At 43.9% G+C, this 65,694-nt stretch overlaps 3 protein-coding genes and 1 pseudogene across 4 annotated transcripts in view; 3 read left to right on the top strand and 1 right to left on the bottom strand.

The window, feature by feature from the left end:
- LOC139577493 (E3 ubiquitin/ISG15 ligase TRIM25-like) overlaps positions 1-23,417 on the top strand; it is a 54,487-nt gene extending 31,070 nt beyond the window's left edge. The window contains exons 6-8 of the mRNA XM_071404510.1: positions 11,755-11,825; positions 21,102-21,242; positions 22,635-23,417. Of these exons, the coding sequence (XP_071260611.1) occupies positions 11,755-11,825; positions 21,102-21,242; positions 22,635-22,703 (281 nt within the window). The 3' untranslated portion in view covers positions 22,704-23,417. The remainder of the gene's footprint in view (positions 1-11,754; positions 11,826-21,101; positions 21,243-22,634) is intronic.
- LOC139577906 (E3 ubiquitin/ISG15 ligase TRIM25-like) lies at positions 3,188-10,721 on the top strand. The gene is made up of 4 exons (XM_071405035.1): positions 3,188-3,841; positions 5,723-5,806; positions 8,741-8,974; positions 10,656-10,721. The coding sequence occupies exons 1-4, from the start codon at positions 3,245-3,247 to the stop codon at positions 10,719-10,721; spliced, it is 981 nt and encodes a 326-aa protein (XP_071261136.1). The 5' UTR covers positions 3,188-3,244.
- A 9,908-nt stretch (positions 23,418-33,325) lies between the features above and the next one.
- Positions 33,326-42,319, bottom strand: LOC139577497 (tripartite motif-containing protein 16-like). Of its 2 annotated transcripts, XM_071404515.1 has the most exons (6): positions 41,752-42,319; positions 40,764-40,859; positions 36,171-36,404; positions 34,769-34,928; positions 34,584-34,643; positions 33,326-34,347 (listed from the first exon to the last, which is right to left on the bottom strand). In XM_071404515.1, the coding sequence occupies exons 1-6, from the start codon at positions 42,292-42,294 to the stop codon at positions 33,803-33,805; spliced, it is 1,638 nt and encodes a 545-aa protein (XP_071260616.1). In that variant the 5' UTR covers positions 42,295-42,319; the 3' UTR covers positions 33,326-33,802. The 2 variants fall into 2 exon arrangements, 1 of the variants encoding a protein (XP_071260616.1); XR_011675318.1 differs by lacking the exons at positions 33,326-34,347; positions 34,584-34,643; positions 34,769-34,928; positions 40,764-40,859; positions 41,752-42,319 and adding an exon at positions 38,268-38,826 and having other exon boundaries at positions 36,305-36,404.
- Positions 42,320-51,806: 9,487 nt separating this feature from the next.
- On the top strand, positions 51,807-55,185 carry LOC139577494 (E3 ubiquitin/ISG15 ligase TRIM25-like; annotated as a pseudogene).
- Positions 55,186-65,694: the final 10,509 nt, after the last annotated feature.

Consider the following 65,694-nt stretch of genomic DNA (forward strand, 5'->3'; position numbering starts at 1 on the left):
CGTCAGGAAGTCCAGGACCCAGTTGAACAGGGCGGGGTCGAGACCCAGGGTCTCGAGCTTGATGACGAGTTTGGAGGGTACTATGGTGTTAAATGCTGAGCTGTAATCGATGAACAGCATTCTCACATGGGTATTCCTCTTGTCCAGATGGGTTAGGGCAGTGTGCAGTGTGGTTGCGATTGCGTCGTCTGTGGACCTATTGGGTCGGTAAGCAAATTGGAGTGGGTCTAGGGTGTCCGGTAGGGTGGAGGTGATATGGTCCTTGACTAGTCTCTCAAAGCACTTCATGATGACGGAAGTGAGTGCTACGGGGCGGTAGTCGTTTAGCTCAGTTACCTTAGCTTTCTTGGGAACAGGAACAATGGTGGCCCTCTTGAAGCATGTGGGAACAGCAGACTGGGATAAGGATTGATTGAATATGTCCGTAAACACACCAGCCAGCTGGTCTGCGCATGCTCTGAGGACGCGGCTGGGAATGCCGTCTGGGCCTGCAGCCTTGCGAGGGTTAACACGTTTAAATGTTTTACTCACCTCGGCTGCAGTGAAGGAGAGCCCGCAGGTTTTGGTAGGGGGCCGTGTCAGTGGCACTGTATTGTCCTCAAAGCGGGCAAAAAAGTTGTTTAGCCTGTCTGGGAGCAAGACATCCTGGTCCGCGACGGGGCTGGTTTTCTTATTGTAATCCGTGATTGACTGTAGACCCTGCCACATACCTCTTGTGTCTGAGCTGTTGAATTGCGACTCGATTTTGTCTCTGTACTGGGACTTAGCCTGTTTGATTGCCTTGCGGAGAGAATAGCTACACTGTTTGTATTCGGTCATGCTTCCGGTCACCTTGCCCTGGTTAAAAGCAGTGGTTCGCGCTTTCAGTTTCACGCGAATGCTGCCGTCAATCCACGGTTTCTGGTTTGGGAATGTTTTAATCGTTGCTGTGGGTACGACATCGTCAATGCACTTCCTAATGAACTCGCTCACCGAATCAGCATATTCGTCAATATTGTTGTTGGACGCGATGCGGAACATATTCCAATCCGCGTGATCGAAGCAGTCTTGAAGCGTGGATTCAGATTGGTCGGACCAGCGTTGAACAGACCTGAGCGCGGGAGCTTGTTGTTTGAGTTTCTGTTTGTAGGCTGGAATCAACAAAATGGAGTCGTGGTCAGCTTTTCCGAAAGGGGGGCGGGGGAGGGCCTTATATGCGTCGCGGAAATTAGTATAACAATGATCTAGGGTTTTTCCAGCCCTGGTAGCACAATCGATATGCTGATAGAATTTAGGGAGTTTTGTTTTTAGATTAGCCTTGTTAAAATCCCCAGCTACGATGAATGCAGCCTCAGGGTGTGTGGTTTCCAGTTTACAAAGAGTCAAATAAAGTTCGTTCAGGGCCATCGATGTGTCTGCTTGGGGGGGAATATATACGGCTGTGATTATGATTGAAGAGAATTCCCTTGGTAGATAATGCGGTCGACATTTGATTGTGAGGAGTTCTAGATCAGGTGAACAGAATGACTTGAGTTCCTGTGTGTTGTTATGATGATCACACCACTTCTCGTTAATCATAAGGCATACCCCCCCGCCCCTCTTCTTACCGGAAAGATGTTTGTTTCTGTCGGCGCGATGCATGAAGAAACCAGCTGGCTGCACCGACTCCGTTAGCGTCCCTTGAGTTAGCCATGTTTCCGTGAAGCAGAGCACGTTGCAATCCCTGATGTCTCTCTGGAATGCTACCCGTGCTCGGATTTCATCAACCTTATTGTCAAGAGACTGGACATTGGCGAGTAGTATGCTAGGGAGTGGAGCGCGATGTGCCCGTCTCCGAAGCCTGACCACGAGACCGCCTCGTTTGCCCCTTTTTCGGCGTCGCACAGGGTCGCCGGCTGGGATCAGATCCATTGTATTGGGTGGAAGGCAAAACACTGGATCCGTTTCGGGAAAGTCATATTCCTGGTAGGAACGATGATGAGTTGACGTTAATCGTATATTCAGTAGTTCCTCCCGACTGTATGTAATGAAACCTAAGATTACCTGGGGTACCGATGTAAGAAATAACACATAAAAAAACAGAATACTGCATATTTTCCAAGGAACGCGAAGCGAGGCGGCCATCTCTTTTCGGCGCCTTCACACTGAGGCACAATCTGGCCATCAAGGAAAACGCTATGTCTGGCACAAACCCAACACCTCTAATTACTCCGAGAACACCATCCAGTGAAGCATGGTGGTGGCAGCATCATGCTGTGGGGATGTTTTTTATTGGGAGGGACTGGAAAACTGGTCAGAATTGAAGAAATGATGGATGATGCTAAATACAGGGAAATTCTTGAGTGAAACCTGTTTCAGTCTTCCAGAGATTTGAGACTGGGACGGAGGTTCACCTTCCAGCAGGACAATGACTCAAAGCATACTGCTAAAGCAATACTCGAGTGGTTTAAGAAGAAACATTTAAATGTCTTGGAATGGCCTAGTCAAAGCCCAGACCTCAATCCAATTGAGAATCTGTGGTATGACTTAAAGATTGCTGTACACCAGTGGAACCCATCCAACTTGAAGGAGCTGGAGCAGTTTTGCCTTGAAACATGGGAAAAAATCCCAGTGGCTAGATGTGCCAAGCTTATAGAGACATATCCCAAGGGACTTGCAGCTGTAATTGCAGCAAAAGGTGGATCTACAAAGTATTGACTTTGGGGGGTGAATAGTTATGCACACTGAAGTTTACTGTTTTTTTCTCTTATTTCTTGTTTGTTTCACAATAACAAACAATTTGCATCTTCAAAGTGGGAGGTTGTGGTTGTGTAAATCAAATAATACAAACCCCCCCAAAAAATCTATTTTAATTCCAGGTTGTAAGGTAACAAAATAGGAAAAATGCCCAGGGGGGTGAATACTTTCACAAGGCACTGTAGACGGCATTACAGGGCATTCAGAAGTTATTCAGACACCTTGACTTTTTCCACATTTGGTTACATTACAGTCTTTTTATAAATGGATTAAATAAAATGTAACCAGGAACTATAATTTAACCTAGGAACTAAAATATTTGTCTCCTTCTCGACGTTGCATGCATTTCTCTCTCTCTCTCTCTCTCTCTCCCTCTAACCCCTCCCTCTCTCTAACCCCTCCCTCTCTCCAAACTCACCTATCTGGTAGAACCAGAAAGTCCATACCTCCCAAAAACTCTCTTCTGTGGAAATGAAACTGATCTGAGTCTCTGTGTCGTCTGTCTGTGTGAGAGTGAACAACCATCCAAATGGCTCAACAGGGAGATCTTCTGGACCAGGACCAGTTCTGTTGTTCTGTCTGTCTGGATCTACTGAAGGAACCAGTCACCATCCCCTGTGGACACAATTACTGTAGAATCTGTATTGAGGGCTGCTGGGATCAGGATGTTCTGAAAGGGGTCTATAGCTGTCCTCAGTGCAGAGAGACCTTCACTCCAAGGCCTAATCTGAGGAAAAATAACATGTTGGCTGATATGGTGGAGAAACTGAGGAAGACAGGACTCCAGGCTGCTCCACCTCCTACTCTGTGCTATGCTGGACCTGGAGATGTGGCGTGTGATGTCTGCTCTGGGACCAGAAAGCAGAAAGCCCTCATGTCCTGTCTGGTGTGTCTGGCCTCTTACTGTGAGACTCACCTCCAATCTCACTATGAATCTCCTGCTTTGAAGAAGCACAAGCTGGTCAAAGCCACCGCACAACTACAGGAGAAGATCTGCTCTCATCATGACAAACTGCTAGAGGTTTACTGTCGTACCGATCAGCAGTGTATCTGTTATCTGTGTACAATGGATGAACATAAAGGCCATGATACAGTGTCAGCTGCAGCAGAGAGGACTGAGAAACAGGTAAGACCAGAACAACTTGCTGGTGACTGTCTGACAAACAAAAAATGAAAGATACAGAAGGAACTAAGGCTGTTTGAATATGAGATCATTCAAATGAAATGGATCCACAAATATGAACACAAACCTTGACTATATAGATATGTTAACCCAGATTCTTCAAATGTATCACCATTTTATAGTCTGTTAGGTTCTGAACAGAGTAAAAACTCAAACCAAGTTTATTCACCCACTGGGTCATACAGCTGCAAAGACAATGTATGATTACACAAGAACATATATTTATAACCTCCTGCTAGGCGGGATCAACTCCTTACACATCTAGACAGCCAATACATATCTGTTGCTAGGCAGGATCAACTCCTTACACATCTAGACAGCCAAACATCTCTGTTGCTAGGCAGGATCAACTCCTTACACATCCAGACAGCCAATGTATCTCTGTTGCTAGGCAGGAACTGAATTGGTTCCTCTCATTGGTGTAGTCATGGCCCTGTCTGATGCTTAAACCTTCGTGGGTGTGGAAGTGTATGTGTGTGAGATAGGACTGTAGTAGGACGGTCGTTGTGGTGGCTTGACCTCGAGACGAATTACTCGCTCCTCCCTAGTTCTGCAGCTGGCCTGTCTTATCAGAGACTAACTAGACTGTTGAATTCCTGGCTCCTCCCTAGATCTGCAGCTGGCCTGCCTTATCAGAGACTAACTAGACTGTTGAATTCCTGGCTCCTCCCTAGTTCTGCAGCTGGCCTGTCTTATCAGAGACTAACTAGACTGTTGAATTCCTGGCTTCTCCCTAGTTCTGCAGCTGGCCTGTCTTATCATAGACTAACTAGTCTGTTGAATTCCTGGCTCCTCCCTAGTTCTGCAGCTGGCCTGCCTTATCAGAGACTAACTAGACTGTTGAATTCCTGGCTCCTCCCTAGTTCTGCAGCTGGCCTGCCTTAGAGACTAACTAGACTGTTGAATTCCTGGCTCCTCCCTAGTTCTGCAGCTGGCCTGCCTTGTCAGAGACTAACTAGACTGCTGAATTCCTGGCTCCTCCCTAGTTCTGCAGCTGGCCTGCCTTATCAGAGACTAACTAGTCTGTTGAATTCCTGGCTCCTCCCTAGTTCTGCAGCTGGCCTGCCTTGTCAGAGACTAACTAGACTGCTGAATTCCTGGCTCCTCCCTAGTTCTGCAGCTGGCCTGCCTCATCAGGGACTAACTAGTCTGTTGAATTCCTGGCTCCTCCCTAGTTCTGCAGCTGGCCTGCCTTATCAGAGACTAACTAGACTGTTGAATTCCTGGCTCCTCCCTAGTTCTGCAGCTGGCCTGCCTTATCAGAGACTAACTAGTCTGTTGAATTCCTGGCTCCTCCCTAGTTCTGCAGCTGGCCTGCCTTATCAGAGACTGAAACTAGTTGCCCTTTGCCTCCCTCTTTAGGAACATTGATATTCAACAATAACAAGTTTGAACAGAATATTTCAGCACTTCCCCTTGTCTCTCTCGGTAACTTTCCATACACCCAGTTCCTATCCCCCCGTCATTGACCCCAACATATACATTCCTTATACATGTAAAGTCATCAATACGTTATAGTATGGTAACATGGATAAATATATTTCTAGCTAGAATCCAACAAGTCAAACACCATTATCATTAGTTATCAAACTTCATTATCATTAGTTATCAAACACCATTATCATTAGTTATCAAATCAACTCCCTGATTTGTGTACTGTTAAAACTATAATCATTCACATGACAACATAATGATATAATTTCAGACAGACACTTCCTCAATATTTGTATCCCTATCTTCTATGGGTCCTATATCACATTACTATACCATTGATCTACTGGACTAATAAAGCTTGATAGCTCATTGAAGAGTGATTCTCCACAGAGGCAGCTGGGGATGAGTCAGCAGAAGGTCCAGCAGAGAGAGAAGAAGCTGAAGGAGCTCCAACAGGATGTGGAGTCTTTCAAGGTGAGTATTGTTGACCAGAGGAGACACACCATTTCACTTCTCTCCTCCAATCAGAGAGAGAGAGAGAGGGGTCCTTATCCAATCCCACTGACCCCACTGTTGGGAACAGGCTGTCTGGACCCCTTTTAGAGAATAGACTGTTTAATGTAACTGATGGGATATGAACCCAGGTCTACCGTGGGAGAAACCAACATCTTGACCGTTACACCAAGAGGACATTCCCTATTGGACCGACATTGATTTAGAAGTAGCAGGCGGGGCTACCTCATCACATAACCATGAGTAACCATGACTGACTCATGTCCCCTATACATTAACATGGAGCTCTCTCTCAATTCAATTCAAAGATATTTATTGGCATGGGAAACATATCTTTACTATGCCAAAGAAGTGAAGTAGATAATAAACAATCATAAATGAACAGTAAACATTACTCAACATTTATTTTCAAAGGAATAGAGACATTTCAAATGTTATAATTCAAGTGCAAATAGAGTGAGTCGTGCGCCAGACTGAGTTCTGGAGGTGAAATGGAAATGAATGAGGGAGAGTTAAGTGAGGTAGAAGGTGTGGTGAAGAGTTCAGAACCAGAGAAGTATTTGGTCATACGAGATTTGACATCTGAAGAGTTCCAGGGCGTGTTGAGTGGTGGTGTCCCGTCCTCCCAGGTCGTTGGCATGGTGCAGGAGCAGATAGGGTCAAAGTAGTGGAATGGGATAGTGGGTTTTTAATGAGTGTAGGGTTAGTTGTCATGGTGCAGGAGCAGATAGGGTCAAAGTAGTGGAATGGTGTAGTGGGTTTTTAATGAGTGTAGGGTTAGTTGTCATGGTGCAGGAGCAGATAGGGTCAAAGTAGTGGAATGGGGTAGTGGGTTTTTAATGAGTGTAGGGTTAGTTGTCATTGTGCAGGAGCAGATAGGGTCAAAGTAGTGGAATGGGGTAGTGGGTTTTTAATGAGTGTAGGGTTAGTTGGCATGGTGCAGGAGCAGATAGGGTCAAAGTAGTGGAATGGGGTAGTGGGTTTTTAATGAGTGTAGGGTTAGTTGGAAGGGTGTTTTATTATTTGTATCAAAAAGTAAAATACACTGCTCAAAAAAATAAAGGGAACACTTAAACAACACAATGTAACTCCAAGTCAATCACACTTCTGTGAAATCAAACTGTCCACTTAGGAAGCAACACTGATTGACAATACATTTCACATGCTGTTGTGCAAATGGAATAGACAAAAGGTGGAAATTATAGGCAATTAGCAAGACACCCCCAATAAAGGAATGGTTCTGCAGGTGGTGACCACAGACCACTTCTCAGTTCCTATGCTTCCTGGCTGATGTTTTGGTCACTTTTGAATGCTGGCGGTGCTTTCACTCTAGTGGTAGCATGAGACGGAGTCTACAACCCACACAAGTGGCTCAGGTAGTGCAGTTCATCCAGGATGGCACATCAATGCGAGCTGTGGCAAAAAGGTTTGCTGTGTCTGTCAGCGTAGTGTCCAGAGCATGGAGGCGCTACCAGGAGACAGGCCAGTACATCAGGCGACGTGGAGGAGGCCGTAGGAGGGCAACAACCCAGCAGCAGGACCGCTACCTCCGCCTTTGTGCAAGGAGGTGCACTGCCAGAGCCCTGCAAAATGACCTCCAGCAGGCCACAAATGTGCATGTGTCTGCTCAAACGGTCAGAAACAGACTCCATGAGGGTGGTATGAGGGCCCGACGTCCACAGGTGGGGGTTGTGCTTACAGCCCAACACCGTGCAGGACGTTTGGCATTTGCCAGAGAACACCAAGATTGGCAAATTCGCCACTGGCGCCCTGTGCTCTTCACAGATGAAAGCAGGTTCACACTGAGCACATGAGCACATGTGACAGACGTGACAGAGTCTGGAGACGCCGTGGAGAACGTTCTGCTGCCTGCAACATCCTCCAGCATGACCGGTTTGGCGGTGGGTCAGTCATGGTGTGGGGTGGCATTTCTTTGTGGGGCCGCACAGCCCTCCATGTGCTCGCCAGAGGTAGCCTGACTGCCATTAGGTACCGAGATGAGATCCTCAGACCCCTTGTGAGACCATATGCTGACAAATGCACATTTGTGGCCTGCTGGAGGTCATTTGGACTCGTTCTATTGTCCAGCCTACTAGGTCTCAGGGGGCAGAGGCTGGGTCTAGCTCTGCTACGGGGCAGGCTACCGGAGGGGGTACAAGGAGGGAGGAGAGTAGAGCAGGACCAAGAGGTGTTCTGTACCTGTCTGTCCAGGAGGGAGGAGAGTAGAGCAGGACCAAGAGGTGTTCTTTACCTGCCTGTCCAGGAGGGGGGAGAGTAGAGCAGGACCAAGACGTGTTCTGTACCTGTCTGTCCAGGAGGGAGGAGAGTAGAGCAGGACCAAGAGGTGTTCTGTACCTGTCTGTCCAGGAGGGAGGAGAGTAGAGCAGGGCCAAGAGGTGTTCTGTACCTGTCTGTCCAGGAGGGAGGAGAGTAGAGCAGGACCAAGAGGTGTTCTGTACCTGCCTGTCCAGGATGGAGGAGAGTAGAGCAGGACCAAGAGGTGTTCTGTACCTGTCTGTCCAGGAGGGAGGAGAGTAGAGCAGGACCAAGAGGTGTTCTGTACCTGTCTGTCCAGGAGGGAGGAGAGTAGAGCAGGACCAAGAGGTGTTCTGTACCTGCCTGTCCAGGAGGGAGGAGAGTAGAGCAGGACCAAGAGGTGTTCTGTACCTGTCTGTCCAGGAGGGAGGAGAGTAGAGCAGGACCAAGAGGTGTTCTGTACCTGTCTGTCCAGGAGGGAGTACAAGGCCTGGTTCGACCTGGAGAGCAGGGTGGCAGAGTTCTGACTCAATGAGTTGCAGAGGCTACTGTACCTACTGTCTCTCTCTGTCTCTCTCTCTCTCTCTCTCTCTCTCTCTCTGTCTCTCTCTCTCTGTCTCTCTCTCTCTCTCTTAACAGCGCTCTGCACAGGCAGCAGTGGAGGACAGTGATCAGATCTTTACTGAGCTGATCCGCTCCATTGAGAGAAGGAGCTCTGAGGTGAAGGAGCTGATCAGAGCCCAAGAGAAGGCTCAAGTGAGTCAAGCTGAAGGACTCCTGGAGCAACTGAAGCAGGAGATAGCTGAGCTGAGGAAGAGAAGCACTGAGCTGGAGCAGCTCTCACACACAGAGGATCACATCCATTTCCTCCAGGTAACTAAACTGTCTTGTTACATGTGATATGAAATTAACTTCATGTGAAACTATTCATCTACATCATTATGTTGTCCTGTCTGTCTCTCTCTCTCTGTCTGTCCCTCTTTCTCTGACCATCCCTTTCTCTCTGTCTGTCCCTCTCAATTCAATTCAAGGGGCTTTATTGGCATGGGAAACATGTGTTAACATTGCCAAAGCAAGTGAGGTAGATAATATACAAAAGTGAAATAAACAATAAAAATGAACAGTAAACATTACACATACAGAAGTTTCAAAACAATAAAGACATTACAAATGGCAGATGACCTCAGGCCTTGGATATTCCAGGATGATATAGTGAAGGCTTTTTGTTCCATAAAGTGTCCAATGTTGTTGGTCGTGGTTTGGCCTCAGGCCAGTAAGTGTGAGCAGAGCCTGCTGAGCATCTGGTACATGCCGTTGGCTTGGGCGAGTGTAAGAGTGGGGGTTGGGCCTGTTTGCCCGCTTACTACCTGGGCGTATGTGTGACTTCCATGTTGATGCCCTCTTTGCGGGGGTGGGGTGCATGGGGTGGGCAGGAGTGGCATAGGTCTGATCTGAGGGGGCCTAAATGGGGTGTGGGCATGGTTGATGTGGGGGGGGTGTTGATTGGTTGGGGTGGGGGTGTGAATGTGTCTGGGGGTGCTGTGGTCTGGATGTAAGTCCTCTTGGCGTGGGTCCTCTATGTGTAGGTCCAGGGGGGGTCCTGCAGGTCTTGGAGGGTGTCTCGCTGGTCTGGGTGGGGTGTCTCTTGATCTGTTGCTCCTGTGTGAAGTGTTGGGGCTGCGTTTGAGAGCGATGTCCTTTAGAGTCCGGGCAAAGGTGGGCACTGCTGCCTTGTATAGGTGGACCTGGTCATAGAGGCTGTTCAAGTCCAGGGTGAAGTGGTGGGCCAGGAAAACATTTGGTTTTGAGGCACAGTCACGGGAAATGCTTGCGTTTACCCGCTGTATTGTAGCAGGGTGGAAGTCTTTTCGTGGTAGCAGGGTGGAGATAACCACTTGTGCGTTGGGGAAAGTAGAAGAAGCTTTTTCAATCACTCCCTTCAGTGCTGTGGCCACCCTTTCCTGCTGTGCTCTCAGGTCGTTTGTGCCTGTGTGTATTATTATGTGGCTAGGTGAGCCTAGTTTGTCCTCAGACAGAAGGTCTAGGGCGCGCTGGGTGTTTGGACACCAGAGTTTAGACACACTGTGTTTGGGAAAAAGTTTTTTTTCTTCTATATATTTCCCATTTGAGTCCATAAGGAGAACAATCTGTGTCTTGTGTTTGTCCTCAGTGGGTGTGGGGGGGTTGTCAGGAGGGCTATCAGGGTGGTTGACAGGGGGGTGCTCAGAGGGGGTGAGAGCAGCTGGGCTTGGGGTTTTTCTTTTGTCTGTTCTGCTGTGATGTCGACTCTATGGTCAGGGTCTGGTGTAGACTGTTCTGCTGTGGTGTCGAGACTTTTGTCGGGTGCTGAGGTGGGCTGTTCTGCTGGCGTCTCTGTGGGGATGGCCACCTCCCTAGTGGGTTGTTCTCTGTCACATGCCATCCCCCTCAACCTCTCCTCCAGCAGTCTGATCCTCTCCTCCATCCCCCTCTCCCTCTCCTCCAGCAGTCTGAACCTCTCCTCTAGTGCTTTGTTCTGCTCCTGCTCCTGCTTCTGCTCTTTCTCCTGTTGAAGTTGTCTCACCACTGTCCAGAGTGCAGATATGTCTCTCTCCACCTCCAGCACTCTGGGTCTGGTTAAGGGTTTTTTGTTGTGCTGGACTGTTGTCTGGGTCTGTGCTGACTGGAGTTTAATCACCTGCTGTTCCAGCTCAACCTGCCTTACCTCCAGCTGGGTAAATTTATCCTTCATTTCAATGAGGAAGAAGTACTCTGTACTGGGAGGTTGACTGTCTGCTGAGGGTTGCTCGTCTGTGGGGTTATATGATGAAGAGTTTTGGTCTGACCCGCTTGGGGTGGGGGTATCTTTATCAAGGGAGAGCTTCTCCTGCTGGGCTAATTCTCTCTCTCTCTCTCTCTCTCTCTCTCTCTCTCTCTGTCTCTCTGTGTCTCTCTCTCTGTCCCTCTCTCTCTCTCTGTCTCTCTCGGTCTGTCCCTCTCTCTCGCTCTCCCTCTGTCCCTCGCTCTCCCTCTCTCTCCCTCTGTCCCTCTCTCTCCCTCTGTCCCTCTCTCTCTCTCTCTCTCTCTCTCCAGAGTTATCAGTCTCTCTCCAGTATCAGTGTATCTTCAGACTTACCCAGCATCGTTGTCCGTCCTCTTCAGTACTTTGGAGATGTGAGTAAGACTGTGTCTGAACTGAGAGAGAAACTAGAAGACTTCCTTAAAGGAGAATGGACCAAGATCTCCACTACAGGTGTGTTGAAAACAATAAGAACATCAACTTTAGACCATTGAAAGTTCCCTACTAGTCATATACATGTGGAATATGGTCTGATGATAACATTCCCTCTCTCTGTCAATGTGTTTGTGTGTCTGTAGTGAATATAGTGGATGTTGTACTGCCTCCAGAGCCCAAGACCAGAGAACACTTGTTACAATGTGAGTCTCTTTATTGTGAAGTAACTAACAGTCTCTTTTTACTGACACTCCTAACAATCCCTCTAGAAATATATAGCAATAGTAGATCTAATCAAAGACTGGGTATCTATCTGACTCCTCATATTTCTCTGATTTGATCTCTGCTGTGCTCTAATCAAAGGCAGAGTAGATACAGTATCTGACTTAACTTATTGTTCTGACTCCCCTCATTGGTCTCTGCTCTGCTCTTCTCCCAGATTCCTGTCAGCTCACACTGGACCCAAACACAGCACACACACTCCTCTCTCTGTCTAAAGGGAACAGAAAGGTGACCTATACACGCCAAGTCCAACCATATCCTGACCATCCAGACAGATTCACATACTACTGTCAGGTTCTGTGTAGAGAGGGTCTGTCTGGACGCTGTTACTGGGAGGTGGAGTGGACTGGGGAGTGGTTATGTTGACACAGCAGTCTCATATAAAGACATCAGCAGAACAGAGAGAGATGGTGGATTTGGACGCAATAACAAGTCCTGGAGTTTAGAGTACTATAGAGGTGATTACTGTTTCAGACACAATAGTGTTAAGACTAAAATATCAGGCGCTCAGTCCTCCAGAGTAGGAGTGTACCTGGATCACAAGGCAGGTACTCTGTCCTTCTACAGTGTCTCTGACACAATGACCCTCCTCCACAGTGTCCAGACCACATTCACTCAGCCCCTCTATCCTGGGTTTTGGCTCTATGTAGGAGGTACTGCTGAGCTGGTTAAACTGTAGTAGGGTCCACATAGATACTAGTCATGCGGGTGTAGTCTATAGCTGAGCTGGTTAAACTGTAGTAGAGTCCACATAGATACTAGTCATGCTGGTGTAGTCTATAGCTGAGCTGGTTAACTTTTACTGCCTCAGAAACCCGGATCCGGGAGCACCCCCCACCCCCCCCCCCCCACTGACTAGCATAGCTAGCATAGCGTCACAAGTAAATTGTAGCATCTAAATATCATTAAATCACAAGTCCAAGACACCAGATGAAAGATACACTTCTTGTGAAAATAGCCACCATTTCTGATTTTTAAAATGTTTTACAGGGAAGACACAATATGTAAATCTATTAGCTAACCACGTTAGCAAAAGACACCATTTTTTTTACTCCACTATTTTTCCACTCCATCACTAACTATCACCAATTCATCGAGGCGTGAATGTTGAACTTTTGTTGGACACATATCCGTACCATTTTGTGCAAAAACACTGTAGGTGTGATTGAGGTGTTAAAGAACAGCCCTTAGCCATGGTATATTTAATGCTGCATTCATAACCAAGTGAGAGGTAGCTATCACCAATTCGACCAAATAAAGAAATAAATAGCCACTAACCAAGAAAAAACCTCATCAGACGACAGTCTGATAACATATTTATTGTATAGCATAGGTTTTGTTAGAAAAATGTGCATATTTCAGGTATAAATCATAGTTTGCCATTGCAGCCACCATCACAAATCTCCCCAAAGCGACTAGAATTACTACAGAGAGCAACGTGTATTACCAATTTACTCATCATAAAACATTTCATAAAAATAGACAAAGCATAGCAATGGAAAGACACAGATCTTGTGAATTCAGACAATATTTCAGATTTTCTAAGCGTTTTACAGCGAAAACACAAATAAATCGTTATATTAGCATACCACATGTGCAAACGTTACCCCAGCATGAATTCAAGGCAAAGGGAGCGATAACGTTATGATCACCAAAATATATTAATTTTTTCACTAACCTTCTCAGAATTCTTCCGATGACACTCCTGTAACATCATATTACAACATACATATAGAGTTTGTTCGGAAATGTGCATATTTAGCCACAAAAAAACGTGGTTATACAATGAGAATAGTAGCAAAACTGGCCTGAAAATGTCGGGCGCCATCTTTGAGAGTGATCTAGTCTAATCGATAACTAATCATAAACTTGACTAAAAAATACAGGGTTGACAGGAATCGAAAGACAAATTAGTTCTTAATGCAATCGCTGAATTACATTTCTAAAATGATCCTTACTGTGCAATACCGGGTCCGCCAAAGCGAAGCTACACAAAACAAAATGGCGATATATGCGTTTAACATTTTTCAACAGAACAGCGATTTATCATCATAAATAGTTCTTACTGTGAGCTGTTCTTCCATCGGAATCTTGATCAATGTATCCTTTCTCCGGTCTAATCGTCTTTTGGTCGAAAGATGTCCTCTTGTCCCGTCGAAATGGCCACTAACGTTCGGTATGTACAGGGAAAGTGCCCAGCTCATGGAAGGACGTCACAAATAAATGCCTCAAAATCGCACTAAACGGATATAAAATGCTATAAAACGGTTTAAATTAACTACCTTATGATGTTTTTAACACCTATAACGAGTAAAAACATGACCGGTGATATATTACTGGCTAAACCAAGGCTTGGAAAGATGCCAGTCCGATGTCCATTGTGCGTCGAGCGCAGAGCAGAAAAGAAAGGTACTTCCGCCCCAGGGACTTATATAAGGTCCCAGATTGCGCAATCGACCCCATTCAAATTGTCACCACTTACTGACATCTAGAGGAAGGCGTAGGCAGTGTTTGTATCCTCATAGCATTCACAGGGACATTAAAACTGACCTGGGACCAGAGGCCAAGATTTCTGAAATCTCACTCCCTGTCAGGAAAAGTGCTGTAGATAGAGTTCTGTTCCACTCAGAGACATAATTCCAACGGTTATAGAAACTAGAGAGTGTTTTCTATCCAATAATAACAATAATATGCATATTGTACGAGCAAGAATTGAGTACTAGGCAGTTTAATTTGGCAATGTCAAAAAAAAAAAAAGTGCTAACAGCTCCCCCTATTGACAAAAGATTAATTTGGAGACGCAAAATGTCGAAGTTGAAACAGCACCCCCTGTATTCTCAAGAGGTTTTAGGTTTTAACATCCCATCATGCTCAGGGTTATGTGTAAACATCCCCAGTTACCCGTTATGGCTGGAAGAAGAGGTTTTGGTGACTTTGAAAGAGGGGTCTCACAGAGGGTTTAAGTGGTTGTTGTGTGTGTGTGTGTGTGTGTGTGTGTGTGTGTGTGTGTGTGTGTGTGTGTGTGTGTGTGTGTGTGTGTGTGTGTGTGTGTGTGTGTGTGTGTGTGTGTGTGTGTGTGTGTGTGTGTGTGTGTGTACATCTCTCTTTGCCTTTCATAATTCAGGCAACCTGGTTATATGTCCATGGTATCACATCAGGACAAGTAAACGAAAGGATGTTTCCTTTCCTAGGATGTCGGGGCTTGCTGAAGTGAGTGACTTATCTCATGAGTGTACCCTATCTCATGAGTGTACCCTATCTCATGAGTGTACCCTATCTCATGAGTGTACCCTATCGAATTGCATCGACCAGAGAGCCAATGATTTGGCTTCCTAATTTGCATAGGCTGCTGGTAGGCCTAGGCTTTTTGATGATCTGCAGATAAATGATGAAAACATTTGATGAAGATGGTGAATCCTCACTTTTTATTGGCCAGTCTGAGATATGTCTTTTTCTTTGCAACTCTGCCTAGAAGGCCAGCATCCTGGAGTCGCCTCTTCACTGTTGATGTTGACTGGTGTTTAGCGGGTATTATTTAATGAAGCTGCCAGTTGAGGACTTGTGAGGCGTCTGTTTCTCAAACTAGACACTCTAATGTACTTGTCCTCTTGCTCAGTTGTGCACCGGGGCCTCCCACTCCTCTTTCTATTCTGGTTAGGGCCAGTTTGCGCTGTTCTGTGAAGGGAGTAGTACACAGCATTGTACGAGATCTTCAGTTTCTTGGCAATTTCTCGCATGGAATAGCCTTCATTTCTCAGAACAAGAACAGACTGACTGTCACGTCCTGACCTTAGAGAGCCTTTTTATGTCTCTATGTGATTTGGTCAGGGTGTGATTTGGGGTGGGCATTCTATGTTCTTTATTTCTATGATTTGTGTTTCTATGTTTTGGCAGGGTATGGTTCTCAATCAGGGACAGCTGTCTATCAAGAACGCTGCGCCTTGGTCTCATCCTTTCGACGAGACCCGTTACAAGTTCTAGCTGGGCAGACATTTTACGAACTGACATGTTGGAAAGGTGGCATCCTATGACAGGACCACGTTGAAAGTCACTGTGCTCTTCAGTAAGGCCGTTGTACTGCCAGTGTTTGGAGATTGCATGACTATGTGCTCGGTTTTATACACGTCAGCAACGGGTGTGGCTGAAATAGTAGAATCCACTCAAATGAAGGGGTGTCAACATACTGCTGTATATATAGTGTATCTGTAAGGTCCCTCAGTGGAATTCAAACACAGATTCAACCACAAAGACCAAAACCAGGTAGGTTTTCAACAGCTCAGTCTTAGATCGCTGCTCCTGAGTGGCGCAGGGGTCTAAGGCACTGCATCTCATTGCAAGAGGTGTCACTACAGTCCCTGGTTTGAATCCAGACTGTATCACAGGGGTCTAAGGCACTGCATCTCAGTGTCACTACAGTCCCTGGTTTGAATCCAGGCTGTATCACAGGGGTCTAAGGCACTGCATCTCAGTGTCACTACAGTCCCTGGTTTGAATCCAGGCTGTATCACAGCGGTCTAAGGCACTGCATCTCAGTGCAAGAGGTGTCACTACAGTCCCTGGTTTGACTCCAGGCTGTATCACAGCGGTCTAAGGCACTGCATCTCAGTACAAGAGGTGTCACTACAGTCCCTGGTTGGAATCCAGGCTGTATCACATCCGGCCGTGATTGGGAGTCCCATAGGGTGGCGCACAGCTGGCCCAGCGTTGACCAGGTTTGGCCAGGGTAGGCCGTCATTGTAAATAAGAATTTGTTCTTAACTGACTTGCCTCGTTAAATAAAGGTTAAAACACTTAGAGTTTAATGGCTGTGAGAAAACGATCAATAACATTGTAGTTACTCCACCAACAGGGCTGTTACGGTGACCATATTACCACCACACCAGCGGTCATGAGTCTTGACTGCAGTTAAATTCCACATCACTGTAACTAGGCTTCTCCAAGGTCTGATGCTGCTGATGGTCATTATTACCAAACTGCCTGGTACTCAGCACTCTATTATCACTCTGACATCAACGTGATAGAAAATCTGAGGAGTATTTCTGTCTGGCTCCCCAGTGGGTGGGCCTATGCCCTCCCAAGCCCACCCATGGCTGCACCCCTGCCCAGTCAAGTGAAATCTAGAGATTTGGGCCTTAATGAGTTTATTTCAAATGACTGATTTCCTTATATGAACTGTAACTCAGTAAAATCTTTGAAATTGTTGCATTTATATGTAACGTTGCGTTTATGTTTTTGTCCAGTATGTAAAGACCCCAGTAAGACCAGATGTCACCATTGACATCGGCTATAACCTTAGAGAATTGTCTCTTGTTATGTGCTCCTATTTCTTTGCTGATTCAGGCTTGTCTTTGACTTAGTCACAAGGCAGTACAGCTAAGAGCCATTTGGGTTACGACCGCAGGGTGTGACACATCCCGTTTCAGTACTATCTGAAGGAAGTCATCTCTATAGAAACAGGCAGGAAGTAACAGAGAAGAGTGTGAGCCTTTGTCAACGTCAGCAATCTGAACAGACAAGCTTTTTCTATACTCTGTTCCGCCCCTGTTTCTACACATCTGCTAACTGTCAAATAGAGGAGAGGAAGTCGTTTCTATACTCTGTTTCTACACACTAACTGTCATATTTTTTTATTTTTTTATTTCACCTTTATTTAACCAGGTAGGCTAGTTGAGAACAAGTTCTCATTTGCAACTGCGACCTGGCCAAGATAAAGCATAGCAGTGTGAACAGACAACAACACAGAGTTACACATGGAGTAAACAATAAACAAGTCAATAACATAGTAGGGAAAAAAAGAGAATCTATATACAATGTGTGCAAAAGGCATGAGGAGGTAGGCAATAAATAGGCCATAGGAGCGAATAATTACAATTTAGCAGATTTACACTGGGGTGATAAATCATCAGATGATCATGTGCAAGTAGAGATACTGGTGTGCAAAAGAGCAGAAAAGTAAATAAATAAAAACAGTATGGGGATGAGGTAGGTAAATTGGGTGGGCTATATACCGATGGACTATGTACAGCTGCAGCGATCGGTTAGCTGCTCAGATAGCAGATGTTTAAAGTTGTTGAGGGAGATAAAAGTCTCCAACTTCAGAGATTTTTGCAATTCGTTCCAGTCGCAGGCAGCAGAGAACTGGAAGGAAAGGCGGCCAAATGGGGTTTTGGCTTTAGGGATGATCAGTGAGTTACACCTGCTGGAGCGCATGCTACGGTTGGGTGTTGCCATCGTGACCAGTGAACTGACATAAGGCGGCGCTTTACCTAGCATAGCCTTGTAGATGACCTGGAGCCAGTGGGTCTGACGACGAACATGTAGCGAGGGCCAGCCGACTAGAGCATACAGGTCGCAGTGGTGGGTCGTATAAGGTGCTTTAGTAACAAAACGGATGGCACTGTGATAAACTGCATCCAGTTTGCTGAGTAGAGTATTGGAAGCTATTTTGTAGATGACATCGCCGAAGTCGAGGATCGGAAGGATAGTCAGTTTTACTAGGGTAAGTTTGGCGGCGTGAGTGAAGGAGGCTTTGTTGCGAAATAGAAAGCCGACTCTAGATTTGATTTTGGATTGGAGATGTTTGATATGAGTCTGGAAGGAGAGTTTGCAGTCTAGCCAGACACCTAGGTACTTATAGATGTCCACATATTCTAGGTCGGAACCATCCAGGGTGGTGATGCTAGTCGGGCGTGCGGGTGCAGGCAGCGACCGGTTGAAAAGCATGCATTTGATTTTACTAGCGTTTAAGAGCAGTTGGAGGCCACGGAAGGAGTGTTGCATGGCATTGAAGCTCGTTTGGAGGTTAGATAGCACAGTGTCCAAGGAAGGGCCAGAAGTATACAGAATGGTGTCGTCTGCATAGAGGTGGATCAGGGAATCGCCCGCAGCAAGAGCAACATCATTGATATATACAGAGAAAAGAGTCGGCCCGAGATTTGAACCCTGTGGTACCCCCATAGAGACTGCCAGAGGACCGGACAACATGCCCTCTGATTTGACACACTGGACTCTGTCTGCGAAGTAGTTGGTGAACCAGGCAAGGCAGTCATTAGAAAAACCGAGGCTACTGAGTCTGCCGATAAGAATATGGTGATTGACAGAGTCGAAAGCCTTGGCCAGGTCGATGAAGACGGCTGCACAGTACTGTCTTTTATCGATGGCGGTTATGATATCGTTTAGTACCTTGAGCGTGGCTGAGGTGCACCCGTGACCGGCTCGGAAACCGGATTGCACAGCGGAGAAGGTACGGTGGGATTAGAGATGGTCAGTGATCTGTTTGTTGACTTGGCTTTCGAAGACCTTAGATAGGCAGGGCAGGATGGATATAGGTCTGTAACAGTTTGGGTCCAGGGTGTCTCCCTCTTTGAAGAGGGGGATGACCGCGGCAGCTTTCCAATCCTTGGGGATCTCAGATGATACGAAGGAGAGGTTGAACAGGCTGGTAATAGGGGGTGCGACAATGGCGGCGGACAGTTTCAGAAATAGAGGGTCCAGATTGTCAAGCCCAGCTGATTTGTATGGGTCCAGGTTTTGCAGCTCTTTCAGAACATCTGCTATCTGGATTTGGGTAAAGGAGAAGCTGGGGAGGCTTGGGCGAGTAGCAGCGGGGAGGGGGGGGGGGGGGGCAGAGCTGTTGGCCAAGGTTGGAGCGGCCAGGAGGAAGGAAGTAGTTTCTAAACTCTGTTTCTACACACTAACTGTCATATAGAGGAGAGGAAGTAGTTTCTATACTCTGTTTCTACACACTAACTGTCATATAGAGGAGAGGAAGTAGTTTCTAGAAAAGGATTCGGTTAACTGCTCCATTGTTGTAAATCTTATAATTAAATAGTTGTTTGAAAAAATATCTCTCTTCCTTTCTGGTTAAAATGTATACCACACCGCCCCCAGGTGGTAAGGGTAGACAACAACACATCTGCCACACAGATCGTCAACACTGGGTCCCCTCAGGGGTGCGTGCTCAGTCCCCTCCTGTACTCCCTGTTCACCCACGACTGCGTGGCCAGGCACGACTCCAACACCATCATTAAGTTTGCTGATGACAGAACGGTGGTAGGTCTGATCACTGACAACGATGAGACAGCCTATAGGAAGGTCAGAGACCTGGCCGTGTGGTGCCAGGACAACAACCTCTCCCTCAATGTGAGCAAGACAAAGGAGCTGATAGTGGACTACAGGAAAAGGAGGGCCGGACAGGCCCACATTAACATCGACGGGGCTGAAGTGGAGCAGGTCGAGAGTTCCAAGTTCCTTGGTGTCCACACCACTAACATGGTCCAAACACACCAAGAAAGTCATGAAGAGGGTTCCACAACGCCTTTCCCCCCTCAGGAGACTGATCAGATCCTCAGAAAGTTCTACAGCTGCACCATCGAGAGCATCCTGACCGGTTGCATCACCGCCTGTCATGGCAACTGCTCGGCATCTGACCATAAGGCACTACAGAGGGTAGTGCGTACGGCCCAGTACAAGCGGCACCGGAGGACCAAGTCTAGGTCCAAGAGGCGTCTTAACAGCTTCTACCCCCAAGCTGCTGAACAATTAATCAAATGGCCACCTGGACTATTTACATTGACCCCCTCCCCCCCTTTGTTTTGTACACTGCTGCTACAAACTGTTTATTATCTATGCAAAGTCACTTCACCCCTACCTACATGTACAAACTAACCTAACTAACCTAAACCCCTGCACATTGACTCCTACCATATCTGTTATTTTATTGTGTTACCTTTTTTTTTTTACATTACTTTATTTAGTAAATTTATCTTAACTCTATTTTCTTAAAACTGAATTGTTGGTTAAGGGCTTGTAAGTAAATATTTCATTAGATTTGAGGAGGCATTGAATGGTTGCTACATATATATATATATATATATATATATATATATATATATATACAATTTTTTTTAAATTTTATTATTAGGCTTTTTATTTTATATTTTACATTTATTTTTTTAACACTTTTTTGGTTACTACATAATTCCATATGTGTTATTTCATAGTTTTGATGTCTTCACTATTATTCTATAATGTAAAAAATAGTCCTTATAAAGTAAACCCCTGGAATGACTAGGGTGTGTCCAATCTGTTGACTGGTACTGCATCAACACTACTATTCAGACATTACTCAGCAATGTCTGGTTGATCCATATAATATGTCCTGAGCACGTACTACTGTAGTTATGATACGGTCCCAGTATTGACTGGGCCAGGGGTATCTATGATTGGACCAGTCAGCAATGTCTGGTTGATCCATATAATATGTCCTGAGCACGTACTACTGTAGTTATGATACGGTTCTAGGATTGACTGGGTCAGGGGGTATCTATGATTGGACCAGTCAGCAATGTCTGGTTGATCCATATAATATGTCCTGAGCACATACTACTGTAGTTATGATACGGTTCTAGTATTGACTGGGTCAGGGGGTATCTATGATTGGACCAGTCAGAAATATCAGAGTTATTGGTATGATATACTGGAGTGTATGTGTGTTTGTCCCAGGAGAATCTGCGGCCCCAGTTGGAAGCCAAGTTCTCCAGAATAGAGAGATTAAACCCCATCTCTGGCAAGCCGGAGCCCTTCCAGCCCTTCACTGACAAACTCAGCAGACTCATGGTCTCTGTGTCCGGCATCTTCTTCATGGTAAGACCATGTCATCACATGAGTCATCAGGCTGTACTCTGGATCTGTCCTCAGTGTACACACTGCAGGGTCTGGGTCGATTCCATTTCAATTCAGTCAATTCTGAAAGTAAACTTAAATGCTTTAATTGAAAAGCAATGAAGAAAATAGGATTTGGAATTTTGGTTTACTTTCTAAACTGAATTAATTGAAATGTAACTGACCCCAATCCTGGAATGCTGTTTACTTGTTTACTACCTTTTCAATGTGTAATACGGTAACGAGCTTCTAGCAGCCTACTACCACCCCCTGGTGGATGGGAGCCAGAAATACAACAGACGCTCTGGAAACAGTGACTGTTGTTGGGGATGGTTTTCCCGACCTTCCTCATCACTCATCAACAACAGGAAGTGTCTAGAGACCGAGACACGTAACGATGGTTCATTGTTTACCAATATGACCAATAAGCTTCGTAAACACACAATCCCAGACTAGACCCATTATATAAACCAGGTAGTTAGGGTGCTGGATGCTGATTGGCTGAAACAGTATTTGACGCAACAGTATGATGTAAAAACACTTATTTACTGTTCTATTTAACCAGTTTATAATAGCAATAAGGTACCTCAGGGGTTTGTGATGTATGGCCAATATACCACGGCTAAGGGCTGTATCCAGACGCTCCGCTTTGCGTCGTGTATAAGAACAGTCTTAGCCGTGGTTTATTGGCCATATATCACACCTCCTCAGGCCTTATTGGCCATATATCACACCTCCTCAGGCCTTATTGGCCATATATCACACCTCCTCAGGCCTTATTGGCCATATATCACACCTCTTCAGGCCTTATTGGCCATATATCACACCTCCTCAGGTCTTATTGGCCATATATCACACCTCCTCAGGCCTTATTGGCCATATATCACACCTCCTCAGGCCTTATTGGCCATATATCACACCTCCTCAGGCCTTATTGGCCATATATCACACCTCCTCAGGCCTTATTGGCCATATATCACACCTCCTCAGGTCTTATTGGCCATATATCACACCTCTTCAGGCCTTATTGGCCATATATCACACCTCTTCAGGCCTTATTGGCCATATATCACACCTCCTCAGGCCTTATTGCTTAAAAAACTGCTTGCCTCATAACATGCATCCTCAGAAGATACTGTAATGATGATAGATATATTTACTCTCTCTCTCGCTCTCTCTGTCTCTCTCTGTCTCTCTCTGTCTCTCTCACTCTGTCTCTCTCTCACTCTTGTCATGGCTGAATCAGAATTAGTTAGGTGACATTGATAAATATGATGTTTTATTTACATAATGCTTATGTGAGATATTTGTGATTAGGATGTTTTCTTTTGGATAATACTGTTGGCAGTTTCATTTTCTTCTATCTTCTCCCAGGGCTTAGTCACTAGGGGCCCAGAGAGGGGAGAGGTCTGGCTTGTCTTCATATGTCAATATATCTGTTAAACCATGTGATGCTATGAAGAATATCAGAAGGGGAGGAGGACAGAATGGAGGCTTGTCTTCTTATGGGAATGTGTCTGTAACTATTTTATGGCCCCTCTGAGGTTGCCCTTACCTTGATCTAGTATATGACCTAAGAAGCTCACTGTCTCGGTGAGCTTGTCCAGGAGGGGGTGTATTTGAGATGGGCGTATCTAGAATTGACAATTGATATATGCCATTGGATGAGGTAATGTTTCGGTCCTAAGTGGTACCAAGAACGAGATTAGAACCTTGTCTAAGAGAGCAAACTGAACGATAATTTACAGCTAATGCTGTCTGGCTATGGGATACTCCTCTCTCAAGTAAAGTCTTCCTTTGTAATGTTCCTAAGATCTGTTATTCGTCATGTGAGTTGAGATGGGTGTGTCTTGGCTATAAATGATACTAAGAACTGTTTTGTAAGCACTCTCAGAGAATTCATTTATAGACACTGAATTGATCTGAGAGTCAAAAGGGCTATGGTGAAGCTCATATAATTAAAGAAGGACTTTATAATATAACTCTGACTTGTGTGTGGTTTGCTCTCTCAATGTTTAGTAATACAGGAAATTACCACGTCACTTTCTCTGTCTCTCTCTTTGTCTCTCTTTCTCTCCCTTCTGGGAGAGTTGGAGGTCTCAAAAGGCATGTTTTGTATCTCTTTAACAGTCCGTGGACAATTAACCATATACCACACCTCCTCAGTCCTTATCCGTGGTGCTGTATATTAACCATATACCACACCTCCTCAGTCCTTATCCGTGGTACTCCCTCCCTCTATTATGGAAAACAATAAAGATTAAGTCATTTTTTAATGATAATAATTCAACACTGTAATTATGTTTCCAGAAAATGATCATTATATGAAACAAAAACAGCCTGTAGTCTTGGATGCTGGACAGTTTGAAGCATTGAATGGCTCAGTCTGTATAAGTGACAGCCAATGTTAAAATAATACCTTCAAGTCATATGTCCAAGGTATGTCTCCATGGCTTTGATGCAGACTGAAATATGGTCGTTTACTGACATCTAGTGGTGGTGATACGCTACTGCAGGTAATTTGGGTCAATATTCTGCAAAAATCGCTGAAGCTGGAGACTTATATTTCGCTCACTAACTTTAAACATCAGCTAACCGATCGCTGCAGCTGTACATAGTCCATCTGTAAAATCTGTAAAATATCTCTCTTCCTTTCTGGTTAAAATGTATACCACACCGCCCCCAGGTGGTAAGGGTAGGCAACAACACATCTGCCACACAGATCGTCAACACTGGGTCCCCTCAGGGGTGCGTGCTCAGTCCCCTCCTTTACTCCCTGTTCACCCACGACTGCGTGGCCAGGCACGACTCCAACACCATCATTAAGTTTGCTGATGACAGAACGGTGGTAGGTCTGATCACTGACAACGATGAGACAGCCTATAGGAAGGTCAGAGACCTGGCAGTGTGGTGCCAGGACAACAACCTCTCCCTCAATGTGAGCAAGACAAAGGAGCTGATAGTGGACTACAGGAAAAGGAGGGCTGGACAGGCCCACATTAACATCGACGGGGCTGAAGTGGAGCGGTTCGAGAGTTCCAAGTTCCTTGGTGTCCACACCACTAACATGGTCCAAACACACCAAGAAAGTCGTGAAGAGGGTCTACAACGCCTTTTCCCCCTCAGGAGACTGATCAGATCCTCAGAAAGTTCTACAGCTACACCATCGAGAGCATCCTGACCGGTTGCATCACCGCCTGTCATGGCAACTGCTCGGCATCTGACCATAAGGCACTACAGAGGGTAGTGCGTACGGCCCAGTACAAGCGGCACCGGAGTACCAAGTCTAGGTCCAAGAGGCGTCTTAACAGCTTCTACCCCCAAGCTGCTGAACAATTAATCAAATGGCCACCTGGACTCTTTACATTGACCACCCCCTTTGTTTTGTACACTGCTGCTACAAACTGTTTATTATCTATGCAAAGTCACTTCGCCCCTACCTACATGTACAAATTACCTTGACTAACTAACCTAAAACCCTGCACATTGACTCCTACCATATCTGTTATTTTTTTACATTACTTTATTTAGTAAATATTTTCTTAACTCTATTTTCTTAAAACTGAATTGTTGGTTAAGGGCTTGTAAGTAAATATTTCATTAGATTTGAGGAGGCATTGAATGGTTGATACAAATATTTTATATATATATATATTTTTTAAATTATTAGGCTTTTAAAAAATAAAAAAATAAAAAAAATTAACACTTTTTTGGTTACTACATAATTCCATATGTATTATTTCATAGTTTTGATGTCTTCACTATTATTCTATAATGTAGAAAATAGTCCTTATAAAGTAAACTCCTGGAATGACTAGGGTGTGTCCAATCTGTTGACTGGTACTGCATCAACACTAGTATTCAGACATTACTCAGTCAGCAATGTCTGGTTGATCCATATGATTTGTCCTGAGCACGTACTACTGTAGTTATGATACGGTCCCAGTATTGACTGGGTCAGGGGCTATCTATGATTGGACCAGTCAGAAATATCAGAGTTATTGGTATGATATTCTGGAGTGTATGTGTGTTTGTGCCAGGAGAACCTGCGGCCCCAGTCAGAAGCCAAGTTCTCCAGAATAGAGAGATTAAACCCTATCTCTGGCAAGCCAGAGCCCTTCCAGCACTTCACTGACAAACTCAGCAGACTCATGGTCTCTGTGTCCGGCATCTTCTTCATGGTAAGACCATGTCATCACATGAGTCATCAGGCTGCACTGTGGATCTGTCCTCAGTGTACACACTGCAGGGTTTGGGTCGATTCCATTTCAATTCAGTCAATTCTGGAAGTAAACTTAAATGCTTTAATTGAAAAGCAATGAAGAAAATAGGATTTGGAATTTTGGTTTACTTTCTAAACTGAATTAATTGAAATGTAACTGACCCCAATCCTGGAATGCTGTTTACTTGTTTACTACCATTTCAATGTGTATAACGGTAACGAGCTTCTAGCAGCCTACTACCACCCCCTGGTGGATGGGAGCCAGAAATACAACAGACGCTCTGGAAACAGTGACTGTTGTTGGGGATGGTTTTCCCGACCTTCCTCATCACTCATCAACAACAGGAAGTGTCTAGAGACCGAGACACGTAACGATGGTTCATTGTTTACCAATATGACCAATAAGCTTCGTAAACACACAATCCCAGACTAGACACCTTATATAAACCAGGTAGTTTGGGTCCTGGATGCTGATTGGCTGAAACAGTATTTGACGCAACAGTATGATGTAAAAACACTTATTTACTGTTCTATTTAACCAGTTTATAATAGCAATAAGGCACCTCAGGGGTTTGTGATATATGGCCAATATACCACGGCTAAGGGCTGTATCCAGACTCTCCGCTTTGAGTCGTGTATAAGAACAGTCTTAGCCGTGGTTTATTGGCCATATATCACACCTCCTCAGGCCTTATTGGCCATATATCACACCTCCTCAGGCCTTATTGGCCATATATCACACCTCCTCAGGCCTTATTGGCCATATATCACACCTCTTCAGGCCTTATTGGCCATATATCACACCTCCTCAGGTCTTATTGGCCATATATCACACCTCCTCAGGCCTTATTGGCCATATATCACACCTCCTCAGGCCTTATTGGCCATATATCACACCTCCTCAGGCCTTATTGGCCATATATCACACCTCCTCAGGCCTTATTGGCCATATATCACACCTCCTCAGGTCTTATTGGCCATATATCACACCTCTTCAGGCCTTATTGGCCATATATCACACCTCTTCAGGCCTTATTGGCCATATATCACACCTCCTCAGGCCTTATTGCTTAAAAAACTGCTTGCCTCATAACATGCATCCTCAGAAGATACTGTAATGATGATAGATATATTTACTCTCTCTCTCGCTCTCTCTGTCTCTCTCTGTCTCTCTCTGTCTCTCTCACTCTGTCTCTCTCTCACTCTTGTCATGGCTGAATCAGAATTAGTTAGGTGACATTGATAAATATGATGTTTTATTTACATAATGCTTATGTGAGATATTTGTGATTAGGATGTTTTCTTTTGGATAATACTGTTGGCAGTTTCATTTTCTTCTATCTTCTCCCAGGGCTTAGTCACTAGGGGCCCAGAGAGGGGAGAGGTCTGGCTTGTCTTCATATGTCAATATATCTGTTAAACCATGTGATGCTATGAAGAATATCAGAAGGGGAGGAGGACAGAATGGAGGCTTGTCTTCTTATGGGAATGTGTCTGTAACTATTTTATGGCCCCTCTGAGGTTGCCCTTACCTTGATCTAGTATATGACCTAAGAGGCTCACTGTCTCGGTGAGCTTGTCCAGGAGGGGGTGTATTTGAGATGGGAGTATCTAGAATTGACAATTGATATATGCCATTGGATGAGGTAATGTTTCGGTCCTAAGTGGTACCAAGAACGAGATTAGAACCTTGTCTAAGAGAGCAAACTGAACGATAATTTACAGCTAATGCTGTCTGGCTATGGGATACTCCTCTCTCAAGTAAAGTCTTCCTTTGTAATGTTCCTAAGATCTGTTATTCGTCATGTGAGTTGAGATGGGTGTGTCTTGGCTATAAATGATACTAAGAACTGTTTTGTAAGCACTCTCAGAGAATTCATTTATAGACACTGAATTGATCTGAGAGTCAAAAGGGCTATGGTGAAGCTCATATAATTAAAGAAGGACTTTATAATATAACTCTGACTTGTGTGTGGTTTGCTCTCTCAATGTTTAGTAATACAGGAAATTACCACGTCACTTTCTCTGTCTCTCTCTTTGTCTCTCTTTCTCTCCCTTCTGGGAGAGTTGGAGGTCTCAAAAGGCATGTTTTGTATCTCTTCAACAGTCCGTGGACACTTAAGGGACGGATATGTCGAGTGTGTTTCATTTGCTGACCTCAGAGAGGACAGGAAACACACAGGACTAAATCTCTGAATATGTACATTTCTCAATTATGGGGTTTGCATCTAATTATTGTATGAAATGAATGTGTAAAGATGAAACTATTTGTGAAATTATGTAAGGTGATGTTAACCCTGCGAAGACCGACAACCGCCGAAACATCTATTCTATAAGAACATTTCTGAATGGTACTCTGAATTATCCATTTTAACCACGAAAGACTTCAGGGAAGCAGAGAGAGAAATGCTCGGAGGCAGAGAGAGAAATGTTTTATACTCACAAGTGTGAGTATAAAGAGGGCAGTAGAGTTCTATGCTGAGCTCTACAAGTGTGAGTGTAAAGAGGATATAACAGTGACACATCAGTTCCTTGATGAGCTCCCACAGGTGGCTGTAGAAGCTCAGGTTGAACAAGAGCAACCATTGTCTTTGCAGGAGCTATATTAAAAGGCATGGAAAATGGAAGGGCACCAGGCATTGATGGGCTTCCCGTTGACTTTAAGTCTTTTTGGGCTATGTTGGGAGTGGATTGGCTAGCAGTAGTTAACGACAGTTTGAACGGAGGGTTACTACCAATAAGCTGCAGACGGGCTGTCCTCACCCTAAAGCCAAAAAAAGGGTGACTCTAGGGAGGTGAAGAACTGGAGGCCGGTGGCCCTATTGTACACTGATTATAAGATCCTGTCCAAGGCTTTGTCCACCAGGCTGAGGGAGGTGATGGGGCAAATCATACGGACCAGTCCTACTGTGTTCCTGGCAGGCAGATAGGGGATAACATTTCCCTGATTCTGGATTTTGTGGACGTCTCTAGGGCTATTGGGTTAGATGCTGGTCTAATTTCAATTGATCCGGAAAAGGCATTTGAACGAGTTGAACGTCAATACCTATGGTGCACCTTTGAGGCGTTTGGTTTCAGCTCTGGTTTTATTGCCATGATTAGGGTGATATGTAGTGACATTGAAAGTGTTTTCAAAGTTAATGGTGGCTTGAGTGCTTCTTTTAAAACCTCTTGTCACTACAGGGGGTGCTGTTTCAACTTGGACATTTATCGTTCCCAAATTAAACTGCCTCGTACTCAATTCTTGCTCGTACAATATGCATATTATTATTACTATTGGATGGACAACAATCTCTAGTTTCTAAAACCGTTTGAATTATGTCTGTGGGTGAAACAGAACTCATTCTGGAGCGAGATTCATGACAGGAACTGCAAAGGTCTGAAAACGAGGCTCTGTTCTCAGATCAGTTTAAAGCTCTGTATGTATCCTATGGGTCAACATGAACTGCACACGCCTTCCCCTGGATGTCAGTAACCAATGAGAATTGGAATGGAGTTTCTACGTAGATCTCAGACCTTATAAAAGGCCATGGCATGGGAGGTCCGCTCTTTTCGACGTTCGTCAAGGCGCAAAGGAGGACATCAGGATGGCATGCTCAAACGCTCTCGTTTTAGGCGTTAGATATATCCGTCTGTGATTTAATTCGATATACAGTGGGGAGAACAAGTATTTGATACACTGCCGATTTTGCAGGTTTTCCTACTTACAAAGCATGTAGAGGTCTGTAATTTTTATCATAGGTACACTTCAACTGTGAGAGATGGAATCTAAAAAATCCAGAAAATCACATTGTATGATTTTTAAGTAATTCATTTGCATTTTATTGCATGACATAAGTATTTGATCACCTACCAACCAGTAAGAATTCCGGCTCTCACAGACCTGTTAGTTTTTCTTTAAGAAGCCCTCCTGTTCTCCACTCATTACCTGTATTAACTGCACCTGTTTGAACTCGTTACCTGTATAAAAGACACCTGTCCACACACTCAATCAAACAGACTCCAACCTCTCCACAATGGCCAAGACCAGAGAGCTGTGTAAGGACATCAGGGATAAAATTGTAGACCTGCACAAGGCTGGGATGGGCTACAGGACAATAGGCAAGCAGCTTGGTGAGAAGGCAACAACTGTTGGCGCAATTATTAGAAAATAGAAGAAAATAGAAGAAGTTCAAGATGATGGTCAATCACCCTCGGTCTGGGGCTCCATGCAAGATCTCACCTCGTGGGGCATCAATGATCATGAGGAAGGTGAGGGATCAGCCCAGAACTACACGGCAGGACCTGGTCAATGACCTGAAGAGAGCTGGGACCACAGTCTCAAAGAAAACCATTAGTAACACACTACGCCGTCATGGATTAAAATCCTGCAGCGCACACAAGGTCCCCCTGCTCAAGCAGGCGCATGTCCAGGCCCGTCTGAAGTTTGCCAATGACCATCTGGATGATCCAGAGGAGGAATGGGAGAAGGTCATGTGGTCTGATGATTCAAAAATAGAGCTTTTTGGTCTAAACTCCACTCGCCGTGTTTGGAGGAAGAAGAAGGATGAGTACAACCCCAAGAACACCATCCCAACCGTGAAGCATGGAGGTGGAAACATCATTCTTTGGGGATGCTTTTCTGCAAAGGGGACAGGACGACTGCACCGTATTGAGGGGAGGATGGATGGGGCCATGTATTGCGAGATCTTAGCCAACAACCTCCTCCCCTCAGTAAGAGCATTGATGATGGGTCGTGGCTGGGTCTTCCAGCATGACAACGACCCGAAACACACAGCCAGGGCAACTAAGGAGTGGCTCCGTAAGAAGTATCTCAAGGTCCTGGAGTGGCCTAGCCAGTCTCCAGACCTGAACCCAATAGAAAATCTTTGGAGGGAGCCGAAAGTCCGTATTGCCCAGCGACAGCCCCGAAACCTGAAGGATCTGGAGAAGGTCTGTATGAAGGAGTGGGCCAAAATCCCTGCTGCAGTGTGTGCAAACCTGGTCAAGAACTACAGGAAACGTATGATCTTTGTAATTGCAAACAAAGGATTCTGTACCAAATATTAAGTTCTGCTTTTCTGATGTATCAAATACTTATGTCATGCAATAAAATGCGAATTAATTACTTAAAAATCATACAATGTGATTTTCGTGATTTTTGTTTTAGATTCCGTCTCTCACAGTTGAAGTGTACCTATGATAAAAATTACAGACCTCTACATGCTTTGTAAGTAGGAAAATCGGCAAAATCGGCAGTGTATCAAATACTTGTTCTCCCCACTGTAGGTGTTAGAAACATCATAACGAAGTTATTTTAAACCGAGTTATATCAGTTTATGCGAGTATATTGCTATTTTCGGAATTTCCTTAGTATTGCGTTTTGAGGATTTGGGCATGTCTGTGCCACATAGCTATTGTTAGCTGCTAATTCCAAAGTTGAAGAGGACGTTTTACAACCGAGCAACGATTCTTTTGGACAAAGGACAACTTGCCCAAGATTCTGATGGAAGCTCGTCCAAAAGTAAGAGCTATTTATGATGTTATTCCGTATTTATGTGGAAAAATGAAAAAGGATTTGTCCGCCATTATTGCGGCACTGGTCTGGCTATAACGCACACTGTATGTATAGTAACGTTAATTTTAAAAATCTAACACAGCGGTTGCATTAATAACTAATGCATCTTTCATTTGCTGTCCAACCTGTATTTTTTAGTCAAGTTTCCGATTATTTATTGATTAGATTAGGTGCCTCTCCAAGATGGCGCCGGCCAGAATGCATGAAATGTTGATACTGATCACATTGTATAACCACGATTTGTGCTGCTACATATGCACATTTTCGAACAAAACCTATATGCATTGTGTAAAATGATGTTACAGGACTGTCATCTGATGAAGTTTATCAAGGTTAGTCAAAAATAATATATATTTTGCTGGGTTGTTACGATCGCTAACATTTGCTGCTGGTAAATTGCTTGTGTTTCTGGCTATTGTGGTAAGCTAATATAATGCTATATTGTGTTTTCGCTGTAAAACACTTAAAAAATCTGACATATTGGCTGGATTCACAAGATGTTGGGCTTTCATTTGCTGTACGCTGTGTATTTTTCAGAAATGTTTTATGATGAGTAATTAGGTATTTGACGTTGGTCTCTGTAAATATTCTGTCTGCATCGACGCTATTTCAGATTGCAGCTGCAATGTAGAACTGTAATTTATACCTGAAATATGCAAATTTTTCTAACAAAACATATGCTATACAATAAATATGTTATCAGACTGTCGTCTGATGAAGTTTTTTTCTTGGTTAGTGACTATTTATATCTTTATTTGGTCGAATTTGTGATAGCTACCTATGCAGGAAAAAAATGGTGGAGAGAAAAAAGTTGTCTTTTGCTATCGTGGTTAGCTAATAGATTTACATATTGTGTCTTCCCTGTAAAACATTTTAAAAATCAGAAATGATGGCTGGATTCACAAGATGTGTATCTTTCATCTGGTGTCTTGGACTTGTGATTTAATGATATTTAGATGCTAGTATTTACTTGTGACGCTATGCTAGGCTATGCTAGTCAGCTTTTTTTACTGATGGGGGTGCTCCCGGATCCGGGATGCGTAGCAAGTAGAAGTTAAACACTGGTATACACTGATTTATAAGGCCATGTTGGGTAAAATGCCATTTTATCTCTGTTCTTTTTTAGTCAGGTCGGTAAATAAATATCAATTACGGCCCCATTCTGATGCTTCTAACAGAACCAAACATTAGAACCGGTCCTGGTAGAAATAGTTTTAGTTACTCAGCTCCGTGGTCCTGGAATTCTCTCCTGAACATTTTAAAATGTGATGATCTAGTTTCATTAGAGTTTAAACACTTGATCGATGTATATATCATAGAAGATTGTAATTGTTTTTAGGCCAGCTGTTTTTTGTCAAGATTTTTTTGTTGTTAATGTAAAATGTAATTGTTGTACTGTGTGTGTGTTTATAGTGTTGTTTAATGTTGTGTTAAATAAAGGTAAAATAAAAACTATAATAAAACATCTATACAGGTACTGTATGTAGAACCATAGTAAAGACCAGTATGGACTATCAATACAGGTACTGTATGTAGAACCATAGTAAAGACCAGTATGGACTATCAATACAGGTACTGTATGTAGAACCATAGTAAAGACCAGTATGGACTATCAATACAGGTACTGTATGTAGAACCATAGTAAAGACCAGTATGGACTATCAATACAGATACTGTATGTAGAACCATAGTAAAGACCAGTATGGACTATCAATACAGGTACTGTATGTAGAACCATAGTAAAGACCAGTATGGACTATCAATACAGGTACTGTATGTAGAACCATAGTAAAGACCAGTATGGACTATCAATACAGATACTGTATGTAGAACCATAGTAAAGACCAGTATGGACTATCAATACAAAGTGACCATTTAGAATGAGGCCCAGTTCAATGAGAGGAAGTCTTAACAGAACTGGGAGATGACAGACAGGAAGTGGGGGGGTGGAGATCTAATATATTGTTGTGCCAAACACTAAAGCATGATATTGTAATAAATCTACACCCTATTCCCTACGTAGAACACTACTTTAGACCTGGTCAGAAGCACCGTAGTGCACTACGTAGGGAATAGGGAACCATTTGGAACAGAGACAGTAATTCCCCTGAACATCTTCCTCTTCCTCATCTGGTTTCTTGAACAGCCCTTCACTCCTCCCCTCTTCCTCCCCTCCTCCCTTTTCATTCTATTCTATCAGCCACACCACTAGCTCACCTCCACACAATCCATTTACAAGTTAAAGACACACCTTGGAATAAATAACAAAGGAAAACTATTACTAGATGAAGTTTAGTGTTTTTTATTATTTCCCATCACCATAAATCATATTTAATCACTGAACAGTAGCAGACCTAACTTCATCTGTTCCTGACTCTGGATAGTGGATTAAAAAGACCATCAATCTCCAATGATATTAAAGTACTATTCTGAACATTACTGATATACTGAGTGGTAAGTCAAGATATCTGCTGGTTTTATTGTTTGGTCAATAGCACCACCTGCTGGACAGGTTTAATGTTGCTGGACTGAGCAGTATGGGAGGATGAAAGATGACACATTTAGGGACGGTTTCCTGGACATCTACATTGAACATACTTTTTAGTCCAGGACTAGGATTAATCTGTGTCTGGGAAACCAGTCCATATAGTTGAGTAGAAAGTAAGTGATACCAGCTTGACTAGTATCTATGTGGACCCTACTACAGTTTAACCAGCTCAGCTATAGACTACACCAGCATGACTAGTATCTATGAGGACCCTACTACCATTTAACCAGCTCAGCAGTACCAAAACAAAGATTAAACCCACCCAAATATCCAATCCTAATCCCAGGATAGAGAGGCTGAGTGAATGTGGTCTGGACTCTGTGGAGGAGGGTCATTGTGTCAGAGACACTGTAGAAGGACAGAGTACCTGCCTTGTGATCCAGGTACACTCCTACTCTGGAGGACTGAGGGCCTGAAACTTTAGTCTGAACACTATTGTGTCTGAAACAATAACCATGTCTATAGCACCTTAAACTCCAGGACTTGTTATTGTATCCAAATCCACTATCTGTCCCATCTTCCTCTGTTCTGCTGATGTCTTTATATGAGACTGCTGTATCAACATTACCAGTCCACTCCACCTCCCAGTAACAGCGTCCAGACAGACCCTCTCTACACAGAACCTGACAGTAGTTGGTGAATCTGTCTGGATGGTCAGGATATGGTTGGACTTGGTCTGTAAAGGTCACCTTTCTGTTCCCTTCAGACAGAGAGAGGTGTGTGTATGCTGTGTTTGGGTCCAGTGTGAGCTGACAGGAATCTGGGAGAAGAGCAGAGCAGAGACCAATGAGGGGAGTCAGAACAATAAGTTAAGTCAGATACTGTATCTACCCTGTCTTTGATTAGAGCACAGCAGAGATCAAATCAGAGACATATGAGGAGTCAGATAGATACCCAGTCTTTGATTAGATCTACTATTGCTATATATTTCTAGAGGGATTGTTAGGAGTGTCAGTAAAAAGAGACTGTTAGTTACTTCACAATAAAGAGACTCACATTGTAACAACTGTTCTCTGGTCTTGGGCTCTGGAGGCAGTACAACATCCACTATATTCACTACAGACACACAAACACATTGACAGAGAGAGGGAATGTTATCATCAGACCATATTCCACATGTATATGACTAGTAGGGAACTTTCAATGGTCTAAAGTTGATGTTCTTATTGTATTCAACACACCTGTAGTGGAGATCTTGGTCCATTCTCCTTTAAGGAAGTCTTCTAGTTTCTCTCTCAGTTCAGACACAGTCTTACTCACATCTCCAAAGTACTGAAGAGGACGGACAACGATGCTGGGTAAGTCTGAAGATACACTGATACTGGAGAGAGACTGATAACTCTGGAGAGAGAGACACACAGAGAGAGAGAGAGAGACAGAGACAGAGAGGGACACAGAGAGAGGGAGAGGGACAGAGAGAGAGGGAGAGCGAAGGACAGAGAGAGAGAGGGACAGAGAGAGAGAGAGAGAGAGGGACAGAGAGAGAGAGGGGGACAGAGAGAGAGAGAGAGGGACAGAGAGAGAGAGAGGGACAGAGAGAGAGAGAGGGACAGAGAGAGAGAGAGAGAGGGACAGAGAGAGAGGGAGAGCGAGGGACAGAGAGAGAGAGAGAGAGAGGGACAGAGAGAGAGAGAGAGAGGGACAGAGAGAGAGAGAGAGAGGGACAGAGAGAGAGAGAGGGACAGAGAGAGGGAGAGGGACAGAGGGAGAGGGACAGAGAGAGGGAGAGCGAGGGACAGAGAGAGAGAGAGAGGGACAGAGAGCGAGGGACAGAGAGCGAGGGACAGAGAGAGAGCGAGGGACAGAGGGAGACAGAGAGAGGGAGACAGGGAGACAGAGAGAGAGAGAGACAGAGCAAGAGAGAGAGAGGGACAGAGAGAGGGACAGAGGGAGAGGGACAGAGAGAGGGAGAGCGAGGGACAGAGGGAGAGCGAGGGACAGAGGGAGAGCGAGGGACAGAGGGAGAGCGAGGGACAGAGGGAGAGCGAGGGACAGTGGGAGACAGAGAGAGGGAGACAGAGAGAGGGAGACAGAGAGAGGGAGACAGAGAGAGGGAGACAGAGAGAGGGAGACAGAGAGAGGGAGACAGGGAGAGAGAGACAGACAGGGAGAGAGAGACAGAGAGAGAGAGACAGAGAGAGAGAGAGAGGGACAGAGAGAGACAGAGGGGGAGGGACAGAGACGGACAGAGACGGTGAGGGACAGAGACAGAGGGAGAGAGAGGGACGGACGGACAGAGGCAAGAAGAGGGACGGTCAGAGGCAGAGAGAGGGACGGACAGAGAGAGAGAGAGGGACAGAGAGAGAGGGACGGGCAGAGAGAGATAGGGACGGAGAGAGATATATAGGGACGGACAGAGATATATAGGAACGGACAGAGATAGATAGAGGGACGGACAGAGGGAGAGAGAGGGACGGACAGAGGGAGAGAGAGAGGGACGGACACAGAGAGAGAGAGAGGGGCGGACAGAGAGACAAAGAGAGAGACAGGGACAGAGGGACAGACAGGACAACATAATGATGTAGATGAATAGTTTCACATTAAATTAATTTCATATCACATGTAACAAGACAGTTTAGTTACCTGGAGGAAATGGATGTGATCCTCTGTGAGTGAGAGCTGCTCCAGCTCAGTGCTTCTCTTCCTCAGCTCAGCTATCTCCTGCTTCAGTTGCTCCAATAGTCCTTCAGCTTGACTCACTTGAGCCTTTTCTTGGGCTCTGATCAGCTCCTTCACCTCAGAGCTCCTTCTCTCAATGGAGCGGATCAGCTCAGTAAAGATCTGATCACTGTCCTCCACTGCTGCCTGTGCAGAGCGCTGTTGAGAGAGAAAGAGAGAGAGAGGGACGAGAGAGAGAGAGAGACAGAGAGAGAGAGAGAGAGAGAGAGAGAGAGAGAGAGAGAGAGTAGGTACAGTATCCTCTCTGCACCTCATTGAGTCAGAACGCTGCCACCCTGCTCTCCAGGTCCACCAGGCCTTGTCCCCCCTCCTGGACAGACAGGTACAGAACACCTCTTGGTCCTGCTCTATTCTCCCCCAACCTGGACAGACAGGTACAGAACACCTCTTGGTCCTGCTCTACTCTCCCCCCTCCTGGACAGACAGGTACAGAACACCTCTTGGTCCTGCTCTACTCTCCTCCCTCCTGGACAGACAGGTAAAGAACACCTCTTGGTCCTGCTCTACTCTCCTCCCTCCTGGACAGGCAGGTACAGAACACCTCTGGGCCTGCTCTACTCTCCCCCTCCTGGACAGACAGGTACAGAACACCTCTTGGTCCTGCTCTACTCTCCTCCCTCCTGGACAGGCAGGTACAGAACACCTCTTGGTCCTGCTCTACTCTCCCCCCTCCTGGACAGACAGGTACAGAACACCTCTTGGTCCTGCTCTACTCTCCTCCCTCCTGGACAGACAGGTACAGAACACCTCTTGGTCCTGCTCTACTCTCCTCCCTCCTGGACAGGCAGGTACAGAACACCTCTTGGTCCTGCTCTACTCTCCTCCCTCCTGGACAGGCAGGTACAGAACACCTCTTGGTCCTGCTCTACTCTCCTCCCTCCTGGACAGGCAGGTACAGAACACCTCTTGGTCCTGCTCTACTCTCCTCCCTCCTGGACAGGCAGGTACAGAACACCTCTTGGTGTTGGGGGAAAAAGTATTTTTTCTCATTTTGTCTGTCATAGTTGAAGTGTACCTATGATGAAAATTACAGGCCTCTCTCATCTTTTTAAGTGGGAGAATTTGCACAATTGGTGGCTGACTAAATACTTTTTTGCCCCACTGTACGTCGCATTTGATGGAGTCTTGTACCTTTGCCAGAAAGGGTCAAACTCCTCCAAAAGCTCCATACATTCTAGAAAGTTCCCTCTATTTGTGCTTCCACTAGATTCATCATTGTCACGGAAACAGAGTCCTTGTCTTCCTAACATTGATGTGACCACAACAATTCTCCTCAGATACTCCCTTCTCTCTGCAATATCACTAGCATGGGCAGATGTTAAAATCTGACCAATGTTCCCATGATTACTAGTTGCCTGGTAGCTTTGCCATGCCACAACACTGTCTCTGTGTGTTTGTGTCATCTCATGTTTGACAAAGATAAACAAATCTTTTTACCAATTTTTGCAGCTATTACTGACAAAATAATCAAATGTAATGTTTTTGCCAAAACCTCTACATTGAAAGCAGAAAGCTGTGATCAACACTGTCACCTTTTCTACACATGACCTCCTGATAACTGTTTTACAACGGCTACTGAATGAAAACAACTGAGTATGAAAAGATATGTGTCTGATGTTACGTCATCTGTCTCATTTATAGCCTGGTACAGATAGTAAAACTACATTAAATACAACGTTAACTAGATATCATTTGTGTCATTTATAGCCTGGCACAGATAGTAAAACTACATTAAATACAACGTTAACTAGATATCATTTGTGTCATTTATAGCCTGGTACAGATAGTAAAACTACATTAAATACAACGTTATCTAGATATCATCGCCACATAACTTATGTGGAATTTAAAAGACACCGTTACCGTTACCGTTAGCTAGCTCACATCATCTGTTACACTGTAACTTACCGGCAGCCTCTCATAAAAACGTATTGGTTAACAAAGCTTTGATTATGATTAAGTCTATAGTAGTGAAAAGTCTCTCTCTCTATTGTAACTTACCACAAATTGCCATCATAGCCTATCTACATGAATGTGTCCTGTCAGAGTCTTTTCCTCTCCGTTAACCGTTAGCTAGCAGTCTCGAGCCACAGCTGACGTTGACCACAATGAGCTACAAGTAGGACTGACTTCACTACCGGTGCAGCAGCCTCTGCAGCAGCAGCCTCCCCCGGGTCCTAGTGCCCGCCCGCTAACACGGTTAAGATGCGATGGAACGGTTGACGGGAAAACAACAAATCACAGAGAAAATATATTGACTGATATATTGAATTGTTTAGGGTAGCTTTAGCTTTGGCTTTAATAAATTCTGAAAATACTTGAAAACCAAAATAAAAAAGAATAGTAGCCCTCCTCAGGAACCACAAAACCTTCACAGACCAACTTCTTCTTCTATGATATAATGGCGGTCCACACACCAACGTTAAAGGTGCATGGCGCCACCTACTGTGCTGGAGTGTGATCAATCACGGTTTACACCATTTCTAAATCCTCCTACCTAACTCAGAACTACTGAGAAAATAAAAAAGAGTCCTAGTAACTTCTAGCTATTATCACCAACAGTTCAACTGAGGGTACTGACAGTTCATCTGTTAGTCTTCTACATATCTGCACATCAAATTCAGGAAGGTAAACACCTGCTCCTGTGTGCCCACTATCTGGGTCCTTGGATCCATCTGGGAAAAGAGGTCAAAAAGCATAGAAACTTCTACCAATGTAATTATCAACCAGTTTCCCTTCATCACTGACTTCTGACCAATCTTTCCTTTTGTCTACCAGGGTTAGATCAACAACAGGATCTGGGAGTAACCATGGAGGAACATCCCCTATCACCACAGAAGGGCCAACCTCCAACTCCCTCAAACCACTCTCATCAGCAAGCTTTCCAACTGTCCAACCAAAACCACTGCCTTGTCTACTAGTATATTCCCAACAGTCATCTAGAACAGTAGCAGTGGGATGCTCAACCTCACAGCCTTGCAAACCAATAAGCTAATGACAATTTATTACGCCGTATATCCAAAGGCATCTCACCTGCCTCCAGTAGTAAGACACATATTGATGTTGATTTAAATGCACAAATACATATCCTTAAAGCTATATACTGGATTCTGTCCAGCTTCTGAAGACAAGTCTTTGCTGCTGTTCCATAAACTATACACCTGTAATCAATTGTTGTCCTGATTAGAGCTCTATAAATATCCATCAACGATTGTCTGTCAGCACCCCATTCATAACCAGAGACCCACACAACCAACTACCACGAAAGTGATGGAATGAGAGAGAGAGAGACATCGTTACAACACTGTACATAGACATAATATAACTTTTCTTCTTCTTTGGAGTTTAACGGCGGTTGGCATCCAATATGTTGCATTACCGCCCCGAACTGGACAATAATATACATCTATTTTACTTTGTGATACAAAATGGGAAAAGGGGAAATTATGATAATACTAAGTAACACCATTCCAACTAACCCTACAATCGTTAAAAACCCACTACCCCATTCCACTACTTTGACCCTATCTGCTCCTGCACCATACCAACTAACCCGACACTCATTAAAAACCCACTACCCCATTCCACTACTTTGACCCTATCTGCTCCTGCACCATGCCAACGACCTGGGAGGACGGCACACCACCACTCAACACACCCTGTAACTCTTCTGAAGTCAAATCTCGTATGACCAAATACTTCTCTGCAGCTGCCACCACAACATCTATTGTCTGTGATTTAGGTTCCATTTCTGTGGGACAGTTGATAACCATTGCTATGAACGCTAAGAAGCCAACCTTACTAAAGCATATATCACTCGTTGGCCTTTCCCTCTGTGCTGCACAGATCTACTACTCACAGGGATCCTCTCAGGATCCCTCACCCTTGACCCATCCTCCTCTACTTTCTGCACTGCCTCAGCATACGACACCTTCTGCACTACTCTGACTGTAGTCACCTCAACCTGCCTCTCTCTCACCGGACACTTCTGATCCCCAGTAACATGGGTACCCCTACAGTCGACACACACAACTTTATCCAATGAAACTACACAATCCTCTATCCCATGACCTCCTGCACACTTCCCACATCTTGGAATCTCCATCCTACAAACTGCTGCAACATGACTGTAATATGAGTCGGTTTGAATTGAATTGAATAGAGAGAGAGAGCTCCATGTTAATGTATAGGGGACATGAGTCAGTCATGGTTACTCATGGTTATGTGATGAGGTAGCCCCGCCTGCTACTTCTACATCAGTGTTGGTCCAATAGGGAATGTCCTCTTGGTGTAACGGTCAAGATGTTGGTTTCTCCCACGGTAGACCTCGGTTCATCTCCCGTCAGTTACATTAAACAGTCTATTCTCTGAAATGGGTCAAGACAGCCTGTTCCCAACAATGGGGTCAGTGGGATTGGATAAGGACCCTCTCTCTCTCTCTCTCTGACTGGAGGAGAGAAGTGAAATGGTGTGTCTCCTCTGGTCAACAATACTCACCTTGAAAGACTCCACAGCCTGTTGGAGCTCCTTCAGCTCCTTCTCTCTCTCCTGGAATCTCTGCTGGACCTTCTGCTGACTCATCCCCAGCTGCCTCTGTGGAGAATCACTCTTCAATGAGCTATCAAGCTTTATTAGTCCAGTAGATCAATATTATAGTAATATGACATTGGGCCCATAGAAGATAGGGATTCAAATGTTGAGATAGTGACTGTGTGAAATTATATTAGAATGTTGGTATGTGATTCTACTATATTTTAGTCAATGACATTGCTCGATCTAAAATTGAAATATTTCTCAATTCGAATCTTTTACCTTTAGATTTGTGTTTATTGCTTTGAATAGTTAGATATCACTGTTGGAGCCAGGAACACAAGCATTTCACTACACCCTCAATAACATCTGCTAAATATTTGTGACCAATAACATGAAATTTGATGTGAATTATTATAGTTTTAACAGAACACAAGTCAGGGAGCTGATTGGGTGTTTCATAACAACTGATAATGTGTTGGACTTTAGAAAATGTGATACATTTGGAGAATCTGGGTTATCATATCTCCCGAGTGGCACAGTGATCTAAGGCACTGCATCTCAGTGCTAGAAGCATCACATCAGACCCTGGTTTGATTCCAGGCTGTATCACAACCGGCCGTGATAGGGCATTCCAAAGGGTGGCGCACAATTGGCCCAGCATTGTCTGAGTTAGGGTTAGGCCGGTAGTAGGCCGTCATCGGTTTGGTAGGTAGCCTAGTGGTTAGAGCGTTGGGACAGTAACTGAAAGGTTGCTGGATCGAATCCCTGAGCTGACAAGGTAAATATATTTTGTTCCTCCCCTGAACAAGACAGTTAACCTGCTGTTCCCTGGTAGGCTGGTAGGTTCCCTGGTAGGCTGTCATTGTAAATAAGAATGTGTTCTTAACCAACTTGCCTAGTTAAATAAAGGTATGTTTATCAGACAGTAACCAACAAGTTGTTCTGGTCTTACCTGTTTCTCAATCCTCTCTGCTGCAGCTGACACTGTATCATGGCCTTTGTGTTCATCCATTGAACACAGATAACAGATACACTGCTGATCGGTACGACAGTAAACCTCCAGCAGTTTGTTATGATGAGAGCAGATCTTCTCCTGTAGTTGTGCGGTGGCTTTGACCAGCGTGTGCTTCTTGAAAGCAGGAGATTCATAGTGAGATTGGAGGTGAGTCTCACAGTAAGAGGCCAGACACACCAGACAGGACATGAGGGCTTTCTGCTTTCTGGTCCCAGTGCAGACATCACACGCCACATCTCCAGGTCCAGCATAGCGGTGTTTCTCCACCAGCTCAGCCAGCACAGTGCTCCTGTTCAGAACAGGCCTTGGGATAAAGGTCTCTCTGCACTGTGGACAGCTGTAGAAACCTTTCAGATCGTCCTGATCCCAGCATTCTTTAATACAGCCCATACAGTAACTGTGTCCACAGGCAGTAGTCACCGGATCCTTCAGTTGACCCAGACAGATGGAGCAACAGAACAGTTCCTGATTCTCTGCCATTTTGGTGCTCTCTCCCGTAGGTTAAGCAATGGCTGTGTGAAAGATTACTTTCTGTTTTATGGAACTCTACACCAGAGGACAGGGAGTGGCTTCCTACTGGACTGGGGGTGTGGTTTCTTTGATAAGGAAGTATGACAGTGTGTTGGGTAGTAGACAGAGCTGGTCAGTACTTATGTTAAATGTATTTGAAATATATATTTTAATTACTTCTGGGTATTTTGTAATTTGAATTACACTGGGCTGAACTGCACTCCAATGTATTTTGTATTTAAAAATAAAATCCTAAATACTTTTATTTTTAACCCTTTTTTCCTGGTTTCCTGGTAGTTACAATCTTGTCTCATCGCTGCAACTCCTGTAAGGACTCTGGAGAGGCGAAGGTCGAGAGCCGTGCGTCCACCGAAACACAACCCAACCAAGCTGCACTGCTTCTTGACACAACGCCCTCTTAACCCGGAAGCCAGCCGCACCAATGTGTCAGAGGAAACATCGTACACCTGGTGACCGTGTCAGTGTGCACTGCGCCAGGCCCGCCACAGGAGTCGCTCGTGCGCATTGGCACAAGAACATCCCTGCCGGCCAAACCCTCCCCTAACCTGGACAACGCTGGGCAAATTGTGCACCGCCCCATGGGTCTCTCCCGTAGGTTAAGCAATGGCTGTGTGAAAGATGACTTTCTGTTTCATGGAACTCTACACCAGAGGACAGGGAGTGGCTTCCTACTGGACTGGGGGTGTGGTTTGTAGAGGGGGTGTGGTTTATTTGATAAGGAAGTATGAGGGAGTGGCTTCTACCGGCTGCGACAGAGCCTGGACTCAAACCCAGAATCTCTAGTAGCACAGCGATGCAGTGCCTTAGACCACACAGACACGGACAACTTTTCTTTACCATTTATTACAGCGGTTCACATCTTGTGGTCCCCCTTTCACCCTGCACTGGTATCAGCAGTATGATAGTAGTATGGTGTGATAAGACTGTCTGCTAAATGACAACACTGGTATCAGCAGTCTGATAGTACTATGATGTGATAAGACTGTCTGGTAAATGACAACATTGGTATCAGCAGTCTGAAGGCTCTATGGTGTGATAAGAGTGTCTGGTAAATGACAACATTGGTATCAGAAGTCTGAAGGCTCTATGGTGTGATAAGACTGTCTGGTAAATGACAACATTGGTATCAGCAGTATGATAGTACTATGGTGTGATAAGACTGTCTGCTAAATGACAACACTGCTATCAGCAGTATGATAGTACTATGGTGTGATAAGACTGTCTGGTAAATGACAACATTGGTATCAGCAGTACTATGGTGTGATAAGACTGTCTGCTAAATGACAACATTGGTATCAGCAGTCTGATAGTACTATGGTGTGATAAGACTGTCTGCTAAATGATAACACTGGTATCAGCAGTATGATAGTACTATGGTGTGATAAGACTGTCTGGTAAATGACAACACTGGTATCAGCAGTATGATAGTACTATGATGTGATAAGACTGTCTGCTAAATGACAACATTGGTATCAGCAGTATGATAGTACTATGATGTGATAAGACTGTCTGCTAAATGACAACATTGGTATCAGCAGTATGATAGTACTATGATGTGATAAGACTGTCTGGTAAATGACAACACTGGTATCAGCAGTATGATAGTACTATGATGTGATAAGACTGTCTGCTGTGATAAGACTGTCTGTTAGTACCCACCAAGACCCTCAGAGACCATAGTAATCACATCATGGAGACACAGTAACATGTTAGAACCCACCAAGACCCTCAGAGACCATAGTAATCACATCATGGAGACACAGTAACATGTTACAACCCACCAAGACCCTCAGAGACCATAGTAATCACATCATGGAGACACAGTAACATGTTAGTACCCAACAAGACCCTCAGAGACCATAGTAATCACATCATGGAGACACAGTAACATGTTAGAACCCACCAAGACCCTCAGAGACCATAGTAATCACATCATGGAGACACAGTAACATGTTAGAACCCACCAAGACCCTCAGAGACCATAGTAATCACATCATGGAGACACAGTAACATGTTAGAACCCACCAAAACCCTCAGAGACCATAGTAATCACATCATGGAGACACAGTAACATGTTAGCACCCACCAAGACCCTCAGAGACCATAGTAATCACATCATGGAGACACAGTAATATTATAGTACCCACCAAGACCCTCAGAGACCATAGTAATCACATCATGGAGACACAGTAACATGTTAGAACCCACCAAGACCCTCAGAGACCATAGTAATCACATCATGGAGACACAGTAACATGTTAGAACCCACCAAGACCCTCAGAGACCATAGTAATCACATCATGGAGACACAGTAACATGTTAGCACCCACCAAGACCCTCAGAGACCATAGTAATCACATCATGGAGACACAGTAACATGTTACAACCCACCAAGACCCTCAGAGACCATAGTAATCACATCATGGAGACACAGTAACATGTTAGAACCCACCAAGACCCTCAGAGACCATAGTAATCACATCATGGAGACACAGTAACATGTTAGAACCCACCAAGACCCTCAGAGACCATAGTAATCACATCACGGAGACACAGTAACATGTTAGAACCCACCAAGACCCTCAGAGACCATAGTAATCACATCATGGAGACACAGTAACATGTTAGAACCCACCAAGACCCTCAGAGACCATAGTAATCACATCATGGAGACACAGTAACATGTTACAACCCACCAAGACCCTCAGAGACCATAGTAATCACATCACGGAGACACAATAACATGTTAGAACCCACCAAGACCCTCAGAGACCATAGTAATCACATCATGGAGACACAGTAACATGTTAGCACCCACCAAGACCCTCAGAGACCATAGTAATCACATCATGGAGACACAGTAACATGTTAGAACCCACCAAGACCCTCAGAGACCATAGTAATCACATCATGGAGACACAGTAACATGTTACAAACCACCAAGACCCTCAGAGACCATAGTAATCACATCATGGAGACACAGTAACATGTTAGTACCCACCAAGACCCTCAGAGACCATGGTAATCACATCATGGAGACACAATAACATGTTACAACCCACCAAGACCCTCAGAGACCATAGTAATCACATCATGGAGACACAGTAACATGTTAGAACACACCAAGACCCTCAGAGACCATAGTAATCACATCATGGAGACACAGTAACATGTTAGTACCCACCAAGACCCTCAGAGACCATAGTAATCACATCATGGAGACACCCTCATAAATCACCAGGTGTGATTTACCTTTTGACAGATGAAACCCTGCATCAACTACTGATGACTCTTAAGGGAGGAAGTGAGCATTTCCCATGTTAAGCTACGCAATTAATTGTACATTTTATGTTGACTTTAAATTCCGTTTTATACCTAGTTTTTTTCTTTGTTTTGGTACTATTTTTTGAAGTATGTGATACATTTTCAAAACCAAACTGGTCACACTTGTAACGCAGCCAGTCCTAAACCTGTCATTGATTCATTTGGATTGTAAACATCTCTCACCACACAACCATGAATTTAAAATATGAGTTTATTGTGAAATGTAATGAGAACATTGGTTTAGTCACCAAAACAACATGGTGATGTCTTTTTATGTAGTAGTTTTAAACTTCTTAAGGACAGGGGGTGCTGTTTTCATTTTTGGGGAAAATCGTATCCAATTTAAACGGCCTCGTACTCAATTCTTGCTCGTACAATATTCATATTATTATTACTATTGGATAGAAAACACTCTCTAGTTTCTAAAACCGTTTGAATTATTTCTCTAAGTGAAACAGAACTCTTTTTACAGCCCATTTCCTATCCGGAAGTGAGATTTCCAAAAGCGAGGTCTCTCTTCAAGAGCTTGTCTATAAAAGGGCATGTCACTTATGACTGTAGAAACACGTCATACACCTTCCCCTGGGTGTCATGCGGAAGTGAGAGCAGAAATGACTTGATTATCTCGTTCTGGGATTGAATACAACCTCTTGGAGTGAGAGGTCCGCCATTATTTTTTTTGGGAAGGCGCGAAGTTGGACCTGGAATCGCCTCCTGGAAAACCGTCGTTATAGGTGAATATGATCTCCGGCTTCGATTTTATTTGATACATGTCACAATATCATCCTAAAGTATGTTTTTTCAATATAGTTTAATTATATTATTGAAATTTATTCGGGACTTTAGACGTGATGCGTTGGAGGAATTTGTTCAAGAAGGAGAGGTTAGCGCCGCACGGCCAGTGTGCTTGCTAATTCAAGAGGGAAATAGTTCGTTCTGGATCCAAACAAAGACGGTTCTGAACAAAGGACCCCTTGTACAACATTCTGATGGAAGATCAACAAAGATAAGGACCCAATTTGGGATGCTATTTCATATATCTGTCGAACTGTGCTATCGCTACCGATTACTTGGAAACAATGCTCTTGTGTGTTAGCTATTGCAGTAAGCTAATATAACGATATATTGTGTTTTTGCTGTAAAACACTTAAAAAATCGGAAATATTGGCTGTATTCACAAGATCTTTGTCTTTCATTTTGCTATACACCATATATTTTTCTGAAATGTTTTATGATGAGTAATTAGGTAGTTGACGTTGGTGTCTGTAAATATTATGGCTGCTTTCGGTGCAATTTCTGATTGTAGCTGAAATGTAAACTATGATTTATACCTGAAAAATTCACATTTTTCTAAAAAAACATATGCTATACCATAAATATGTTATCAGACTGTCATCTTATGAAGTTGTTTCTTGGTTAGTGGCTATTTATTTCTTTATTTGGTCGAATTTGTGATAGCTACTGATGGAGTAAAAAACTGATGGAGTAAGAAAAGTGGTGTCTTTTGCTGATGTGGTTAGCTAATAGATTTACATATTTTGTCTTCCCTGTAAAACATTTAAAAAATTGTTGGCTGGATGGGTTCTTGACACAATTTGCCAATCTTGGTGTTCTCTGGCAAATGCCAAACGTCCTGCACGGTGCTGGGCTGTAAGTACAACCCCCACCTGTGGACGTCGGGCCCTCATACCACCCTCATGGAGTCTGTTTCTGACCGTTTGAGCAGACACATGCACATTTGTGGCCTGCTGGAGGTCATTTTGCAGGGCTCTGGCAGTGCACCTCCTTGCACAAAGGCGGAGGTAGCGGTCCTGCTGCTGGGTTGTTGCCCTCCTACGGCCTCCTCCACGTCTCCTGATGTACTGGCCTGTCTCCTGGTAGCGCCTCCATGCTCTGGACACTACGCTGACAGACACAGCAAACCTTTTTGCCACAGCTCGCATTGATGTGCCATCCTGGATGAACTTCACTACCTGAGCCACTTGTGTGGGTTGTAGACTCCGTCTCATGCTACCACTAGAGTGAGAGCACCGCCAGCATTCAAAAGTGACCAAAACATCAGCCAGGAAGCATAGGAACTGAGAAGTGGTCTGTGGTCACCACCTGCAGAATCACTCCTTTTTTGGGGGTGTCTTGCTAATTGCCTATAATTTCCACCTTTTGTCTATTCCATTTGCACAACAGCATGTGAAATTTATTGTCAATCAGTGTTGCTTCCTAAGTGGACAGTTTGATTTCATAGAAGTGTGATTGACTTGGAGTTACATTGTGTTGTTTAAGTGTTCCCTTTATTTTTTTGAGCAGTGTATTTCAGGTAAATAATCTCTACTCCCCCTCAGTCACATCAATGATTTATCTGACTAACCTATAAATCAGCCCACAAGGTGAAACAGCCACAGGCAGAACAGTTGATACTGGAGCAGCAGCACGGCCAGGTGGACTGGGGACAGCAAGGAGTCATCATGCCAGGTAGTCCTGAGGCATGGTCCTAGGGCTCAGGTCCTCCGAGAGAGAGAGAGAAAAAAGAAAGAAAAAGAGAATTAGAGAGAGCATACTTAAATTCACAAAGGACACCGGATAAAAGAGGAGAAGTACTCCAGATATAACAGACTGACCCTAGCCCCCCGACACATAAACTACTGCAGCATATTTACTGGAGGCTGAGACAGGAGGGGTCAGGAGACACTGTGGCCCCATCCGATGATAACCCCGGACAGGGCCAAACAGGCAGGATATAACCCCAACCACATTGCCAAAGCACAGCCCCCACACCACTATTGTGATATCTTCAACCACCAACTTACCATCCTGAGACAAGGCCGAGTATAGCACACAAAGATCTCTGCCACGTTACAACCCAAGGGGGGGTTGTGACGTATTTACACACCCTGGCCTAACCAAAATAGAGAATAAAAGCCTCTCTATGGCCGGGGCGTGAGAGCAGCTCTTTCAGTAGTTTAGTTGTAATAGGGTCCAGGATGCAGCTTGAAGGTTTAGAGGCCATGATTATTTTCATCATTGTGTCAAGAGATATAGTACTAAAACACTTGAGTGTCTCTCTTGATCCTAGGTCCTGGCAGAGTTGTGCAGACTCAGGACAACTGACCTTTGGAGATATACGCAGATTTAAAGAGGAGTCCGTAATTTGCTTTCTAATGATCATGATCTTTTCCTCAAAGAAGTTCATGAATTTATTACTCCTGAATTGAAAGCCATCCTCTCTTGGGGAATGCTGCTTTTTAGTTAGCTTTGCGACAGTATCCAAAATAAATTTAGGATTGTTCTTATTTTCCGCAATTAAGTTGGAAAAATAGGATGATGGAGCAGCAGTGAGGGCTCTTCGATACTGCACGGTACTGTCTTCCCAAACTAGTCGGAAGACTCCAGTTTGGTGTGGCGCCATTTTCGTTCTAATTTTCTGGAAGCTTGCTTCAGAGCTCGGGTATTTTATGTATACCAGGGAGCTAGTTTCTTATGACAAATGTTTTTAGTTTTTAGGGGTGCAACTGCATCTAGGGTATTGCGCAAGGTTAAATTGAGTTCCTCAGTTAGGTGGTTAACTGATTTTTGTCCTCTGACGTCCTTGGGTAGGCAGAGGGAGTCTGGAAGGGCATCAAGGAATCTCTGGGCCTACCTGTCCACCCCAAAGAGAGTAGACCTACCTTTCCACCCCAGACAGAGTAGTCCTACCTTTCCACCCCAGACAGAGTAGTCCTACCTTTCCACCCCAGACAGAGTAGGCCTACCATTCCACCCCAGACAGAGTAGGTCTACCTTTCCACCCCAGACAGAGTTGACCTACCTTTCCACCCCAGACAGAGTAGACCTACCTTTCCACCCCAGACAGAGTGGGCCTACCTTTCCACCCCAGACAGAGTAGGCCTACCTTTCCACCCCAGACAGAGTAGACCTACCTTTCCACCCCAGACAGAGTAGACCTACCTTTCCACCCCAGACAGAGTGGGCCTACCTTTCAACCCCAGACAGAGTGGGCAGAACAATACAGTAATATTTAAGCTTTAACTTCCGTGGCTTAACCCAACTAGAGACGGTCAGAAGTGTTTCCCTAAAGCTGACTGGGTTTAAACATATTCTATTTACAGAAAGTTAATAGCTCAATCAACTGATAGCGACAGAATTAGATTACTTTCCAAGCAAAGTGTATGTTTTGTCTCCTCGGCAATAGAAGGTTGTAGCTCAGCCAATGAATGCCATAGAATCTTAGTATCCCCATATGCATTCAGACTCACGTCTTTCCTGGGTATTTAACAGTTTATTTATGGCATAAAGCAGAGTGGAACAAAGCGCTGTAATACAGTGCCTTGCAAAAGTATTCACCCCCCTTGGCATTTTTCCTATTTTGTTGCCTTATAACCTGTAATTTAATTGGATTTTTATTTGCCCACAAAATAGTCCAAATTGGTGAAGTGAAATTAAAGAAATTACTTGTTTAAAAAAATCTAAAAAATAAAACCTGGAAAAGTGGTGAGATCACATGTATTCATCCCCTTTGCTATGAAGCCCCTAAATAAGATCTGGTGCAACCAATTACCTTCAGAAGTCACATAAGTAATTAAATAAAGTCCTTCTGTGGGCAATGTAAGTATCACATGATCTGTCACATGATCTTAGTATATACACCTGTTCTGAAAGGCCCCAGAGTCTGCAACACCACTAAGCAAGGGGCACCACCAAGCAAGCGGCACAATGAAGACCAAGGAGCTCTCCATACAGGTCAGGGACAAAGTAGTGGAGAAGTACAGATCAGGGTTGGGTTATGAAAAAATATCAGAAACTTTGAAGATCCCCACGGAGCACCATTAAATCCATAATTATAAAATGTAAAGAATATGGCACCACAACAAACCTGCCAAGAGAGGGCAGCGCACCAAAACTCACGGACCAGGCAAGGAGGGCATTAATCAGAGAGGCAACAAAGAGACCAAAGATAACCCTGAAGGAGCTGCAAAGCTCCACAGCGGAGATTGGAGTATCTGTCCATAGGACCACTTTTAAGCCGTACACTTCACAGAGCTGGGCTTTACGGAAGAGTGGCCAGAAAAATGCCATTGCTTAAAAATAAAATAAGCAAACACGTTTGGTGTTCACCAAAAGGCATGTGGGAGACTCCCCAAACATATGGAAGCATGTACTCTGGTAATCATGATCAATCTGGCCATCAAGGAAAACGCTATGTCTGGCACAAACCCAACACCTCTAATTACCCCGAGAACACCATCCAGTGAAGCATGGTGGTGGCAGCATCATGCTGTGGGGATGTTTTTCATTGGGAGGGACTGGGAACTGGTCAGAATTGAAGGAATGATGGATGATGCTAAATACAGGGAAATTCTTGAGTGAAACCTGTTTCAGTCTTCCAGAGATTTGAGACTGGGACGGAGGTTCACCTTCCAGCAGGACAATGACTCAAAGCATACTGCTAAAGCAATACTCGAGTGGTTTAAGAAGAAACATTTAAATGTCTTGGAATGGCCTAGTCAAAGCCCAGACCTCAATCCAATTGAGAATCTGTGGTATGACTTAAAGATTGCTGTACACCAGCGGAACCCATCCAACTTGAAGGAGCTGGAGAAGATTTGCCTTGAAACATGGGAAAAAATCCCAGTGGCTAGATGTGCCAAGCTGATAGAGACATATCCCAAGGGACTTGCAGCTGTAATTACAGCAAAAGGTGGGTCTACAAAGTATTGACTTTGGGGGGTGAATAGTTATGCACGCTCCAGTTTACTGTTTTTTTCTCTTATCTCTTGTTTGTTTCACAATAACAAACAATTTGCATCTTCAAAGTGGTAGGCATGCTGTGTAAATCAAATGATACAACCCCCCCCATAAAATCTATTTTAATTTCAGGTTGTAAGGTAACAAAATAGGAAAAATGCCAAGGGGGGTGAATACTTTCGCAAGGCACTGTAGACGGCATTACAGGGCATTCAGAAGTTTTTCAGACACCTTGACTTTTTCCACATTTGGTTACATTAGTCTTTTTCTAAAATTGATTAAATAAAATGTAATAAGGAACTATAATTTAACCTAGGAACAAAAATCTTTGTCTCCTTCTCGACGTTGCATGCATTTCTCTCTCTCTCTGTCTCTCTCTCTCCCTCTAACCCCTCCCTCTCTCTAACCCCTCCCTCTCTCTAAACTCACCTATCTGGTAGAACCAGAAAGTCCATACCTCCCAAAAACTCTCTTCTGTGGAAACGAAACTGATCTGAGTCTCTGTGTCGTCTGTCTGTGTGAGAGTGAACAACCGTCAAAATGGCTCAGCAGGGAGTTCTGCTGGACCAGGACCAGTTCTGTTGTTCTGTCTGTCTGGATCTACTGAAGGAGCCGGTCACCATCCCCTGTGGACACAGTTACTGTTGGATCTGTATTGAGGGCTGCTGGGATCAGGATGTTCTGAAAGGGGTCTATAGCTGTCCTCAGTGCAGAGAGACCTTCACTCCAAGGCCTAATCTGAGGAAAAATAACATGTTGGCTGAGATGGTGGAAAAACTGAGGAAGACAGGACTCCAGGCTGCTCCCCCTCCTGCTCTGTGCTATGCTGGACCTGGAGATGTGGCGTGTGATTTCTGCACTGGGACCAGAAAGCAAAAAGCCCTCATGTCCTGTCTGGTGTGTCTGTCCTCTTACTGTGAGACTCACCTCCAATCTCACTATGAATCTCCTGCTTTCAAGAAGCACAAGCTGGTCAAAGCCACCGCACAACTACAGGAGAAGATCTGCTCTCATCATGACAAACTGCTGGAGGTTTACTGTCGTACCGATCAGCAGTGTATCTGTTATCAGTGTGTGATGGATGAACATAAAGGCCATGATACAGTGTCAGCTGCAGCAGAGAGGACTGAGAAACAGGTAAGACCAGAACAACTTGTTGGTGACTGTCTGATAAACAAAGAATTAAAGATACAGTAGGAACTAAATCTGTTTGAATATGAGAGAATTCAAATGAAATGGATCCACAAATATGAACACAAACCTTGAGTATATAGATATGTTAACCCAGATTCTTCAAATGTATCACCATTTTATAAAGTCTGTTAGGTTCTGAACAGATGGAGTAAAAACTCAAACCAAGTTGATTCACCCACTGGGTCATACAGCTGCAAAGACAATGTATGATTACACAAGAACATATATTATAACCTCCTACTAGGCAGGATCAACTCCTTACACATCTAGACAGCCAATACATCTCTGTTGCTAGGCAGGATCAACTCCTTACACATCTAGACAGCCAATACATCTCTGTTGCTAGGCAGGACCAACTCCTTACACATCTAGACAGCCAATACATCTCTGTTGCTAGGCAGGATCAACTCCTTACACATCTAGACAGCCAATACATCTCTGTTGCTAGGCAGGATCAACTCCTTACACATCTAGACAGCCAATACATCTCTGTTGCTAGGCAGGATCAACTCCTTACACATCTAGACAGCCAATACATCTCTGTTGCTAGGCAGGATCAACTCCTTACACATCTAGACAGCCAATACATCTCTGTTGCTAGGCAGGATCAACTCCTTACACATCTAGACAGCCAATACATCTCTGTTGCTAGGCAGGACCAACTCCTTACACATCTAGACAGCCAATACATCTCTGTTGCTAGGCAGGACCAACTCCTTACACATCTAGACAGCCAATACATCTCTGTTGCTAGGCAGGATCAACTCCTTACACATCTAGACAGCCAATACATCTCTGTTGCTAGGCAGGATCAACTCCTTACACATCTAGACAGCCAATACATATCTGTTGCTAGGCAGGATCAACTCCTTACACATCTAGACAGCCAATACATCTCTGTTGCTAGGCAGGATCAACTCCTTACACATCTAGACAGCCAATACATCTCTGTTGCTAGGCAGGATCAACTCCTTACACATCTAGACAGCCAATACATCTCTGTTGCTAGGCAGGACCAACTCCTTACACATCTAGACAGCCAATACATCTCTGTTGCTAGGCAGGACCAACTCCTTACACATCTAGACAGCCAATACATCTCTGTTGCTAGGCAGGACCATCTCCTTACACATCTAGACAGCCAATACATCTCTGTTGCTAGGCAGGAACTGAATTGGTTCCTCTCACTGGTGTAGTCATGGCCCTGTCTGATGCTTAAACCTTTGTGGGTTAGATAGGACTGTAGTAGGACGGTCGTTGTGGTGGCTTGACCTCGAGATGAATTATTCGCTCCTCCCTAGTTCTGCAGCTGGCCTGTCTTTTCATAGACTAACTAGACTGTTAAATTCCTGGCTCCTCCCTAGTTCTGCAGCTGGCCTGCCTTATCAGAGACTAACTAGACTGTTAAATTCCTGGCTCCTCCCTAGTTCTGCAGCTGGCCTGCCTTATCAGAGACTAACTAGACTGTTAAATTCCTGGCTCCTCCCTAGTTCTGCAGCTGGCCTGCCTTATCAGAGACTAACTAGTCTGTTGAATTCCTGACTCCTCTCTAGTTCTGTAGCTGGCCTGCCTTATCAGAGACTGAAACTAGTTGCCCTTTGTCTCCCTCTTTAGGAACATTGATATTCAACAATGACATGTTTGAACAGAATATTTCAGCACTTCCCCTTGTCTCTCTCAGTAACTTTCCATACACCCAGTTCCTATCCACCCTTCATTGACCCCAACATATATATTCCTTATACATGTAAAGTCATCAATACATTATAGTATTGTAACATGAATAAGTATATTTCTAGCTAGAATCCAACAAGTCAAACACCATTATCATTAGTTATTAAACACCATTATCATTCGTTATCAAACACCATTATCATTTGTTATCAAACACCATTATCATTCGTTATCAAACACCATTATCATTCGTTATCAAACACCCAATCAAACAGACTCTTCCTCAATATTTGTATCCCTATCTTCTATGGGTCCTATGTCACATGACTATACTGTTGATCTACTGGACTAATAAAGCTTGATAGCTCATTGAAGAGTGATTCTCCACAGAGGCAGCTGGGGATGAGTCAGCAGAAGGTCCAGCAGAGAGAGAAGGAGCTGAAGGAGCTCCAACAGGCTGTGGAGTCTTTCAAGGTGAGTATTGTTGACCAGAGGAGACACACCATTTCACTTCTCTCCTCCAGTCAGAGAGACAGAGAGAGAGAGGGGCCCCTATCCAATCCCACTGACCCCACTGTTGGGAACAGGCTGTCTGGACCCCTTTCAGAGAATAGACTGTTTAATGTAACTGACGGGATATGAACCCAGATCTACCGTGGGAGAAACCAACATCTTGACCATTACACCAAGAGGACATTCCCTATTGGACCGACACTGATTTAGAAGTAGCAGGCGGGGCTACCTCATCACATAACCATGAGTAACCATGACTGACTCATGTCCCCTATACATTAACATGGAGCTCTCTCTCTCTCTCAATTCAATTCAAAGATCTTTATTGGCATGGGAAACATATCTTTACTATGCCAAAGAAGTGAAGTAGATAATAAACAATCATGAATGAACAGTAAACATTACTCAACATTTATTTTCAAAAGAATAGAGACATTTCAAATGTTTTAATTCAAGTGCAAATAGAGTGAGTCGTGCGCCAGACTGAGTTCTGGAGGTGAAATGGAAATGAATGAGGGAGAGTTAAGTGAGGTAGAAGGTGTGGTGAAGAGTTCAGAACCAGAGAAGTATTTGGTCATACGAGATTTGACTTCAGAAGAGTTCCAGGGTGTGTTGAGTGGTGGTGTCCCGTCCTCCCAGGTCGTTGGCATGGTGCAGGAGCAGATAGGGTCAAAGTAGTGGAATGGGGTAGTGGGTTTTTAATGAGTGTAGGGTTAGTTGGCATGGTGCAGGAGCAGACAGGGTCAAAGTAGTGGAATGGGGTAGTGGGTTTTTAACGAGTGTAGGGTTAGTTGTCATGATGCAGGAGCAGATAGGGTCAAAGTAGTGGAATGGGGTAGTGGGTTTTTAATGAGTGTAGGGTTAGTTGGGATGGTGCAGGAGCAGATAGGGTCAAAGTAGTGGAATGGGGTAGTGGGTTTTTAACGAGTATAGGGTTAGTTGGAAGGGTGTTTTATTATTTGTATCAAAAAGTAAAATAGATTTATATTATTGTCCAGTTGGGGGCGGTAATGCAACTTATTGGATGCCAACCACCGTTAAACTCCAAAGAAGAAGAAATGTTATATTATGTCTATGTAGTGTTGTAACGATGTCTCTCTCTCTCATTCCATCACTTTCGTGGTAGTTGGTTGTGTGGGTCTCTGGTTATGAATGGGGTGCTGACAGACAATCTTTGATGGATATTTATAGAGCTCTGATCAGGACAACAATTGATTACAGGTGTATAGTTTATGGAACAGCATCAAAGACTTGTCTTCAGAAGCTGGACAGAATCCAGTATATAGCTTTAAGGATATGTATTGGTGCATTTAAATCAACATCTGTATGTGTCTTACTAGTGGAGGCAGGTGAGATGCCTTTGGATATACGGTGTAATAAATTGTCATTAGCTTATTGGGTTGAAAGCCTGTGAGGTTGAGCATCCCACTGCTACTGTTCTAGATGACTGTTGGGAATATACTAGTAGACAAGGCAGTGGTTTTGGTTGGACAGTTGTAGGTGTTAATGTTATTATGGAGAATTGAAAGAATGGGTGTAGTAGTGAGATTTTGCAGGGTCCCAGCACATTCAGGTGTGGAAGGAAATTAAATTGTAGACCAGTTATCTAAAAGAGCTTTGAAACAAGATATAATTGATATTAATGTTCCACTGGGTAGAGGTGAGGCCAAATGTAAGATCAGAGACATTTTGATAGATGTGTGGCAGAAGAGATGGGACTCTGAGCATAAGGGACAGCATTTATATGTCCTCTAAAGGTCGGTGGACCAAGATTCAAAGGTCAGATTAGGAAGGAAGAGGTGGTGTTTACTCGATTGTGTTTAGGACATTGTACATTGAACTGGTCCTTACATCTGGTTGGCAGCATGTGAATGGTTTGTGTCTGGAGGGTATGGTCAATGAAACGGTGGAGCATGTGTTGTTATATTGTTGTAAGGATGTTGAAGAGAGGGAAAGATTGAAGTGTAGGGTCATTGAGGTTAGACGGCATTGGGGGGGGGGGGGGTTGGAAGGGATTTGGGGGATGGGGGATGGTCTATTAGAAGTTAGTAGGACTCTTTTTTATTTTCTCAGGAGTTCTGAGTTAGGTAGGTGTCACGATCGTGTGGGGGAGAGACGGACCAAAACGCAGCATGTGGAAAATAAGCCATCTTCCCTTTTATTTTGAAGAAGGAAAAACAAAACAAAACATTTACAAACTATCAAAACAACAAACGACCGTGAAGCTATAAACGTAGTACACAGGCTACAAACGTTCAACATAGACAATTACCCACAACAAACTAAAGCCTATGGCTACCTTAAATATGGCTCCCAATCAGAGACAACAGAAATCAGCTGTCTCTAATTGGGAACCCATTCAGGCAACCATAGACTTTCCTAGACAACTACACCCAACATAGACACAGCTAGACACATACACTCAACACAAACCCATACACTACACCCAACACCCCCTTTACCATATAACCACCCAAAACCGACAAAACACAAAACATTCCCCCATGTCACACCCTGACCTAACTAAAATAATAAAGAAAACAAAGAATACTAAGGCCAGGGCGTGACAGTAGGAGGATTTAGAAATGGTGTAAACCGTGATTGAACACACTCCAGCACAGTAGGTGGCGCCATACACCTTTAACGTTGGTTTACGGACGGCCATTATATCATAGAAGAAGACGTTGGTCTGTGAGGGTTTTGTGGTTCCTGAGGAGGGCTACTATTCTTTTTTCTTTTGGTTTTCAAGTATTTTCTGAATGTATTCAAGCCAAAGCTAAAGCTACCCTAAACAATTCAATACATCAGTCAATATATTTTCTCTGTGATTTGTTGTTTTCCCGTCAACCGTTCCATCGCATCTTAACCGTGTTACCGGGTGGGCACTAGGACCCGGGGGAGGCTGCTGCTGCAGAGGCTGCTGCACCGCTAGTGACGTCAGTCCTACTTGTAGCTCATTGTGGTCTACGTCAGCTGTGGCTCGAGACTTCTAGCTAACGGTTAACGGAGAGGAAAAGACTCTGACAGGACACATTCATGTAGATAGGCTATGATGGCAATTTGTGGTAAGTTACAATAGAGAGAGAGACTTTTCACTACTGTAGACTTTGGTCATAATCAAAGCTTTGTTAAAACCTTTCACGAGCCTCTACCCCGGGTCCGGGAGCACCCCCCACCTCCCCCCCCCACACTGATTAGCATCGCTAGCATAGCGTCACAATTAAATAGTAGCATCTAAATATCATTCAATCACAAGTCCAAGACACCAAATGAAAGATACAGATCTTGTGATTCAAGCCATCATCTCTGATTTTTAAAATGTTTTACAGGGAAGACACAATATGTAAATCTATTAGCTAACCACGTTAGCAAAAATCACAATTTTTCTTTGTGCACCATTTTTTCTCAACACCAGTAGCTATCACCAATTCGGCTAAACTAAGATATTGATAGCCACTAACCAAGAAAAAACCTCATCAGATGACAGTCTGATAACATATTTATGGTATAGGATAGGTTTTGTTAGAAAAATGTGCATATTTCAGGTATAAATCACAGTTTACAATTGCACCCACCATCACAAATGGACTAGAATAAATACACAGAGCAACGTGTATTACCTAATTACTAATCATAAAACATTTCTTAAAAATACACAACTCACAGCAATGGAAAGACACAGATCTTGTGAATTCAGACAATATTTCAGATGTTCTAAGTGTTTTACAGCGAAAACACAATAAATCGTTATATTAGCATACCACATGTGCAAACGTTACCAGAGCATTGATTCAAGCCAAAGAGAGCGATAACGTAATCATCGCCAAAATATATTAATTTTTTCACTAACCTTCTCAGAATTCTTCCGATGACACTCCTGTAACATCATATTACAACATACATATACAGTTTGTTCGAAAATGTGCATATTTAGCCATAAAAAAACGTGGTTATACAATGACAATACTAGCAAAACTAGCCTGAAAATGTCGGTCGCCCTCTTTCACAGTGATCTTGTCTCATGGATATCTATTCATAAACTTGACTAAAAAAATATAAGTTGGACAGCTATCGAAAGACAAATTAGTTCTTTATGCAATCGCGGAATTACATTTCTAAAATTATCCTTACTGTGCAATACAGGGTTCGCCAAGCAAAGCTATAGCAAACAAGATGGCGGAACGTGCGTTTAACATTTTTCTACAGAACAACGATTTATCATCTTAAATATTTCTTACTATGAGGTGATCTTCCATCGGTATCTTGGGCAATGTATCCTTTCTTGGGTCTAATCTTCATTTGGTCGAAAGATGTCCTCTGTCCGTCGAAATGCCCACTAACGTTCGACCGGGACCCCGAAACGTGCCCGGTGCTTGAAAGTGCATAACAAAGCAATGCCTCAAAATCGCACTAAACGGATCTAAATTGCTATAAAACGGTTCAAATTAACTACCTTATGATGCTGTTAACCTCTAACGAGCCTCTACCCCGGGTCCGGGAGCACCCCCCACCCCCCCCCACACTGATTAGCATAGCTAGCATAGCTTCACAAGTAGATAGTAGCATCTAAATATCATTAAATCACAAGTCCAAGACACCAGATGAAAGATACAGATCTTGTGAATAAACCCATCATTTCTGTTTTTTTAAATGTTTTACAGGGAAGACACAATATGTAAATCTATTAGCTAACCACGTTAGCAAAATACACCATCTTTCTTTGTCCACCATTTTCTCTCTCCACCACTAGCTATCACCAATTCGGCTAAACTAAGATATTGATAGCCACAAACCAAGAAAACACTCATCAGATGACAGTCTGATAACATATTTATGGTATAGGATAGGTGTTGTTAGAAAAAAGTGCATATTTCAGGTAGAAATCACAGTTTACAATTGCACCGACCATCACAAATCGACTAGAATTACTAGATAGAGCAACGTGTATGACCAATTTACTCATCATAAAACATTTCATAAAAATAGACAAAGCATAGCAATGGAAAGACACAGTTCTTGTGATTTCAGACCATATTTCAGATTTTCTAAGCGTTTTTCAGCGAAAACACAATAAATCGATAAGTTAGCATACCACATGTGCAAACGTTACCAGAGCATCGATTCCAGCCAAAGAGCGCTATAACGTAATCACCGCCAAAATATATTAATTTTTTCACTAACCTTCTCAGAATTCTTCCGATGACACTCCTGTAACATCATTTTACAACATACATATACAGTTTGTTCGAAAATGTGCATATTTAGCCATACAAAACCGTGGTTACACAATGAAAATACTAGGAAATCAAGCCTCAAAATGTCTGACGTCATCTTTCAGAGTGATCTAGTTTAATTGAAAGCTAATCATATACTTGACTAAAAAATACAGGGTTGACAGGAATCGAAAGACAAATTAGTTCTTAATGCAACCGCTGACTTACATTTTTAAAATTATCCTTACTTTTCAATACAGGGTTCGCCAAGTGACGCGATAACAAACAAAATGGCGAAATATGCGTTTAAAATATTTCGACAGAACAACGATTTATCATATTAAATATTGCTTACTTTGAGCTGTTCTTCCATCAGATTCTTGGGCAATGTATCCTTTCTATGTTGTAATCTTCTTTTGGTCGATAGATGTCCTCTGTCCTTCGAAATATCCACTAACGATCGAACGGGACCCCAAAACGTGTCCAAAGTTTCAGAGTGCACAACAAACAAATTCCTCAAAATCGCACTAAACGGATATAAATTGCTATAAAACGGTTCAAATTAACTACATTATGATGTTTTTAACAACTATAACGACTAAAAACATGACCGGAGAAATATTACTCTCTAAACAACGATTTGGAAGGAGGCAGGTCTGATGTCCATGTTGCGCACGACGCAGGAAGAGAGCGGTACTTGCACGTTTTCGTTTTCGTGTTTTATAGTGGCTGTGATTGTGCAATCGATTCCATTCAAAACGTGATGACGTACAGACACCCAGAGGAAGACGTAGGCAGTGTCGGTTTCTTCATAGCATTCACTGTCGCCTTAAAAACAGACTCCAGATCAGGGGTAAAAATTTCTGAAATCTGACCCCTGTCATGAAAAGTGCTGTAGATATTGTTCTGTACCACTCAGAGACAAAATTCCAACGGCTATAGAAACTAGAAAGTGTTTTCTATCCAATAATAACAATAATATGCATATTGTACGATCAAGAATTTAGCACGAGGCAGTTTAATTTGGAGACCCAAATATGCTAATGCGGAACAGCACCCCCTATAGTTCCAAGAAGTTAACACCTATAACGGGTAAAAACATGACAGGAGAAATATTACTGGCTAAACAACAGGTTGGAAGGAGGCGAGTCCGATGTCCTTCTCGCGCAAGACGCAGGCAGCAAAGGGAAGCTACTTCCGGTATTTGTTGATTTATAGATGCACTGATTGCGCAATCGACCCCATTCAAATCGTCATCACGCACTGACATCCAGGGGAAGACGTAAGAAGTGTCTGTTTCTCCATAGCGTGTACACGGACCTTTAAACTGACTCCAGATCAGGTGCCAAGATGTCTGAAATCTGACTCCCTATCATGAAAAGTGCTGTAGATTGAGTTCTGTTTCACTCAGAGACAAAATTCCAACGGCTATAGAAACTACAGAGTGTTTTCTATCCAATAATAGTAATAATATATATATTGTACGAGCAAGAATTGAGTAGGAAGCCGTTTGATCTGTAATGCAAATTATGCTAATGAGAAAACAGCACCCCCTATAGTCGCAAGAAGTTAACCAATACGTTTTTATGTGAGGCTGCCAGTAAGTTACAGTGTAACAGACGTTGTGAGCTAGCTAACGGTAACGTTAACGGTGTCTTTTAATTTCAACATAAGTTATGTGGCGATGATATCTAGTTAACGTTGTATTTAATGTAGTTTTACTATCTGTGCCAGGCTATAAATGACACAAATGATATCTAGTTAACGTTGTATTTAATGTAGTTTTACTATCTGTGCCAGGCTATAAATGACACAAATGATATCTAGTTAACGTTGTATTTAATGTAGTTTTACTATCTGTGCCAGGCTATAAATGACACAGATTATATCTAGTTAACGTTGTATTTAATGTAGTTTTACTATCTGTACCAGGCTATAAATGACACAGATTATATCTAGTTAACGTTGTATTTAATGTAGTTTTACTATCTGTACCAGGCTATAAATGACACAAATGATATCTAGATAACGTTGTATTTAATGTAGTTTTACTATCTGTACCAGGCTATAAATGACACAGATGATATCTAGTTAACGTTGTATTTAATGTAGTTTTACTATCTGTACCAGGCTATAAATGACACAGATGATATCTAGTTAACGTTGTATTTAATGTAGTTTTACTATCTGTACCAGGCTATAAATGACACAAATGATATCTAGATAACGTTGTATTTAATGTAGTTTTACTATCTGTGCCAGGCTATAAATGAGACAGATGACGTAACATCAGACACATATCTTTTCATACTCAGTTGTTTTCATTCAGTAGCCGTTGTAAAACAGTTATCAGTAGGTCATGTGTAGAAAAGGTGACAGTGTTGATCACAGCTTTCTGCTTTCCATGTAGAGGTTTTGGCAAAAAACTATACATTTGATTATTTTGTCAGTAATGGCTGCAAAAATTGGAAAAAAGCTTTGTTTATCTTTGTCAAACATGAGATGAACACAAACACACAGAGACAGTGTTGTGGCATGGCAAAGCTACCAGGCAACTAGCAATCATGGGAACATTGGTCAGATTTTAACATCTGCCCATGCTAGTGATATTGCAGAGAGAAGGGAGTATCTGAGGAGAATTGTTGTGGTCACATCAATGTTAGGAAGACAGGGACTCTGTTTCCGTGACAATGATGAATCTAGTGAAAGCACAAATAGAGGGAACTTTCTAGAATGTATGGAGCTTTTGAAGGAGTTTGACCCTTTCTGGCAAAGGTACAAGACTCCATCAAATGTGACGTATCTCCAGAATTTAGTAGCAAATAGGAGGTTCACTTTGATGCGTCCACCACAAAATAAGAATCAAAAGAGAGAAGCAGTTCTGTAATATAGGATGTAATATTTGGAGGGAGGAGTAGAGCATGACCAAGAGGTGTTCTGTACCTGTCTGTCCAGGAGGGAGGAGAGTAGAGCAGGACCAAGAGGTGTTCTGTACCTGTCTGTCTAGGAGGGAGGAGAGTAGAGCAGGACCAAGAGGTGTTCTGTACCTGTCTGTCCAGGAGGGAGGAGAGTAGAGCAGGACCAAGAGGTGTTCTGTACCTGTCTGTCTAGGAGGGAGGAGGAGAGTAGAGCAGGACCAAGAGGTGTTCTGTACCTGTCTGTCCAGGAGGGAGGAGAGTAGAGCAGGACCAAGAGGTGTTCTGTACCTGTCTGTCCAGGAGGGAGGAGAGCAGAGCAGGACCAAGAGGTGTTCTGTACCTGTCTGTCCAGGAGGGAGGAGAGTAGAGCAGGACCAAGAGGTGTTCTGTACCTGCCTGTCCAGGAGGGAGGAGAGTAGAGCAGGACCAAGAGGTGTTCTGTACCTGTCTGTCCAGGAGGGAGGAGAGTAGAGCAGGACCAAGAGGTGTTCTGTACCTGTCTGTCCAGGAGGGAGGAGAGTAGAGCAGGACCAAGAGGTGTTCTGTACCTGTCTGTCCAGGAGGGAGGAGAGTAGAGCAGGACCAAGAGGTGTTCTGTACCTGTCTGTCCAGGAGGGAGGAGAGTAGAGCAGGACCAAGAGGTGTACTGTACCTGTCTGTCTAGGAGGGAGGAGGAGAGTAGAGCAGGACCAAGAGGTGTTCTGTACCTGTCTGTCCAGGAGGGAGGAGAGTAGAGCAGGACCAAGAGGTGTTCTGTACCTGTCTGTCCAGGAGGGAGGAGAGCAGAGCAGGACCAAGAGGTGTTCTGTACCTGTCTGTCCAGGAGGGAGGAGAGTAGAGCAGGACCAAGAGGTGTTCTGTACCTGTCTGTCCAGGAGGGAGGAGAGTAGAGCAGGATCAAGAGGTGTTCTGTACCTGTCTGTCCAGGAGGGAGGAGAGTAGAGCAGGACCAAGAGGTGTTCTGTACCTGTCTGTCCAGGAGGGAGGAGAGTAGAGCAGGATCAAGAGGTGTTCTGTACCTGTCTGTCCAGGAGGGAGGAGAGTAGAGCAGGACCAAGAGGTGTTCTGTACCTGTCTGTCCAGGAGGGAGGAGAGTAGAGCAGGACCAAGAGGTGTTCTGTACCTGCCTGTCCAGGAGGGAGGAGAGTAGAGCAGGACCAAGAGGTGTTCTGTACCTGTCTGTCCAGGAGGGAGGAGAGTAGAGCAGGACCAAGAGGTGTTCTGTACCTGTCTGTCCAGGAGGGAGGAGAGTAGAGCAGGACCAAGAGGTGTTCTGTACCTGTCTGTCCAGGAGGGAGGAGAGTAGAGCAGGACCAAGAGGTGTTCTGTACCTGTCTGTCCAGGAGGGAGGAGAGTAGAGCAGGACCAAGAGGTGTTCTGTACCTGTCTGTCCAGGAGGGAGGAGAGTAGAGCAGGACCAAGAGGTGTTCTGTACCTGTCTGTCCAGGAGGGGGGACAAGGCCTGGTGGACCTGGAGAGCAGGGTGGCAAAATTCTGACTCAATGAGGTGTAGAGGATACTGTACCTACTGTCTCTCTCTCTGTCTGTCTCTCTGTCTCTCTCTCTCTCTCTCTCAATTCAATTCAATTAAATTTGCTTTATTGGCATGACGTAACGTTGTACATATTGCCAAAGCTTATTTACAATATAAAATGAGAATCAAAATTGTCAACGGGACAGCAGTAACAACTATAACCAAGTCTCTCTCTCTCTCTCTCTCTCTCTCTCTCTCTCTCTCTCTCTCTCTCTCTCTCTCTCTCTCTCTCTCTCTCTCTCTCTCTCTCTCTCTCAATTCAATTCAATTCAATTCAATTCAAGGGGCTTTATTGGCATGGGAAACATGTGTTAACATTGCCAAAGCAAGTGAGGTAGATAATATACAAAAGTGAAATAAACAATAAAAATGAACAGTAAACATTACACATACAGAAGTTTCAAAACAATAAAGACATGACAAATGTCATATTATATATATGCAGTGTTGTAACAATGTACAAATGGTTAAAGCACACAAGTTAAAATAAATAAACATAAATATGGGTTGTATTTACAATGTTGTTTGTTCTTCACTGGTTGCCCTTTTCTTGTGGCAACAGGTCACAAATCTTGCTGCTGTGATGGCACACTGTGGAATTTCACCCAGTAGATATGGGAGTTTATCATAATTGGATTTGGTTTCGAATTCTTTGTGGATCTGTGTAATCTGAGGGAAATATGTGCCTCTAATATGGTCATACATTGGGCAGGAGGTTAGGAAGTGCAGCTCAGTTTCCACCTCATTTTGTGGGCAGTGAGCACATAGCCTGTCTTCTCTTGAGAGCCATGTCTGCCTACGGCGGCCTTTCTCAATAGCAAGGCTATGCTCACTGAGTCTGTACATAGTCAAAGCTTTCCTTAAGTTTGGGTCAGTCACAGTGGTCAGGTATTCTGCCACTGTGTACTCTCTGTTTAGGGCCAAATAGCATTCTAGTTTGCTCTGTTTTTTTGTTAATTCTTTCCAATGTGTCAAGTAATTATCTTTTTGTTTTCTCATGATTTGGTTGGGTCTAATTGTGCTGCTGTCCTGGGGCTCTGTGGGGTGTGTTTGTGTTTGTGAACAGAGCCCTAGGACCAGCTTGCTTAGGGGACTCTTCTCCAGGTTCATCTCTCTGTAGGTGATGGCTTTGTTATGGAAGGTTTGGGAATCGCTTCCTTTTAGGTGGTTGTAGAATTTAACGGCTCTTTTCTGGATTTTGATAATTAGTGGGTATCGGCCTAATTCTGCTCTGCATGCA

The sequence above is a fragment of the Salvelinus alpinus genome, chromosome 6 (assembly GCF_045679555.1).
Source record: "Salvelinus alpinus chromosome 6, SLU_Salpinus.1, whole genome shotgun sequence".
NCBI classification, from domain to species: domain Eukaryota; kingdom Metazoa; phylum Chordata; class Actinopteri; order Salmoniformes; family Salmonidae; genus Salvelinus; species Salvelinus alpinus.

Excerpts from the sequence above, each read along its gene's own strand:
- LOC139577906 (XM_071405035.1), top strand. The coding sequence starts at position 3,245 with ATGGCTCAACAGGGAGATCTTCTGGACCAGGACCAGTTCTGTTGTTCT. Across the intron at positions 5,807-8,740 it reads AGGATGTGGAGTCTTTCAAG|CGCTCTGCACAGGCAGCAGT; the intron begins GTGAGTATTGTT and ends CTCTCTTAACAG. Across the intron at positions 8,975-10,655 it reads ATCACATCCATTTCCTCCAG|TTGTCTCACCACTGTCCAGA; the intron begins GTAACTAAACTG and ends CTCCTGTTGAAG.
- LOC139577497 (XM_071404515.1), bottom strand. The coding sequence starts at position 42,294 with ATGGCAGAGAATCAGGAACTGTTCTGTTGCTCCATCTGTCTGGGTCAA. Across the intron at positions 34,929-36,170 it reads ATCACATCCATTTCCTCCAG|AGTTATCAGTCTCTCTCCAG; the intron begins GTAACTAAACTG and ends CTCTCTCTCCAG. Across the intron at positions 34,348-34,583 it reads CAGAGAACAGTTGTTACAAT|ATTCCTGTCAGCTCACACTG; the intron begins GTGAGTCTCTTT and ends CTCTTCTCCCAG.